This window comes from Pinus tabuliformis, chromosome 5_2 (genome assembly GCF_031772625.1).
Source record: "Pinus tabuliformis cultivar Carrire ecotype Pingquan chromosome 5_2, CPIR1, whole genome shotgun sequence".
Lineage (NCBI taxonomy): Eukaryota > Viridiplantae > Streptophyta > Pinopsida > Pinales > Pinaceae > Pinus > Pinus tabuliformis.
Genome location: NC_142306.1, coordinates 755,202,510 through 755,274,598, shown reverse-complemented (window position 1 = coordinate 755,274,598; position 72,089 = coordinate 755,202,510). Strand labels below are relative to the sequence as shown.

Genomic DNA, 72,089 nt, shown 5'->3' with positions numbered 1-72,089 from the left:
AATTTAATCATGAGTTGAACAACTTCCAGTGCAGAGTGTGAGTCATAGAGTTCCTTCAGTTTTTGTAAGGCTTTGAAAGCATTTGAAAATGGAAAAATATGGAAACTCACCTCTTCATTTAATGATGCTGCAATCAAGGCATAAGCCTTGATGTTCTTATTTTCCCAAATGGCGAATTCCTTGTCTGAGGTAGGTTTTCCTGGTTTTTTGTCTCCTTCTCCAACACACACTCCTTTCGACAGCTCATTAAAAATGAGAGTGTGTTTGATTTCTTGAGACCACTCAGGATAATTTTCCTTCCCATTGAGGACCACTCCCATAATAGATATTAATGAGTTCATTTTAAAAAATGTATTATGCTGTCAATATATAAAAAAATGTAGTAAGGGAAGGTGGTATATGGGAGAGGTGGTATACGGAAAAATGTTATACCATGATTCCAAGATACTAAAAAACAATGAAATGAGCATTGTATATGTATATGTATATGTATATGTATATGTATATGTATATGTATATGTATATGTATATGTATATGTATATGTATATGTATATGTATATGTATATATATATATATATATATATATATATATGAAACCTGAACAACGTTTTTATGTATATGAGCGAGTGGATTCATGTGAAGGTAGAGTTACCGAGTATGGAAACTGGTGGGGAGAGAGCAGAAAAAAAAAGGTCGAGCGTTTGTGTATGCATTGAATTATATGATTGTACAAATACCAAATGCCAAACATTGTGTTTAGGAAATTTGAACACCGTGTTCCTGTCTTTGAAGGAGGCAACGATCGTTCAACGCACAGTCTCCTCATCGTTGCTCTCTTAATGCTGATACCAGTCTCCCCATTGCTGCTCTATCATTTAATGCATAGTCTCTCCATCACTACTCTCTCAATGTTGATACCAATCTCCCCATCACTGCTCTCTCATTCAACACACAGTCTCTGATTTGCAGAGTTTCCGGTCGATTTTGAAACCATGGGTATCTCGCGGGGTTCACTTCACAATAAACGTGCGGCTGGAGGGAAGAAGAAGTGAAAGTATGAGTTGGGAAGACAACCTTCAATGACGAAACTGTAGAGTAACAAGACTGTGAGAAGGGTGCTTGTGAGAGGAGGTGAAGATTTTGGAGGTCTCTCCAAATAGGTGGGCATGCATGTACAAAGGGAAGGCATAGGGCCAAGCCAAGTGGATCGACGCCAACATATAGCCAGCGGAATGGTATGCGCAGTGAGAGGAGGCAGACCGTAGTGATAGAGCAGGAATGTTAGAGTGCACTAACCATAATAATACAACATCCAATTAATTTAAATCAGAGAAGTAACCTGGCGAGAGGATAGATAGAATAATGGTAGATATGACATACTGGGAGTTACAAGGCATTGATAGAAGCCAAAGAATGGCAATGGATCTGATACCATGTCAAGCCAAGAGGTAACTCCTCAAACGAGATTATGTTTATTCATTGAGGTTGTTCATATTTATATACATGAGGGAGTGAATGTTGAGTTTCATCTCCCGATGAATCTCCATTTTCTCTTATTATTTATTTACACTATTTACAGTTGTTCACCCAATCCCTATGATTAGGTGTCAACACCATCAATCTAACTAGTTGTCATATTCTTGCCTTGAGCCAACCTTTACTCATGTGCTGGTATTTATCTGGGTCTTACATTACCTGATGGGTTTCGTTCAACTCTCCTCGTGCTCTATTAAATTCTTCTTTCCCAAACCAATTCCCAAGACCCTCAAAACGTAGAAGGCAAGAACAAGAAACAAACAAGAAAAAAACCATGAAAAACTAATAATAATATAACACCACAAACAAAGTGGCATGGATATGCACTAGAGATAAACATAACTATAAATCAAGTGCACACAAATCACAAAGCACCAAAAGCACAAAACTAGCAAGAAACACCATGATTCAACCACATGGTTCTCAGTGCTTCTGAGGGAAAGCTCAACCCGAGCCTTCTTCAAGATTTCATGGAATTCTCTTTTCCCATGCAATCCTCTGCATCATATTACCATAAACACATAATTGTCAGTGCATAAATAAATATACAAACTAGTAGAAAATGGTGAAATTAGTGACTAAAAAAGTTAGTCACCACAACTTTTCCAAGTGAAATACTACCCAAAATTAGCAATATTAAGAGATCCAACTAAAAACGACTAACATAAATGACTATTTTAGTCAACAGTTAAAATATAAGACTAGATAATAAGTAATACTACTAAAAATGACTAACATAAACGACTAATTTAGTCTAGGAAAAAAATATGACTACCTAACAAAAACTACAATAATATGAATTAGTCATTTATGTTAGTCATTTTAATTGCATCACTTCAACAATCTAAAATTACAAGTCATAGGGGATTCAAAGGTTGTTTTAGATTGGGAGAAAGATTATAATTCCTTGTACACTTCTTTATTGGATCAAAGGATGATTAACATTATGGAGCTTATTAGAGTCTTTAGGGTCATATCATTTGATCACATTCACGGGGAATCAAATTCAAAGGTTGACAAATTATCAAAAAGGGGAGTGGGCCAACACCTCCTTTTGCAACCTGACATGACCACCTATATATGTTGCAACAACCTTTCCATCTTATTTAGTTGGCTGCACATATATTTCACATTTCTTCTTCGTCTTGCAAAGTGGTAGTTCTAAGGAGAGGGTATGAACTTTGATCAAAGAATGTTCACTTAGTACCACTACCAAATTTCCTTCATGCAACTTGCATGATGATAAGTGGATGACATTTGAATTTTACAAACGAGTATGTAGTTCACATTCAACTTTGTTTTCTTCATTGTCCTTAGTAACAATGACAAGTTTGAATATTTCCTTTATTTATCATCGCAAACACATAACTCTTTGTTGTCCCAAACATAGTTAATATTGTTGGTGTATGAACTCTTAATTGTGGAATGGTCCCTTGATGATGATAACGAACTCTCAATCTCCAATGCTTATGAATACAATGAATGAATGATCTAATGCCTTACTTGTATAGATAATTTATGATTCATTTTCTATTTTTATTGTGCCATTGTATATATGCTTCACTAGCATCTCATTCTATATGGTTAATTGAGCAAGCTTTATCTTTCATTTTTCAAGTATAATTTGGTTGCATAAATAAGCATAGTTGTGTAATTAAAATCATTCAAAATTTGTTAATAATTCATGGTTTGTTTGACTATTCACACACTTATCCCTGACCTTATACTTTGAGAGTGAGTAGTGTAAAATTACTAGTCTTTGTTAAGGAACTTCCTTTCATTACTCAATGACTTAGCTTAGCTCGATATTTAAGGATTCCCCCCTAAATAAGGATATCCTTCTTGTAGTCTAAAGAGTGAGAGAAGACCACCAAGGTAACATTGGGTGGCTTGCTTGATGGGTGGGGTCAAGACATTTTTTTTCTATGAGATTGTTTGAGTGGAGATACAATTTAGAAAATGCTTACAAGAAAATTAGTTTCCTTTATTTCCATCACCTAAACTACTTCCAATAAAATCATGTGTTTTTAATAAAATCTAATTTTGATAAATAATTAACTCAAAAAAATTAGAAAAATAAGATTATTATTATTATTGTTATTTTTTTGTATATGAGAGAATAGACAACTATAGCATGTTTGTACTTAAGGATTGATTCTATCCACTACCACAATCACCTCCAAGTGTACCCACATTGCCTCACATGTGGCACACTGAGCTAATCGAAGTTTAAACTAATAACATCATAAGAAATGCCTTAACAACCCATTCTATCATCAATCTTAACATTTAATTTGAGGAAACTCCATAAAATAAAGTTTAATGTGAAAAATGTTAAGCAAAATAAAGTTGGGGTAAATTATAAAAAATAAATAAGTAAAGTGAAATATAAAATCAATAATTCAATCATATTACTCCTAATTTACCAAGTGTCAGAGGCATAAAATCTCTTCATCCACGAACCCTTTTTAAAGTGAAAAGAGATTTGATCCCCTCTGCCCTTGGTAAATCCAAAATTAAGATCTAAAATTAAGATAGATCCAAGCTAGTTTTATATCAATTTATGTAATTGAAAGTAAAGAACTATTATTAATGAAAAGTTACTTTCAAAAATATTTGTAATTTCGTCAATTTTAAAATAAAGACAGCCTAGTTCCATCTTAACTCCAGATCTATCAAGCGACAAGAGGGATCACATCTCTTGAGGTGAAAACCTCTTTTCTTAGCGCAAAACTTGAGGAAAGGTTTGTACCTCAAGAGATTTGATCCCTCTTGGTGCTTGATAGATCCAGAGCTAAGATGGATCTAGGTTGGTTTCAGTCATGTGCGGCCAAAGAAAATCTAACGAACATATGATTAATTTTATCAATAATACGTAAATTCATCTAATATTAATATAATCATTTTAAATATGCTAATATGTCTCAGATTAATCTGTATATTTTAATTTTAAATTTTCTTAGTTGCCCTAGTTTGTTGTGATGATAATAACTTTAATGATGAAAAATGATGAAATATAAATTTTGAATGTAAAGGGACAATGTAATAGTGTTGAATGATAGAAAATGTGAATAATAAGAATATAGTCAATTACAAATGGTCTTCATTGTGGTGAATCTAAAACTATTTTCTCCTATTATTCTTATTGTCACCCTTTTTACTTTTGTCATCTTTTCATATTGATTGTCATATTTTCATATCGATTATATGAAAAGGACAGGTTAAACCATAAACCATTTAAATCTTTAGCTTAATCTATTGTAGTAAACATATTCCTTGTCTCTCCTTCTCTCCAATATTAATAGGTTGAATTCTTATAACACCAAAATCAATGTACATTGTCAATAATTTTTTGTGCTTACACTGAAATCAATGCACAATGTTAATCCAATCACTTTAAAATTAATGTACCATCATAGATCCAATTACATCAAAACAAAAATCAACATTTACACTCAAATTAATGAATCTAATTCAAGCAATTAAATAAGATTAGGAAACAACATTTACACTAAAATCACTGCATCTAGTGCAAGTAAGCAAATAGGATTATAAAGCAACATCTACACTGAATTCAATGCATCTAGTGCAAGCAATCAAATAGGATTAGAAATCACCATCTACATTAAAATCAATGCATTTAGTGCAAGCAATCAAATAAGATTAGAAATCACCATCTACATTGAAATCAGTGCATCTAGTGCAAGCAATCAAACATTATTAGAAATCAACATCTACATTGAAATCAATGCATCTAGTGAAAGCAATCAAATAGGAATAGAAATCACCATCTACATTGAAATCAATGCATTTACTGCCAGCAATCAATAAGATTAGAAATCATCTACATTGAAATTAATGCATCTAGTGAAAGCAATCAAATATCATTAAAAATCAACATATACACTAAAATTAATGCATCTAGTGCAAGAAATCAAATTGGATTAGAAATCACCGTCTACATTGAAATCAATGTATCTAGTGCAAGAAATATTCTTCTCTCCCCTCCCATATATATATATATATATATATATATATATATATATATATATATATATATATATATATATATATATATATATATATATCCCTCCACCTCTCCTTATTTTCCACTCTATCTCAACCCCCCAAACACACATGCTATTTCACTTCATATCTATCAAACTCTTTGCCCCTCCCTCCCTCTCTCCATCTGTCTCTTCTTTCCTCTCTTCACTTTCCATCTATATCTCTATCTCCATTTTCCTCTCTATATCACTGCCAAAACATACACTCTATTTCTTCAATCTATCTACCTATCCCTCTCTCCTCCTCTCTCTCTCTCTCTCTCTCTTCCCCTTCTCTCCCTCTCCCCCGCTTCTATCTCTCTTCCCTACTTCTTTCCTCTCTCACTCTCTCTCCATCCTCTTTATCACTCCCTCTCTCTCTCCACCTTGCTCTCTATATTTCTTTCTTCTTACCTCTCTCTCTCCCCCTCCAACTCCATCTCTCTTTCCCTCCCTCACTCCACTCTCTCACATCCTCTCTCTCTTCCTCCGTCTCTCTCTATCTATCTCATACTCTTTAGCGTCCAACTCTGTTACTATATCCCTCCCTCTCTCCTTATCTCGCCCATTCTCTCCATCTCTCCTTCTTTGTCTTTATCTCAACCCCAAACATACACACTCTCTCTCCATCTATCCATTGTTACTCCCTCTCTCTCTCCACTTCTCACACTTTATGTATTTCTTCTTCCCTCCCTCTCTCCCCCTCCAACTCCATCTCCCTATCCATCTGTCTCTCCTCCTCTCTCCATACCTCTCTTCTCCTCTCTCTCAAATCTTCTCTCTTGTACTTCCTCTTTCTCCCTTTCTCTCCTACCTCCCTCTTTCTTACCCCATCTCTTCCTCCTCTCTCTCTCTCTCTCTCTCTCTCTCTCTCTCTCTCTAATCCTCTCTCTTACCCCATCACTCTCCTTCTCTCTCTCAAGTATTATCTATCATTTTTCCTCTCTCTCTCTACCTATGTTACTATATCCCTCCCTCTCTCCTTCTATCTCCTTTTGTCTCCCCTTTTCTCTATCTCTCATTATTTATCTCTTTATCTCATCCCTAAACATACACTCTTTCTCTCCATCTCTCCCTTGTCAGTCCCTCTATCTCTCCTCTTATCACTCTCTATGTCTTTCTTCTTCCCTTCCTCTCTCCCCCTCCAACTCCATATCACTATCCCTCCCTCTCTCCTCCTCTCTCTCTCATCCTTCCTCTCTCGCCCTTTCTATCCTATGTTTATCTCTCTTCCCCCGTCTCTCTCTCTCTCTCTCTCTCTCTCTCTCTCTCTGCCCTCCAATCCTCTCACTATCTCCCTCCCACTCTCCTCTCTCTTCCCCCTCCATCTTTGTGTCTCCCTCTCCCTCTTTTACCCTTCTCTACCTCTCTCTCTTTTTATTCCTCCTCTCCCCTCTCCTTCAGTTTATCTCCATCTCTCCCTTGTCACTCCCCCTATCTCTCCACCTCTATAACTTTATGTCTTTGTTCTTACCTCCCATATATATAGAGTTAATATATATCATGATATATTAATATATATTATAATATAACAAATTTAATACTGGATTAAAAAAAAGTTATTATATTTAATAATATCAATATTATGATATATTAGTATGAATATTAGATTTAATGATAATAATAATAATAGTCTTTTAATATTAATATTATGGTTAATAGTAGTTTTTGCATGGTATTAATAATAGTTTGGCCCATGGTATTTTTGCCCATAGGCTTCACCTAAAGAGAATCTATTTTTTGAGTGTTAGTAAGTGTAAAGAGGTTTATGGAGAAAATATAAAAATAGGTTTTATTTATTTACCATACCTCTTGTTTATTTATATTTTTATTTGTTTGTCATATTTCTTTTATTTACAATGGTATTTGGACCATAGGTTTGGTATATAATTAGATGTTGATTTCTAATCTTATTTGATATGTTTTATTTATTTAACATACATCTTTATACCTATTTTATATTTATTTATTTATCATACCTCTTTTATAAATATGGTAATTGGCCCATGGTATTAATAATTATGTGTCCTGCAGATCCACCTAAATAAAACCTATTTTTTGAGTTTTCATAAATATAAAGAGGTTAATGGAGTAAAGATAAAAAGAAGTTTTATTTATTTGCCATACCTCTAGTTTATTTAATTTTTAATTTTTTTTATTTACCATACATTTGGAGTAAATATAAAGAAAGTCTTATTTATTTACCATACTTCTAGTTTATTTATATTTTTATTTATTTACCATAGCTCCTTTTTTTTACTATTCGTAAACCTATTTATAGTTTAAATTTATGTTGTGTTTATACATAATAATAATTAGATTGATTTTTTAAATAAGGCCGACATTAGATTAACAATGTTAAATGTTAAATATTACATTTACATTTAAGTTTACATGTTTACATTTACATTTGATTTTACATGTTTACGTTTTTAGGCAAGATCTACCCCATGGACACAATAATTATTTTATTTTTAATCTGAAATTACAAATAACTTGAAAAATACATATAAATAACCAAAAACAATTTTATATTAATTAAAATAAAATAAATTTCAATTAATTGAAAGTTAAAATAATATTATTTGAATGAAAAGTTTCTTTCTATTTTCAAAGAGAGTAAATAAATTAGTATTAATTATTTTATTTAAACTATGAATTACAAATAATTTAAACTACCGTAAATTTGGGGTTTTGGGTGATTTTGCCCTAAACCTTAGGGGTTATAGATCATCTTGCCTTGATAATTGGCAATATAAAGGCATTGTTTTACATCTATCACTATTTATCTATGGGAAGAACCACATCGTGCAGCTGGATTTTCAGTGGATCCATGTGTTTGGTGCCCCTAAAAACCGACATCTGGGCATTGAACTAGCAACAACTAGTTCGGAACTAGAGAAAGAGAGACGCAGTGAGCTGCTGATACTTGGAAAAGAACTAATAGGTTTTTAGATTCGAAGTTACTTGTAATGGAGACATGGTGGGTACTTCAAATGTTGGTTACATGTCTTGCAGTTCGTACCGTTGTCGACGGATCAATGGATGTTGAGGTTTCTTTGAGAGTCAGTCTTTGACAATGTTGAGGAAACCTTCGGATCTAATGCTCGATTACTCTCACATTGTTGTTGAGCTAAATCAAATATTCAGCTTAAGAATGATTGATCCAATCGTTACAAACTATGGCAAAGGTCAACTATTGAGTAACTCTTAACAAAGTGTGAAAAAGCATTTCGTAATATTACGTTTTTCATCTATATCTGGAAGATGACACTGGATGGTTCCAAAGTTAGATTTGACATTTTTTAATTATTTAAATCATATTTATTTGATTTTTTAGAGCTTCTCTATATTATTTATTTCTCTTGGGAGATCAGATCTTCCATATATGTCTTCAAAACTTCGACCCAAAAAACCATTATCCTTTTTCTCTTAAATGTGCTATTTTTTTTGGTTGAATTCAAATTGCAGATATCCGCAGACATGGTTGCCAATGCAGCTTTAGCAACCATTGCCAAACATGCATGAAAGCATGGCTTAAAGGTTTATCATGTTTCTTCTTCAGTGGTAAATCCCATAACAATTCAAGAATTTTTAAAAATAATATTTGAACATTTTAAATGTAATCCCTACATTGATCACAAAGGAAACCGAATAATCCCATAACAATTCAAGAATTTTTAAAAATAATATTTGAACATTTTAAATGTAATCCCTACATTGATCACAAAGGAAACCGAATAAAATTGTTGAAGTAATTGACCTATGTTAATACAGTGGATAATTATGGGAAGGCTCTTGACACAACGGTTAGTTCACCAAACAACGTAAGTTGCAACGATACTTGTTTCTTACTCGAAATTTTGATGAATATAAGTGGAATTTGAAAAGTTAAAAATTTACTCATGTAAATTTTACTTTTACTTTGCATATAATTTTTGCATATAATCTTTTTTCAAAGAGTAGATTTGTTATTTAATCTAAAGAATTATTGATTTACCATAATTATAAATAAAAAATACATAAAATGAATCATTGCAAAGTGATAGTCATATTGCAGATAGTGGGGTTATCAAGATCATATATATGTTACAGCAATTGAAGCACCTAAAAAACATCTACGAGCCATATGCATTCTACAAAGGAAGGTGAATCATGTGCAATGGAGATGAAATACAAATTTACCGGTGTTGTATTGTTTTAAACATTTTGATTGGTAATCAAGCAACATACATTAATAATTTTTTTAATATATTTGTGCAAATTCGATACAATTCTAAAAAATTGTTTCAAGATCTCTCTGAAGATGAACAAGACAATTTCGGATTTGATGTGAAGATGAACGACATAGTTTGGGATTTGATGTTAAGATTATCGAGTGGAAAAATTACATCAAAAATATTCATATTCCCTGACTTGGTGAATATATCTTAAATGGGTGAATATGTATCAGTGGATCGCAATGGTTGCAATGGCTATGAAGACATCAATTTTCACTTCACTGAGTTCACTATTTTTGGGAGAGTGATGGGGGTTATTGGAGCAGAAAGATGTCCAAATATAAATGGAGGTCATGCCAATGTGAACATTGAACTCATTTCCACCAACAATGATCTCATTAATGATGTGTTTACGTCGTAGGGAGGAAGTTACACATTTACAAATATTACTCCAAGGAAATAGGAAGTTACACATTTACAAATATTACTCCAAGGAAATATAGGTTGATTTCTTCCCATCATGAATACATCAAATTCATCAATCCTTGAAGAGTATAGAAATATCAGGTCATATCAAATCTCACTACTTCTTTTTTTCAAAAAGGAAAGGCCATGATATTTTTCTCTCTTTTCCTTCATTTGATACACAGAATAAGTTTGGATATTCCTTAAGGATGAGGGTCTAGAGGACATAGTAGCCCTCCATGAAATCAAATGTGAAGAAGTGTAAAGAGCAGGCTCTATGAGCCAATTGTTAAACAGAGGAAGAAGATACAAGGTGATACCTAATGTTGATCCTAGCTAGGATGGTGCTAAGCATGAGGTGCAATGATTGAGGTTTATAGAGTATATTTTCTATAATATTCTCTTTCAAATACATGATTCTCATGTTCTCTTAGAAATTGTACAAAGAGGCTCTCGAGAGATGGAGTTTGGCTTTGGAAATATGATAGTAGATGACATATTTTATGTCCCAAGTTATGATATGGATGGCTTATTTGTTTCTCAGGGTAACCCTATTTTAGGTGTTCATGTATACCTTTATTTAGATGATGTCCATGAGGTGAAGTGCCCTCAAAGAAGCTCCTTGGCCAAATCAAGCACTTTGTCATGCAATATCTGATGCATATGGGTAATTTTCTTTTAATTTTATTCCATGTGGAAAATAAAGGTTGTTTCCATTCTACAAGCATGAGAATACAATATTTGATGTTTCACTTCCATATATAGAGGTTCTTGTTGAGCACAGTCATGTTAATATATCTCAGCCATTTCACGTCACAAGTTTCTTAGTTGGAGGACTTGTGGTGACTTCTAAAGGAGTTTGTTTTGAAGGTGTTAAGATATTAGTTGATGGATGAGAAAGAACTACAACAGTTGTCTAGGGATATTACAAACTTGATCATGCAACATCAACATGCTACACAATCAAGGCTGAGAAGGATCACTTTGAGTTTAGCAGTTTGGAGAATTTCATGGTTGTGCCAAACATGGCTTCAATCCCAAAGATAGAAGCAACACATTATAATATTTGTGGTTCCCTCAAACTAGTGACAAATGTCTATTATGGCAAGCGTCAAGTTGGCTTGACACATGGGCCAGACAATGTTAAGCCTCAACTAAAGAGGATTGATGATATTGGAAACTTATGCTTCGAGGCTCAACCATGTTAATATCGAATATCCCCATTGACCACAACAACAGAACATGATTCTGGTCTTCAATTTTCACCATCACATATTGATGTGATAGTAACTAGACCAATGTTTGGCATTGAATTTATAAAGGCCCTTGTTGATATCTGTGGATTGGTGATATGCAAGGAAGGATGCGATTCCTCAGTTTCTATATCACTTACTTCTCTCGTTGTTGAACTCTAGGTTCAGAGAAGCTTAAATCTTTAAGTTTGACAAATGAGAGAAGTGACTTCATATTTGAGAAAGTTCTACCTAGTGCATTGCGTCTTGAGGTAAAACATGTACCTTCATCTGATTTGTTAGATTGGGATGATGACTGGTGTTGGGAGAGAAAGGTTGTTGATGTCAATGTTGGTATTTCTGATCATTCAGAGATAGTGTTTATCCAAAAAGGTTATTGGTTGCATATTATGTCTACTCATCCTATGGCTTCTTACATCGTACAACCAAACAAAGAACCAATGAATTTGTTGATTGAGAAAGGATGGTAGAAAATATTCTTAGAAGCTTCTCATGTGCACATGCTTCATTTCTTGAACTCGTGAATTTTCTTTGGAATGTCTTCATTAGAATTCAATTTATTGAATCATAAGCCTATATATTTGACTAGTGAAAAATATCTATTGAGTGGTGAAATACATGTTGATTCAAGTTCTTATCCCAAAGAAAATGAGTTGTCTCGAAGCATTATCATAGACATATGGAAAAAGGAGGGTGCATTTATAGATATGATCAATAATGTCAAACTTGTTTCAAGTGCTAATGGACCAAGAAACATTGTTGTATATAAGTACACTCACTGGGCCAATCTTGAATATGAAATGGTCTTTGTTTTGAGAGATAAAAGGAATGATAGTGAGAAAAATAGTTTTGAAAAGGTCTTGTTTTATCCAAGAAGTTGGCACGTTGTTGTTAAAACTGATGGGTGCCAACCTGATATTCCTTCTTTTGTGGGGTGCCTAGGAAAGTACATTCAGGGTCAGTGCTGCCAGCAATCCCAAGTTTTGACATTAAAATAATTGCTCAAAATGATAGTAGCAATGGACTTCTGAAAAAGGGTGACTTGGTTCTTCAAACTTTGACAGGATCAGATGGTCTGTTTTTGGGTGGTCCTTTATATGATGATACTGAGTACTATGTTGAAGCTTCCAAGGGATATCATTTAAAATCACTTTCATAGGACCCCTTTTGAAGCTTAGTTGTATGCTCATCCAATTTGATCAGACCCCCCACTCGAATAGCCAAACCATAAAGAATATTTGATTGTCATTATTCAACCTTCTGTGCACTCCCTGTGTTTGTGGTCCTTAGTAGAGGAATCACTGAATTTGCATCAAATATTCATTAGATATGGAAGAAACCTCTTCAATCGCATTGCTTGAAACTACAACCATGTAAACCTAGATTTTACTATTACTTTCAACGCTTTACAATGAAACCAGTGTAAATGCAGGTTGTATGTGGATAAAATATAAACCACTTTAAACATCGGTTGCCTTATATGTGTATGTAGGGGCATACATGATAAAATATTTGAGAGTGAATGGGATACTGTTTCAATATATTTCATGCTCTATCTTGAGACTCAATATGCAACGTGGAAGTAATTTAACCGTACTGGAAATGGACTCATATCCCAATAATGAATACAATTTCTTTATGGACATATTGATTAAGATTATGGGGAGATTTAAATCATTAAAGGAGCCATCCATATGTGTTGTGCCTTTGCTTAGAGAAATATGTGTCTTCTCAATTTGTTGGTTGAGAGGCTTTCTAATCTCCAATGTTTGTTAATGGGTGACAACTTTATCTTGGTAAAAATAGAATTTCTGCTTTTCTTTTACATGTGCAATGAACAAAATGTTTGAATGTTTAAGAATGTTTACATTTTCTACTTAGTTGTCAGGTATAGCATACAAAAAGAATTATATAAAGCATATATTGATGTAGCTTAGGTTGACTATTATGTTTTGGTTCATTATTATGTCTTGTTTCCAGATTCAGTATATCCAATAGATATGAAACAAAACTAAGTAATGAATTTGTTTCATATCTATTCCTTAATGAAAATCTACACTACCTAAATTAAAAAAGTTCACCTACTATACGATGTGAAAAGACCATAAAATTCTTCCATGGTTTTTTTCCATGATGTTCATAATGAATATTTATGTCTTTTACCTCGTAAATGAGTGCAGAGTTTGCTTATTCGGGTTTTGAAATGAAATGCAGGAACTTTCAAAATATCCCATACCTCGACGTCTCATACCCCCACTCTTTCATCTCTGTATATACAGGTTTATGTAGACATAATTGAATTTCATGATAGGGAAATTAGTGTATGATGTAGGAGCATTCGGACTTAGCCAGCAATGTGATTGTATGTTCACATGTTGTGGCTAACAAGAGATGAATTTATTGACCTAAGTGGTCAAAATCAATTTTAGTAGAGAGGGTTGAACCTCTCGAATTGATCTTTATTTCAATTATTGTAACAATTAAATCATTGTATTATTTTTGGAACAGGAGACAAGTGTTAGGATAGGTGTGTATCAGAGCTTGAGAATAGGGATTTAATAGTTGAGCTGATAAAAATAGAGATTGAGTTGTCAATATTGTTAGGCTAGGATTCGATCCATAAAATAAAGGAAAAAAATGTAATGATAGATTTGGAATGGAATAGGAGAGTGAGTAAGCGAGAAATTGAGAGAGAAAGATAGGGTTTACGAGTGAAACAGAGGTTAGACAAATTGTTGTAATCAAGCCGAGAAGGCCAAGATTGTAATTTCTATGTTATTGAATAATTGATTAAGTGTGGTGTTGTGTGTTATTCCTGGTGCATAATTTCTTTGAATCTGTGTATCGTAATTTTGTACCCTAATCAGGTATTATTTCCCATTTATGTGTTTCATTTAGAATTAAAGCCAAATAGCGTTAAGGTTTAATACTGAGATTAGGCACTAAATCTTATTAAGCACATTTATTAAGGGCTCCGTATTAAGCACGTGGGTAGTATTTGGAAAATAGTAAGTGGTACATCACGTGGAAAATAAATGGTAAATCATATTTTTCCAAATTGAGCAATTAACCTAAGCTGGTGACACATAGCACGGGAAAACCACTTTTCTCGCGCGTTATTGACCCGATATTGATCGTGATAGACAACATGCGATATTGTGAGGTAGCCATTGGATTGGATGGGATATATCGACAGCGGAGATCATCCAGGCTAGTTGGCGCACGATACGTCGCGATATTCGTAGGATTAGGTAAACAAATCAATGGTGTAGATTGAAGCATCCGGGAGTGGAAAAGTCAAGTGGTACCAGCAGTGATTGGTCAGCTTAATGAGACCCTCGGGAAGAAATACACGTACATAATCTTATTAACGCGTAGCTGATTTGTTTTTAAGTGAACCATTAGTCTAATTGAAGACGACCAAATCAATTTTGGTAACCATCCACATCATTTGGTATTAGAGCAAAGGATTAAGTCTGTTATAGTAAACATGCCACCTAGTAGAGGAGCTAGCATAGGTTGGGGGAGACCTATAGCGAATGCAGTTCTGCTAGAAGAGATTCGAAATCTGTGTACAAGGATGTAGATAATGGAAACTGCTCAAAGGAGAGCACCCGATGAAGGAGATGTCAGTGTGTTGTGGTAAAAACACAACACCCCCCATTATTGATGCATCCGCTTCAAATAATGGGGACCCTTTCTATAAAAATTTTGGCTAAGCACCTTTTTGATTTTTATTTTAATTGATTACCCTACGCTTTCATTAATTATTAGTTTTCTTTGGATTCTTGTTTTGATTGCTTTGTTAGAATCGATTTTTTATAAGCTTCACATCGACGCTTGTTTCGCCTCATTTGGTCAAATGGTTTGAAAATGACACTCCTTTGAAATCTCATCATTTATCTAGCCTGGGTTAAAAATGCATAAAATGTACATATTGCATTTTGTAAATAAATTAGTCCAATAACGCATTCAGTTTAAATATTAACTCGTAGAGGGTTTTACTAACATTTTTCATTATGCAGCCAAATAATTAAGCATCGGGACTTAAGAAATTCACTCCAATTTTCCAATCAAATCTTAATCTCGAAAAACCAAACATTCAAGTGGCTGTAGTTTATTTTTATTATTTTTCATTTATTTTCTAAGTAGCTGTAGTTTTATTTTTTTAGCTATAGTTTAAAAACTTATGTTCATAACAACAAAACAAAAAAAATGAAAATTTAAGTTTTAAAATTAAATTTTAAATTAATTAAATTAATTAATATATTATATAATTAATTTAATTAAATTAAAATTTAAAACAAACAAAAAAAAAGAAATATGAAAAATCAAAAATTATATCGCATCGGAGCTTTTTCATTAGCACATTTTTATGAACCCTTCCATTCTCCCGATTGCCGAAATTTTGAAAACCCCCGATGCGATATGGGTTGGAAGTCTTGTTCGCAATGCATTCTTTCAAGCCCCCGACACACACCATAACACTCATAACCCCCGATGCACACCATAACACTCATAACCCCCGATGCGATATCGCATCGGGGAAGTTCACTTGACATATGTTAATAAGCCCCTCCATCCTCCGATTCCCCGATGCGATGGAGCATGATGATTTAACCCTAAGTCTCATCAAAAGGGTTGATATTTGTTTTTATCATACGTTTTATTTGTTTTTGAAATCACTCACGTATGAGTGAAGTGAGGAAGGGTAATATAGTTATGTTTTAAAGTTCTTATATATTATGAGTAGGTTAGCTATTTAACATTATCGTGATATGTTACTTTTAATATATGTATTAGGAGTAGAGTAGAATAATGTAATATACATTAGTTTAAATAATATGTAATATTATATTATAGTAATTAAATTAATAATATGTAATATTATATTATATTAATTAAATTAATTAATATGTAATATATTATAATCTGTAATATATTATATTAATTAAATTAATTAATTATATGTAATATTTAATTAATTTAAATATCAGTTAGATTAATATTAATTAGTTTTTAATTAGATTAATATTGATTAGTTTTTAATTAAGAATGGATTTGTTTATAAATCATTAGTTAGTTAAATTAATAAATAGTTTAGTTTTTAATTAGGAATTAAATTAGAATTAATTAGGGACTAATTTAGGATTTAATTTTTAATTTAAATTCTCATTTTTTTAGCCCAGCAACAGAATTTCCAGATTTACATCAGATTTGACCCATCAACTTTGGAAGCTCATAAATTGAGTTCTACTTGGCCAAATGAGGCCCAGGACGGCTCATTGGAAAGAGAAAATCAAGGAGAACATTTTGAAGGAGGTTTCACCAACAGATTTGATCATTTATTGGGCCGAAAATCAGGCAGAAGATCAGGCTCCGAATTTTGAAAACAAAATCAATTTTCTGAGTTATTGTTTTGAATTTCATTTGTCCAAAGCCTCTTCTAATTGCAGATCCATTGGTCAATGATATCATTTACCAATCGAACCATTCCAAGCATCAATACAGAGCTTATATTTTGTTTTTAATTATTTATTTAAATAGAATTTGATTGGATTGGATTTAATTGCCAGAAATGATATTTTGATTGCATTTTAATTTATTTTGATTTCTTTTGCAGGAAAACAGTGGAAAAGATATGGAGAAAAAGATTTCAAGCAATGAGAATGCTCCAGCAATTGAAGATCAGAATTAGGAGCAATTAAAATTATATTTGGCAGATTTCTCTTCAACAAACTCTCTTCTCCAACAATTCCTTGGGCAACATTATAAATAACAAATTGCAAAATGGAAGAGGGGCTGCTCTCCTCTGCAATTTTAGAGCTTCTAAAATCACTATTGTAATTGGAATTTAGAGTTGTAGGAGGGAGGAGTGAAAAATCTCAGATCTGGAGATTATTGAGGATTTTCCCTTTGTATATTGAATTATGCATGAGGAACAAAGCTTGCACTATTGTGGCTCTAGTTTTTAAAGCAGAAGTTCAAGCAATGTAAAGGGCTGTTGGAGACCAAGGACAGAGAAATGGATGCAATAAATTGGTATTTTTAATACTACTGTTTTAAATATCAGTTTCATTTTTATGGTAACAGGAATGTGTAATTTTATTCATGTTTGTGCACTATTGTCAATATGGGTAGTTTGTCTCAATGTTGTTATCATGTATCTCTGTTCTTATGGATTAATTTCTGATTCTTGAGTAACTATTTACTCAAAAATCTGCCTTGTTAAAACTAATTTATTGAATGGTAATATGTTGTGAACTATTTCCACATATTATTGTTTAGTTATTAGATTTGCTGATTTGATAATCAATATCATTTATGTGAACTACTTCCTGAGTGTTGTTGGTTTATTATTTCAGTTAAAAGGTCTCAATAGGATGTGTTTTGATGTCCATAATATCAGTTAATTGAACTACTTCATTAACTTGATATTCATTATAAACAAGACATATCTAAATCCCAATATTTTAATTATCTTGCTCTTAGTTGGGTTAGATCTATATCTGCCTAATTAAGATAGGATTTAGATTAGTTTCTTTTGCTTGCATCATAGAATAAACTTGCATTTAGAGTAAATTCTACATTCTTTTAAGTCCTCTCCTCAAAGAGGCAAAATTTTAGTTGTGGCTTGGCTGAACCCAAATCAGCTTAAGGGTCATTCTCTTGCCTGATCAGCAAGGAGAAGTGATCTGATGTCCCTGTCTATTGGTAGTTAAAAATACATTATAAACCAATAGCAATAGGGAGAAGGTAACTGGACCTAGATGAACAGTCGGAGCCACCACACCAAACGGAAAAGGAGCTGCTTTTAAGGTCCGGACCGGGTGGTTATCCCCCAATGTTGTTGCAGCGATTTTCGAGGCATCAACACAGTGCTGAACAGAAATCTTCTGAGGAAGAAGAAGAGGATGAAAGTGAAGCTACCAAAGTACTCAAAATGTTGGCCAAAGTAAGTGGAAGATCAAAGGTTGAAATACCTTTGTATGATGGGAATCTCGATGTAGAAGAGTTGATGGACTAGATTAGTTCATTGGACAAGTATTTCGACTTTGAGGAGGTTGATAACAAAAAGAAGGTGAAATTTGCAGTTACCAGATTGAAGGGTCATGAAGCTATCTGGTGGGATGAACTACAAGCATCCAAAGCAAGAAAGGGGAAACCCAAGATCAAACAATGTGATAAAATGGTGAGTAGGTTGAAAGGTAAATTCATGCCAAAATATTATCAGTTAAATCTTTTCAGACAGTTACATAATTTGAGACAAAAGGGGATGACTGTCAAAGAATTTACAGAAGAATTTTATAAGCTGAGCATTATAGCAGGACATGCAGAGGATGACGTAGAAAAGGTAGCCAGATACATCAATGGCTTGAGATATGACATACATGATGAATCAGTTTGCTGAGTCTGAAGACAATTGAAGATGCATATCAATAAGCTTTGAAAGCAAAGGAGAAGATGTTGAGGAAACAAAATCAGAGGAACAGAGGAAAAAGTTCAGCAAGAGGTAGAGGAATTACCAAACCAATATTTGAGCACCCTCAGGGTGAAGCAAGTGGTTCAAGTAGTAGACCACCACAGAGAGGAGACTTTAGTAGAGAAAGATTTGCACCCAGTGGAAGAAACCCGAGGAAGAGAAATTTGGTGTTATACATGTGGAGAATGGGGACATGGATCATGGGACTGTCCTCATAATAAAGCAACAAATCAGCGAATGTGAATGTGGCTGAAGCAAAGGTTCAAATTGCAAATAACGAAGAATCATCCGAAGTAAGAGAATATTTGTTATTGAAAAGGGTATTGCTTAAAGCCGAGAAAGAGAGAGGAGAACCAGCTCAGAGAAAGAGTTTATTTAGGACTACATGCAAGTCTAAAGGAATATGTTGTAAAGTGATAATTGACAGTGGAAGCACTAATAACCTAGTTTCTATAGAAATTGTGGACAAGTTAGGATTAGTGAGACAATACACCCTACTCCTTACAAAGTATCATAGCTGCAAAAATGACATCAGCTTACTGTGACAGAAAAATGCAAAGTAGAAATCCAGATTAGTACATATAAGGATGTGGTATTATGTGATGTAATGCCAATGGATGTATGCCATGTATTGCTGGGAAGAGCTTGATAGTTTGGTCAGAAAGCTATACATGATGGGAGGAGAAACAATTATACTCTAGAGAAGGATGGGAATAAACATACACTGTTGCCATTGAAGAATGAAGCAGACAAAGAAGCACCTAGAAATAGTTTTATGTTGACAAGTGGGAAAGAATTGCTTCAAGAAGTCAAGAAGGATGAAAAGATACATTTTGCTGTCATAAGGAGACCTAAGGTAATCTTGACTTCCACAAACTTAGATGATTTATCTGAAGAAATCAAAACTTCGTTCAATGATTTTGTTGATATTATTGTGGATGAACTACCAAATGCATTACCACTAATTAGGAGTATTAGTCATCACATTGATCTAATACCTGGAGCAAGTTTTCCAAATAAAGTAGCATACAGGTTAACTCCTCAGGAGAATGCAGAAGTTGGGAGGCAAGTGCAGGAGTTGTTGGACAAGAGGTTGATCAGAGAGAGTCTTAGTCCATGTGTTCTGCCAACAATGATGAGCCCAAAGAAAGGTGGTGAGTGGCGCATGTGTACAGACTCCAGAACCATCAACCAAATCACAATCAGGTATCATTTTCCTTTACCACGCATGGTTGATTTTATGGATTGTTTAAGTGGGTCAAAGTATTTTACTAAGATAGACTTGAAGAGTGGATATCATCAAATAAGGATTAGAGAAGGAGATGAATGGAAAACTGCATTCAAAGCAAATAGTGGTTTGTATGAATGGTTAGTGATGCCTTTTGGACTCACTAATGCAACCAGAACATTCATGAGGTTGATGTATGAAGTCTTGAAGGACTATGCAGGCAAGCTTGTCATTGTTTACCTAGATGATATTCTAGTTTTCACTAGATTCAACAAAGAAGAACATATGGAGCATCTTAAGTTGGTTCTAAGAACTCTGTAGAAAGAGAAACTGCTGATAAATCTGAAGAAATGTAGTTTCATGAAAGAAGAATTAATCTATTTGGGGTTTCTAGTTTCTAAAGAAGGTCTGAAAATGGATCCAAAGAAATTCCAAGCGATTTGGAACTGGCCTATTCCAAGAAAAATATTTGAGGTAAGAAGCTTTCATGGTCTTGCAAGTTTTTATAGAAAATTTATCCGAAGTTTTATTCAGATTTGTGCACCAATTATTGAAACAATCAAAAAGACTAATCAGCCTTCAAGTGGATAGAAGTAGTAGACCGAAATTTTAAGTTGCCGAAGAGGAAAATTATAGAAAAACCAGTTTTAGCTATGCCTGATTTTGGAAAAGTTTTTCAAGTTGAAACTGATGCTAGTGGAGTTGCAATTGGAGCAGTTTTAAGTCTGGAATAGAGATTAATAGCATAATTTAGTGAGAAACTAAATGAATTTAAGAAGAAATATTTTTCTTATGACAACGAATTTTATGCTATTGTGTAAGCTTTAAAAAAATGGAGACATTATTTGTTGCCAAAGGAGTTTGTATTGTACTCTGGCAATGATGCATTGCATTTTATAAACAATAAAAAAAAAATTGAATCAAAAGCATGCCAAGTGGGTAGAGTTTTTACAGAGTTTTACTTTTGTGATCAAACATACAAGTGGTAAGTTGAACAAAGTTGTTGATGCTTTAAGCAGGGTAAATTTCATTGTGCAAGAATTAAGAGTTGGTGTTGTAGGATTTGAAGAAATGGTTGATATGTATAAAGATGATACATAATTTAAATATATTTATGCAGTTGTACAAAATCCGACAGTTCATAATAGAAGCCAGTGGTTAGATTATCTTATCCAAGGAGTTTTACTATTTAAAGGTAACAAACTGTGCATTCCCAAATGTTCTATGAGGGAAAAAATAATCAAGGAGAAACATAGTGGATAGCTATTTGGGCACTTTGGACAAGACAAAACCTTTGCTCAGGTAAATGCTTTTTACTACTGGCCAAAGATGCAAACTGATGTTAAGAGATTTGTTGAAAAGTGCAGGATATGTTAGCATGCTAAGGGGAGAAGCCAAAATACAGGATTGTACCAGCCATTACCAATACCAGACCAACCATGGGATGCAGTTAGTATGGATTTTGTTTTAGGATTACCTAGAACTCAAAGAGGAAATGATTCCATTTATGTTGTGGTAGATAGATTTTCTAAAATGGCACATTTCATTGCATGTAAAAAGACTAGTGATGCAACACATATTGCTAATCTGTTTTTTCAGAAGTTGTAAGGTTACATGGATTGCCTATAAGTATTGTGTTTGATATGGATACAAAGTTTGTTAGGCATTTCTGGAGAACTCTTTGGAAGAAACTAGGTGCCAACCTTAGTTTCAATTCAACATATCACCCTCAAACAGATGGACAGACCGAAGTGGTAAACAAAAGCTTGGGAAACATATTGAGAAGTTTAGTGTATCAAAATCCTAAACAGTGGGATTTAGCACTTGCTCAAGTTGAGTTTTCTTAGAATGAAAATCCAAATCGAAGTACTGGGATGAGTCCATTTAAGATTGCTTTTGGATTGAATCCAAGAGGTGTGTATGAGCTCAAAAATTTGGGCAAATAGGAGACAAGAAGTGCAAAGGCCGAAGAGTTTGCAGAGCAGATGCAGAGACAACAAGAAGATGGCAAAGACAGATTGCAGGAAAGCAGTGGCAAATACAAGAAGAGAGCTAATATGAAGAGGAGAGAAAAATAGTTCCAAGTGGGAGATCTAGTGATGGTGTACTTGAGGAAAGAAAGATTTCCTATTGGGACTTAGAATAAACTAAAGATGAAAAAGATAGGGCCATGCAAAATTCTGAGAAAGTTTTCAACCAATGCTTATGAAATTGAATTACCAGAAGGGATTAGAATATCACCTATCTTCAATATTGCAGATTTATATCCATACAAGGAGACAGAGGTAGAGTTACAGAAGGAGCCTACAGAAGATGAAGTTCAGGCTTTAAATTGGGAAGAACAAATGCCAAAGACAGTCAAGAAAGAGGTGGAAGCTATTTTGGATAAAATAGTATCCAAAAGAACTGGAGGACAAGATTATTTTCAGTATCTAGTCAAATGGAAGGGAAAATCAATGGAGGATGCCAATTGGTTAACAAAAACATAATTAGAGAAATATAGAGTCAATCCTGACAGTTTGATGAATGATTCTTTTCTTCCCCGGGAGTCTGATGCAGGAGCATCGGGACTTAGCCAGCAATGTGATTGTATGTTCACATGTTGTGGCTAACAAGAGATGAATGTATTGACCCGAGTGGTCAAAATCAATTTTAGTAGAGAGGGTTGAACCTCTTGAATTGATATTTATTTCAATTATTGTAACAATTAAATCATTGTATTATTTATAGAACGGGAGATAAGTGTTAGGATAGGTGTGTATTAAAGCTTGAGAATAGGGATTTAATATTTGAGCTGATAAAAATAGAGATTGAGTTGTCAATATTGTTAGGATAGGATTCGATCCATAAAAGAAAGGGAAAAAATGTAATGATAGATTTGGAATGGAATAGGAGAGTGAGTAAGTGAGAAATTGAGAGAGAAAGATAGAGTTTGCAAGTGAAACAGAGGTCGGAAAATTTGTTATAATCGAGCTGAGAGGGCCAAAACTCTGTAATTTCTATGTTATTGAATAATTGATTAAGTGTGGTGTTGCATGTTATTCCTGGTGTAGAATTTCTCTTGAATCTGTGTATCGGCGTTCTGTACCCTAATCGGCTATTATTTCCCATTTATGTGTTTCATTTAGAATTATAGCCAAATAGCATTAAGGGTTAATACCGAGATTAGGCGCTAAATCTTATTAAGCACATTTATTAAGGGTTTTGTATTAAGCATGTGGGTAGTATTTGGGAAAACCACTTTTCTCACACATTCTCAACCTAATATCGATCATGCTAGACAGCACGCGATATTATGCAGTAGTTGTTGGATTAGACAAGATAGATTGACGACGGAGATCGTCCAAGCTAGTTGGCGCATGATACGTTGCGATATCCATAGGATTGGGTAAACAAATCAATGGTGCATACTGAAATGTTCAGGAGTGGAAAAGTCAAGTGGGATCAGTAGTGATTGGTCAGCTTAGCGGGACCCTCGGGAGGAAACACACATACATAATCTTATTAACCTGCAGCTAATTGGTTTTTAAGTGAACCATTAGTCTGATTGTATATGACCACATCAATTTTGGTAACCATCCACATGAGTGTATTAGGTTTCTTTCTTTAGAGAACCCCTACTCTAGAGAGGATAAGACTTCGTTTAATTGATGACATGAATTATGACGATCCACGATATGTAAAGTTTTTGGAGGAAGTTATATATCTGAATAGAGTTTCAAAGCAAGCAAGGATATTAGTATGAGAATCTTCTTTTTAAATACACGATTCAAAATCTTTAAACTGTTGACAAGTAAAAAGGCTTTTGCGCTTCATTTTATTTTATTTTTTTCTTTATGGAAGGGTATGATAAATGAAAGTTGTATGTGGAAACGAGGATGAATTCTACTGTGGATACGAGGATGTGGAAACCAGTGGAATGACCTGCTTTTTCTTGGGCAACATCAAGTATGGAAGCAAATGGCAGTCTCATGGAGTGGGTATGTGACATTTTTCCCCATTTTCATTTTGTTTATCATTCGTTGTTTGTGCTGGTTCTAATAGTCAGTTTTAATTATTTATATTTTTGTCATTTATATCATTAACATTCCATGTTTCCTAGGCAAGGTAACATCTTCGGTTTCTTTAGATGAGCAACCTGTAGGATTAGGATGTTCCTAATGAGTTTTGAACATTTTTCCAATATGTCTTGTCGATTTTGGATTGTCATTGTGGGTTATCACATCAATTGTTATCCAGTTTGACATTTGATTGACAACAAAATTCCATGCTTTTATAAATTATTTATATCTTAATTTTTAAAAGTTTTTAACAAGATTGTTTTCAGTAGCCACACTTCAAACAATGGATTTCACACTACTAGGTTTAAGGTTTGGGTTATGTATTTGGTTAAAATTTCCCAAGATTTATATCATATCTCAAGTGTCAGGTTTGGGTTATTTATTTGGTCAAAATTCCCCATGATTTATATCATATCTTAGAGTTTTGAAATTCATGTATTCATGCCATTTGAATGTAACACATCACGACGAGGATGACCCCTATTAAGCTCACTAACTCTATTACTATGCTTCATGAATCATAATTCAAATGGACTCTGAATTTGGTTCTTTTCCTTGACTAAACAGTATTAAGAAAAATCCTCTCATTCAAACTCAACCCCAAGTCATACTCAAAATTTTGACCTATGAATAACATTGGCTTGGCAGCAAGTTTGACACCCAAGTCCTTGCAAGTGAGACGAGACTGTCCTTTTTTTTTTTAAATTGATCATATCCTTGAATTGTTAGCCCTTGGACTCCTTCATTAAAGAAAAGATCATTCTATGATATTGATAATTGGTCTATCAAAACATGGATGGGGTGAAATATGAGTTGAGTAGAGAAATAATTTTTCCTTAACATTGCCTAGAAAATTTTAAACTTTTGGGGGCACATCACGTGACACTACCATCACGACACCAACATTTTTTGGTAAAGTTCCACTACAAGAGGCATGCACTAATTCACGTTCCACAACCCGTGACCGTAAAGATGATTGTTACTGAACATTCTTCCTAGATGATGATAATGATATATAGTCCTTATCATCATAAAGTATGGATTTTCTTTCTTCACCTGTGCTCCACCTTCCCCCTCTCAATTGTATATAAGCATCAGTTTCTCTTGCATGCTTCCCTCCGATTGCAAAGTTATACCCATACCTAAAATCCTCGTCTTGATCTTGGTTCTTATGATTCTCTTCTTATTCTAAGCTAAGCAATCGAAAAAACATTACCTCCCTACCACAACAAATAGATAAATCATTTTTCCTACACTATCTTTCAAGCTCCACAAGATGAATACTAAACAATTCTCAAGCTGTTGCTACCTCTCCAATCACCATAGCAACATATTGATTTGGACCAGATCCATCTTTTATGTCTATAAGATTGGATTAAGAACTATCAAGGTCCTTTAATGGTGGAGCATCTCCACATATTGAATGAAAGGGAGGGACACCTAAATTTCCAAATCAAAGAAAGGTAGCTCTCCGTCCATTCACATAAGCATATGAAAGGAGAAACTAGTCTGACCAAACCTGGAGAACTTTCATCACTCTCTCCTACAAGGACGCCATAATATAAATGTAAAAAAATTCACAAAAATATCCACATAGTCATTACACTAATTATGATATTTTTTTACGAGTAAAAATTACTAGTCGCCTTGCTAATTCATGACCAATAAGGGGCTTGATATTAATACATGATCTATTTTCATCATTACTATCCTCAACATGTTCTATTATTTAGAGTGAGATTTCATGAATTGGCAGGCGTGTTTTTCCACATTTCTGTTTTTATATCCCACACAATTGGAATCCTACTACATTTGGCCTCCTCTACTTCCCTAGGCTACATGTGTTAAAGAGGGTACAAAACACTAATGATATGTTCTTTTGCCATAAGTTCTTCTCATGTTTTGGATAAATTCTGTGGAAATTTTATTCATGCCAATTATGCGGCAGGAAATAATGTTCCATTATTCTTTTTTATCATCTCTTGTTTACGAGTTAGCATGCATCTATTGTACTAGTTCATTACGACTATGTCATGTAAAGATCAAGTTGAGTGGGTTTTACATTTGTTTTCCACTGTAGTCAACAACTGAATATATAATTTTTCTTTTAGGTTGAATGATGGGACAACACACTTTGATTTCCACTAGTGCTATCTTTTTCATATACTATCACAAGTGCACAAATACAAACTCACTTTTCTTTTTACCTGGATAAGAAAATGATGACAACTTTGTATTTTGTAGTGACAAGGATAACTATGTATTGGAGTTAGATCTTGAGCCCTTCAATTCATCCTCTTTTTAACCAACACGACCATCTCCTATTGGTAACGGAGTTCAATTTCTGAACCAACATTTGTCTTCAATATTATTTCATGATAAAGAAAGAACACAACCATTGTTGGATTTCCTTCGAGCACACAAATACCAAAGCCATGTCATTTTTCTTTCTTTGGTTAATATATTGCATCATTGTGTTTGATAGTTAATTCATTATTATTCTATGCCAATAAATCTCTATCAAATAGCAGAGAAGGATGACCTGGCTATTTTAGAGATATATAATATGAATTAATTAAAAATTCACAGGGTTATTTCGATTCTCATCTTTCGATTTCACTTCTTTATAGAAAACCATATATTCAAATACCAACTCAAATCAAACCTAACTAAAATAGAGAATCCTAGCTATGAAGATGTTTCTCTCTCCATACCTTATAATGACATTATTTTTTTGAATTATACTTGAAGTTCACTGATAATAACCTAGATTTATATATTTCTTTTAGCACCAAACTGAAATCATGGTAAAAATATGAATATACCATTAAATATGACCTAAAGATGATTAAAAGAATATCACCTTTAGTCTGAGCACGTGGCAGAGTAATTTCTGAGGTGTGAAGTTTTATTAGAGGCATTGTTTGTTTTTTTTGTTTGTTTAGAAAATGCTTTTCTCTTTCTTTTATGTGACTTTCAATTTATCATATCTAGCATGTTAAGAAATGGGAAAGAATAATGTGTGGCATTTATCTTGCATAAATTGATGTTGAATGAAAGGATAATGAGTTTAACCAAGCTACAATCCGCTTTGGTAAAGGTAGAGGGACATATTAAAAAGTTACCTAAGAATACACCATATACATAGTTTGAACATAAGTAATATATGGCTTTTTCATTTGCAGATATGTTCTTTTTTCTATCCAAGATATCACAGCAAGACAAATATTGATATTGTAGAAATTGTTAGAGGACCTCATTGAGGTCAATTTTTCTGATGTTCTACTTGATTGATACATTCTCATGATAGGATGGATTTAAATACGAATTAATACGTTGCCAAAATGAATTATATTCAAAGTTTATACATATAAAAGATAAAAATAAATGCCAATTCCTTCGTTTGATTGTTACTTGACTCTGGTGTGGGAAGGTTACATGAAATGTGATTGGAAAAAGGATGGGGAGACAATATAGAGAGCATGTCTTCGATATGATTCATTTGTGTTGGAGATCATTGAGGCACTTTAGCCATCAACTTTGGAAATGTTTCTAGTAAGTATTCCTATGGTTTTTAATGTTGTGATTCTTTCACCTCATGGGTATTTTGGGAAAGAAAATGTTTTAGGAATGCGTGATAAGATATCGATGGACAGGTAAAGAATTCTTTTATAATTGCAATGTCCATTCCATGATATCCTCTCTTTATTGTTTGATTGTATTTTGAACGTTTATTTCGATTTTTTTATTTTTTTTTAACTATGAAATTGAAAGTACTTGGTATTATGTCTGTTTAAACAACAACCAAAGCTCGAAGATGAAATGAATATTACACGATATTGATTGAAATCCTTTTAACTATTTTTTATTGAAATATTTTGATGATTATTAGAAAAGTTTACTTTCATGTTGTTATTTGAGAACATGTTGTTTATATACTTTACAAATTTCATGCATTAGACAACAAATTTTTGTTGCAAATAAAATGACAAGGATTAGACATCACACCTAAGGTTATTTGTTTTAACAAGTTATTTACAGCTTGAGCTTCTTAGCATGTAACTTAGTTGGCATGATTGTGCCTAAGCTTTCCCTGAAGGATGAATACTAAGTTACTAATGTGTTATTTTCTATGGTGACTTTAATTTGTTTATATAGGTCATCTGGCCACATAGTGGCCACTATTGCTCAAATGAAGAAAACTTGTTCGAGTTTCTTGCTCTTATGGGGAGGAATGGATTTAACATTGTTGATGTTGAGATATATGTAATATAAATCCTTTATAGTCTACTTTCATTTCTATTCTATTTTTCATCGTCTTTCATGTCTTACACTTTACATTCCAGGTTCTTTTGTTTTCAAAAAAGGAACTCAGTATTGATGGTAAGTAGCAGGATTTGAAGAAAGAGGAGAACACTAACACTGGAGCGAAAAATGCAAAAAGAGAGAGAAGAGAACCAGTCTAGTGGTACCCTTAAAGCCAATATCCCACATAAGACACACACATAGAGACTGATGTTCAAGTCTTCATAGTTGGTGAATTCACCTACAATGACTTGACAGCACAATGATAATGTTTTATAGTGATGAAACAACATTTCATGTGTCAATTGTAGTCCATCTAATGTTAAGTTGGAAACTCATATTGTAATACTCGACATTTCATATAATATAATTTCTATGGTTGAAATTATTTATAGTTGCACTTGATATTGTTTAGTATTTTAACTAACATATGTAATTTTGAATTTTCATATTAGATGAACCAATTCAGATTCTATGATGTTTTTTAATTTAGTCGCAAAATCATACTAATTAATCTATGTTGATTAATCATGAATACATAAAATCAATCTAAAACTACTAAATTAGTAGTTTATATTGATTAATGATGAACACAAATAGAAAGTCGTTTATAATGATTATTAATGAAAATAAATGAAATGAATATAAACTACTAAATTAGTTGTTTATATAATGATTATGAAACTACCAAAAAAAATATAAATGACTACTGCAAATGATTAGTTTTTCATTACAAATGATAACTAAATCTTGCATATATATGACTATTAGTAGCTAATTTACAGTATCTTATAACACGACCAACATTTTGGTCATATTTCTTTGGTCATTAATTGGTTTTCTCGGACGATCATATAGTAATATATTTTGTTGTATATTTGGTCATTAATTGTGGTAATTAATGACTAAATCAATAACTAAATTAATGACAAAATTTATGACTAATTATACTGCTAGATGATAAAATTGAGACAATCAATTAATGACTAAGCTAAAAACGACTAAAAGTTGGTCGCATTATAAGATACTGTAAATTAGCTATTACTGGTCACTGACTGAAAAATAGTCATTTATATGCAAATTTTAGTCGTTGTTTTAGTAACTAATTAGCCATTTTGTACTAGTGAAAATATACCAAATACCTTATCTTGTTGTGTTAAGCATGTTGCCTTGTAACTAAACACGTACATATATCATGTCTCAAGAGACTCTGATTCTTTGAAGAATCCAGCCATAACTAAAACCAATTGTTATACCTGTTAAATGTAAGTTCATGAATATAACACATATCCACATAATGTCAGACAAAGTCAAGGTTAAGAAGACTTCCTATATTCATGCAAAGAACCCATTCATTTGGAATTGCAGCTTCCAAACATAGCCAAAAGAATTCTCACCCAATTCCTTTGTTTTAACTTGCTAAGTCTTATTACATTTTATTACATCACCCAGTTGTTAGTGATATAAACAAATCAATTGTTGCCTTGTCATGCTAATACCAAGCATGCACAATAGTAACAATATGGGCACTACATGGGTACATCAATATAATAAGTAGGTTGTACTAATAACAATAAGGGGTTACACTAGTAGTATAGGGGCCTAACATGCCCCTCTCCTTCAAAAAGTGTTGTCCTCAACGCTTGAGTAGTTCTTGATGCTTCTGTATAAAATTCTTGTCCTCCCATGTGGAATCTTCAGCAGGTAAGTTCTTCCACTTGATGAGATACTCTGAAATTGATTGATTTTGTAGTTGTCGGGTTCTTGTTTCTGTGACTGCTCTAGGTTCCAATATGATTTTTCCTTCCTCTTCAATTTCTAGCAATATTGTTTGAATTGGGATCTTTTGCAACTTTTGAATAAGTGGCCATACTTCTTCATCCTTCTTCCATTCATCCCTTGCTTTGTTTATCCAATCTGGTTGGATAATAGAAATAGCACAAAACAATGCTTCCACATCCTCATCCTTGAAGAGTCTTCCCATTCGGTAAGGTCACCATTTTTTAAGTGCATGTAGTATTGCCGGCATTTCCTTCTCATAAATAGCTTGCTTGAGATGTAGCAGTAAAAATACCTAATCACCTACATCAAAACATTTTTCACTATGATGTTGATCTACCTGTTGTTTCGTTTGATTTTGCACCGAAGTGGCATTATCCTTTAAAAGTTGGAGAACTTGTTGTGGATGCTCGATGTGATCTTTCACTGCTTGAACCTTTTTCTTCTTGATATGTCCTTCTATCTATAGAAGTTGAGGAGTGGTAATTTCTTCCAATCCTTTACAAGATATGGTCGGATTCATTTCTTGATGCTCAATGTGATCTTTCACTTCTTGAACATTTTTCTTCTTGATATGTCCTTCTATCTTGATAGTTTGAGGAGTGGTAATTTCAACCAATGAATTACAAGATATGGTTGGATTCATTTCTTCTTTTTCGATGTGATCTTTCACTTCTTCCACCTTTTTCTTCTTGATATGTCCTTCTATCTTGAGAGTTTAAGGAGTGGTAATTCTTACCAATGCTTTACAAGATATGGTCTGATTCATTTCTTCTTTCTCTGGGGTGGGGTCCTGGCGTATATCTTCTTCTTTTGATGTTTCTTGATCCTTTATTCCTCCTCTTCATATTCTATGTAAAATAATTTCTTCTCAGAACACTTATGACCTTTAGTGCATTTGCTATCAAAATTGTAACAAATCCCTTTTTCTCTTTTTTCTTCCAATTGTTGTAGTGTAACCCTTGTAGGTTATGGAAGGCTAGGAGAAACAACACTTCCATCTTTATAGTTGTGAGGGCTCTGCTTCCTGGTTTCCATAATTTTTCTTTCTACTATGTCACAAAGCCCTTTTACTCTTTCCAATTGTTGTGGTGTTGCTCTAAAGAAGGTGTTTCTCTTTGTATCCTCATAATGTGCTATCATTTCCTCCGTGAAAATTGACCACGTAACAAGTTGTTTATGAGAACAAAGCTCTTCATACCATAGAAATTGATCCGGTTGTAAATATGAAGATGCAATACATACCTTTTGTAAGAGTGGTACACCATGTAGATCAAAATATTGCTCCATCTGAAGTATCCAATTTACCGGATCCTTGCCATCAAACTTCCTCATCTTGCTTTTTCTTGATTTTAGGAGCTCAATCTTGAAACGACTGTAACTCTGTACTTTCGGATCTTTAAGTTCTAAAATTGCAACTTGTAGTAGCCCTCTGTGTCCTCTTTCCAATGCCACTAGTCTGATCCAAATTGGATTCTCCAAGAAAGAGTTATGCACAATCTCCCAAGATGACCTGATTATATACCTTTCTAGAAGAGCGAACTTGTATGAAGTGCCACATGTCATTGTTTCGAGTTTTGGCTCTGAAAAATATCTACAAGAAACTACAGTCTATCCTCTTTCTATAAATTCTTACGAAATTTCAATCCGATGCTCAGAGAGAAAGTTATGATTATTTTCCCCCGGTCACCTGTTTGGAATGTAATTCAGGATCTGCAAAAAGATCAACTTCCTCAGATCATATCTCTGCAAAATATATCATGAAAATATCTGAAATTCTGACCCGAGGTTCAGCGCGATGTCTTCTCAAATGGGTTTTTTATTTTAGCTTCTGAAACCACGCAAAACAAAAGTTATAGCGAAAATTCCACGATGACCTATTTGGAGCAGCGAAACCCTAGAATCCAAAGCTCTGATACCAAATGTTATGAAACCAGATCAATAAAAGATAGAAAAGATAGATCAATGCCTTAGAATTTAGCCTCTTCGATGGGGCAACCTCCTTTACATTACATAAATGAACAATTCTTGGATGATACAAATGAAAAGACCTCCTTTCTATTTATAAGAGTCTAAGGGGTCATAACATAATCATAGTCGACATAACAATAATAATGTAAGGGCACAATAATAACAATAATGAGCTTCTATGGGCACAATAGTAACAATATGGCCACTACATGGGTACATCAATATAATAAGTAGTTTGTACTAATAACAATAAGGGGTTACACTAGTGGTATAGGGGCCTAACACTGCGATTGTTCACACATGTCGGTCACATGTTCCAAAGATCAAGAAATAATGTATATTAATTTGAAATCAACCTTTACCAAGACTGATAGCCATGCCATAATCAACTCATAGTCATTAATCATAATACTACAACTAGCACCGACTTACACTCAAGTGCATATTAGTTGTCCCAACACATATTGTGATAGTAAAATAATCTTAAAACAAGATAATTCCTTCATGCAATATTATAGACACATACACATATAATGCAATTAATCAAACATTGAGACAAACTGTAAACATATCATGTTAGATAAACCAAACATATGACATAATCACACTCATACCTCAATGTATCTCAGGGGAGGCTATCACATTTGCACAAGTCAGTCCATATTAGTATGACACAATATCACAATTATATCAACTCATACATGAATATCATAACCATAATCATCTACACATAGAAATCCATAGTAGCACGATACATATAACATCAAGATCTTAACTGCAATGACTATAATCATCATGAATATTACCACAATGCATATAACAACAAATTAACTACCATGCATGATTATCCGATGCATGTGCATATGACTGCATTGATCAACTAGCATCTATCATGCATGTAATCATAAAAACAATAGAATGACATTCATGTAGATAAGCATAATGCTTATAGCAACCATTAACCCACATACCTACATCCCCAACATACAAACCTATATGACAATATGCTCTTACCCCAAGGTCTAGCGCTGCAACCTCGCTCTGATGATCTGCATCTTCTGCTCCATCTCGGCTAACATATCAGCATCATGATGACACAAACTACATAATGACCACCACGATGCATGGCTAACTTACTATGCATGCATAACCATAACCAAAACGATGCATGCATAACAACATGCATCTAGCCCATCTAGTCCAAGAGTTTGAACGTGGAAGCTCTAATACCACCCAATGGTATTAGATATCACCCAAAGAGAACAGAACCCACTCTGATACCACCCTATAACCAGCCCTCCCACATTTACCCAATTTAACTGGCCTCCCAGAGTAAACATGAGACAGAGAGGTACTATTACATGACTCGACCTCCTAGATCCAATTAAGGAAGTGGGTTTGACAACTGGAACTTACCAACCACAAACTGACATCCTACACGGCCTACTGGACTCTCAGAGGTAGAACAACCACACCAAGTGCGCAAACCTTGAGCTAGATTATTGTTTTAGTGACTTGGGCCCATAACCGCTTGCATGACAAGGCCTTCGTGCAGTTATAGGCCTACAACCGCATACATAAGCCTGTAAGGGTGTGGTTATGGTCAAAAACTTATAGTTTAGAAGGTGCGGTCCCGGATTCTGAGCCACCATTTTAGGCTAGCTTCCAGACCACTACCAAAACTCGGTGAGACATTCCAGAATGATAAATAACATCACGACAAACCATTCATACAAAACTTGATCAAGGAATTGACCTAACCAAGCCTAACCATGACAGTAATTTTGTCAAACATATGACAAACATGTAAGCTACAGATCATGAATGAATATTTGATCATAATAGTCTGAGATTCATCTAAGAATCATGAAGAAAGACTTATTCCCTCTCCACATAACTACAACAATACTTATTAGTCCACGCATTAATTAACCATTCATATATTCATCAAACATGTCAAGATCCATACAATATACATCATATAACCAACATATAACCGGCATATAACCAGCAAATAACCAACATATAAACCCTGGAAATTCAACCATAATATCATCAACATAATCAATACATATGCTCATAGATCACAATAGAAAATACCTCATATTAACATATGAAAATTCCAAACAAGTCAGAGACTTTCATGTACAACGCAACCATAGATTAGGCTAAACTAAATATTTCTTTCAGTTAATCACCCTCACGCCATATTCCAAGCATGAATGTGGGACGTCATGGAATAACCAAAACAAAACCAAACCAGGGCTTCCAGAGGCTAAACCACCTTAAGCCTCAACTAGTGACTCCACCTCATGGTCGAACATCACTAACACCAACTAGATCAATCTCTACCCAAGTTTTCCAGGGCTTAAGAGTGTTTATTCCAACCATGGCTCCAAGAACTAATAACTCAACCCATAACCTTCCAAGGCTCAAGAGCGTTTGTCTAACCCGACTCCAGGGACTAGTAACTCAACCCACCAAGGGCTCCAGAGCTTTTGTCCCAACCTAGGATCCAAGACTAGTAGCTCAACCTAAGTTGTTCTAAGGCTTCCAGAGCAATTGTTCCAACTAACGGCTCCAGGAACTAGTAACTCAATCCACAGCCATAAGGAACCTAAGCACCAACCAGAAAACAACAAGTGGAAAAACCCACAACAACATAGATATTTAGGAAATGGCAAGGAAAAGCTAAAACCATTGTCCATCCAGGTAAATCTCCATGCCAATGACAACAAACAACAAAGAAACCACATGCATATACCATGCATGCCAAAACTAGCAAGGAAATCATACATGCAACTCGATACATGCAAATAAATCCAACTATAGTCATTGATTCACCTATTCCCTTGCATTTTCTTGCTTTCCTTCGCATTTTTTCTCAAAATCCAATGTATGCCAAAGTGCTCCAAGGGTACTCTAAGTGTGCAAGAGTATGAGAGAGTGAGATAATAGAAAACAACTCCAAGCTAAAACTAACAAAAGTTTGTGAATTGATCCTCAGGAGTCTTTTTATCATTGAGGCTTCTATTTCTTCATTTTCCTTCATTTCTCCTTCAATTCCCCTCTCATGCAAATTTGTGACATTTCATCTCTTTTTTCTCCTATTTTCCATTATTTCCATAAATAGATGCCAATTATTGTCTCTTTGCCTTTGCCAATGTCTTTTCCAATTTCCTTAGCCATAAAGAAACTGAAAGTGACACCCACTTGGATGTTTTTCCAACCATTTAGGTTGGAATACATGTCCCATGACCTTGGTCTTATATTTTTTTACATGGAAAATCAACCAGGGCTTTTGAAAAACTAGCACTGTGAAACAACCTCATTCTATGTTTGGGCATGATAGCGTTGAAAATCCAGAAACTGAAAAGAAATACCAACAACTCCAATGTGACCATGAATCAAAATCCATTATTGCATAAACTCATAACCAAACAACTAAATTGACATCATTTTTTATTTTGTTTTGCTAGTTTATGTGAGTCCTCATATGACTAGCACGACTAACATGTGGCTTGAGCAACTGTGACCTATGGACATCCAAGCTGTCAAAATTGCTTGGCAATCACATCTAGCTTGGCGCACAACAACCCTTAGCATTGTTGGGTTTTTTCCCATGAAGTTTTGAACCAATAACCTTTACACCACAAAGTGTCTTAATAAAACACCTTATCACTACTCTACACCCCATAAGCCAATAACATTATATTTTTAAAAATATATATTAAATATATTAATTAACTGAACTAGCTTAATATTTTATTTATATTAAAAAAAATTGGGAAAAATGTTTTTTAGGATTTTAATTAATAAATTAAAAAATAAATCACATTACATATACTGTGCAATAAAATATAATGTAACAGAAACTTAATAATATTTAAAATAAATGCGTGAAATTACATTTCTAAAACTTAATATATTTAAATAAAATAAATAAATAACTAAAACATATCAATATTAAAAAGTCAAATTAATATAATTTAACAGAAACTTAATAGAATTTAAATTAAATGCGTTTAGATTACATTTCTAATAAAACTTAATATATTTAAATAAGATAAATAAAATACTAAAACATATCAATACTTAAAAGTCAAATTAGATTAAAATAATAATAATTGCGTGATAATAATACGAAAATAAAATATATTAAAATAAAATACTAAAACATATCAATATTTAAAAGTCAAATTAGATTAAAATAATAATAATTGCGTGATAATAATACGAAAATAAAAAATCATATTGAAATTAAAAAGCATGATGAGATATGAATGACGTCACTGTGAATCAAATATTTAAGATTCAAATTTGATGGGGAAAGTTGAGGGTGGTAGTTATTTGTGGTGATAATATATTAAAGGTATTTAGGATTAATTTTAGGGTTACAATATTTTATAGTAGAGTATATGGTTTTTTTGGTTAGACACAAATTTAATACTAAGATGAATTTAAATTAGGGGTATTTTAAAATATAAATTCTATATGAGCGTGTTGAGAGTGGGAATTAATTGTGGAGTTATATTAGTTTAAAAATATTTAAAATTAACTAAATTATTCATCATTATAGTTATAATATATTTTTATCTAATGTTGCAAGTCGATATTAACATACATTTTCAAAGTAAGTATATATATATATTATGATGATGATGATGATGATGATGATGATGGTGGTGGTGGTGGTGGTTAACGTCCACTGAAACCAGAAACAAATTATTTAGTTTGATTTAAGATTTTATTCCTATGCTCAAAAAGCTTGGAAGGTCAGTATTGCGATAGAGATTATGAAACTAAGATCTAATGTGGTTGTACGCGAGGCACTCTACGAGGAAATAGTTTTCATCCTCGATGTTCCTATTCTCACAGAGAAGGTAGATCCTTTCCATCCATGGTATTTTAGGGACTGCCCAACGACCTCTTTCACTATGGAGCTCATGAGAGTTCGTTCTAATCTTCGCTATATTAATTTTCTTCTTTGAGCTAGTTAAAACAAAGAGATACTTTTGATCTTCTATGGTGGGGTTGATGGCCTTCTTATAATAGCCTAATTTTCTCTTAGTTGCTAAATATTTCTCACATCACATTTTTTCTTTGAACTTAGAAGTAACAATATTTTTAATGTTATTAATGTTTTGCAATGCATCATTCTCGTTGATCTCCCAATGGTTTAACCAGACCCTCGTGTCTTTATACCACCCCTGCTCGAGCCTTAGGTGGTTTTGGTTGGAAGTTAAAGCTAGCTTAGGAAGTCTATGATCTCCTATGTTATTGAGTTTGTGCTTGTACACTAGAAGCCTAGTCATAGCTAGGCTCTCGATAGGGGAAAGACCTACTTCTATAAGGAGAATAGGATAGGGTGTATTGATTTTAATTTCCAGGTTATACGTTATAAAACGCTTCTGGATTTGGTCAATCTTTCTCCAGGATTCTCTAGAGATGTTGCAACCCCAGACCTCACATCCATATAAGATAATAGAAGCAACTAAAGTTTCAAAGAAGAACTTCTTTTTATCCCACATTACAAGGTTTGTCGTTTTACAATTATTTTCAAGACCAAAATAAGCTTTCCACCCTCCATTAATCATTTTCTCAATGCTATAGTTCGAGTTGAGCTTGTGATGAATATCAATTCCTAGGTACTTGTAAGAATACACTTCCTCCTAGTTATTATTGTCATACATAAAATTAGCGTTAGTGTCCTTCTTGGATTTGATAATCATAACTTTTGTTTTGTCAGTGTTAACATGCATACCCATGGTAGAGCAGAAATCCTTAAGAAGCCTAAGTTGCTTATCAAAATCAGATGGGCACCTTGCGAGAAGAACAATATCGTCAGTGTAGAGAAGAAGGATGATGACTATCCTAGCTAAGATCGTGCCAGCAGATCCTGCTTCCTCTAAATAACCTTCAAGCTTGTCGATGTAAATGCTAAATAGGGTAGGGGAGAGGGGGCAACCTTGTTTAACTCTGATATTACATTTAATATCTTTCGACCAACCCTCATTGCTTTTTAGCTTGGCAATTACATTCTCGTATAACCTTATAGCGGCAACTCTCAACTCGAAATGAACCTTTAGCTCTTCTAATCTATTCCAAAAGTTGTTTCTAGGAACCGTATCGAAAGCCTTTCTAAAGTCCACAAAGCAACAAAAAAGATTGGATTTAAATAAAATGAGATTAATCATAAAAACTATATATTTTTATCCACTGTTGCAAATTGATACTAACATACATCTTCAAAATATATATATATATAAAATAAAAAATCAATTTATAATAAATGAGATTAATCATAAAAGGGATATACTTTTATCCACCGTTGCAAGTTGATACTAACATACATCTTCAAAAAAAAAAAAAAAAAAAAAAAAATCAGCATGGGAATTCAGAAGCCTCTCCTTGGCAGGCAAAGTCATCCTCTCGCAAGCCGTTCTAATGCAGATGGCAGTCTTTTGGGCTCATCTCTTCTTCCTTCCAGTAAGTATTATCAATATGATGACTTCAACAACAGCAAATTTTATATGGGGAGGCAGTCCGGAACAGTCGAAGTATCATCTCTCCAGAATGGATAGGATTTCTCTACCAAAGAATATGGGCGGATGGGGCCTAAAGGATCTAAGGAATTTTGGTAAGGCCCTCCTGTGCAAATCTCTATGGCGCGGGATATTCGGGGATGGTCCATGGTCCAAGACAATCAGGCAGAAATACTTGAAAGGTAAAAGTCTAGAATTCTGGTATAGGAATGAGGCAATTAGCATCAAAACAGGATCTGCTATTTGGCATAGTTTTAGGAAAATTGAAAGTTTTTTTCTGTCAAAATTCAGATGGAGCATGCATATTGGAAACAGGATCTTCATTGGCTTGGATCATATCGCTTGTTCTGGTAACTTTTTATTCCCAGAAGATCTGATATTTATTCTTCATCGTATTGGCGTCTTCACGTGGGACAAGCTCATTTTAGACTAGAACGGCCTCTCTCCTGTATGGAAGGATGCTCATGTTATTGGCCTTCCTGCTTCTCTCCATTCTTCATGGAATCAGATCAAAGCTTCTCTACAGGTTTGTGGAATTGTTCATGCAGGAACCTCTGACCATTTAACCTGGTCTTTCTCCAATTGTTCGACAGCTCCCAGAGTAAAAGATATCTACTTTGCTTTGATCCACTTAAAGGCTTTGCCTCCTCCTCCCATATTCCCGGTTGTTCTATGGAAAATAGGTTGTCCCCCTAGAATGACTTTTTTTGCCTGGCTGGTTTTCTATAACCGAAATTTGGCTTGGGACAATCTAAGGAAGAGGAATTGGCATGGCCCCAGCAGATGCTCGATGCGCGAGTTAGAAGAAGAGACCAATCTACACATGTTTTTCCAGTGCAACTCCTCTCAGAAAATCTGGTATGATCTCGCATTTATTTTGATTTCCCTCACAACATTTTTGATTCTGTTCATGCAGCCTTTCTTTGGTGGAGCTCACAAAGTGTGTCAAGGCGTCCCCTCCTTGTCATCACGATTTGGTATGCTTGGAAGTGGCGGAACCATAAAATTTTCGAGATTCAAAGTCTCCTCTCTCAGACATTTTGCATTGTATCCGCTCAAGTTATGATGCTTTATCAGGGAATCAGGCCTAATCTTCGTCCACAAAATGCTCCTCCTATGTTTATCTGACCAATGTTTTTGTATATGTTTAATCAGTCCATCCTAGGTTTTTTTGAGTCGTGTAAATTTTTTTGTATATGTTTAATCAGTCCATCCTAGGTTTTTTTGAGTCGTGTAAATTTTTGAGTCATGTGTAAAGTTTGAAAATCTTCTGTTTTTTATTTATCTATCCCAATTGTAGTTTTTATATTGAGTTAATATAAATCTATTCCGCTTTTTCTTCTGGAAAAAAAAACATACATCTTCAAAGTGTATATATATAAAATAAAAAGTCAATTTAAAATAAATGAGATTAATCATAAAAGATATATTTTTATCCACCGTTGCAAGTTGATAGTAAAATTTTGAAAAGAATGTCCGTGCGAAAAAGAATTTACCTGTTCGCCTACAAAAATTGAAAATCGTTGCTGAAGAGGGGTTGGAATCGTGGAAAGTGGACACTGAGCGACACCCTTACGTTTGGTGGCTGCGGCAGAGAAATGAAATAGAGCACGATTAAATACAAGGCTTCAGTGATGTCGTCGACAAATGAAAGGTGGCCGTTAGGCTCTGTCCTTGCTCCTTCAGTTCCCTCACAGGGAGAGCCGACGCCCACACCAACAGCAGGTCATTTTAAGTTGTCATCTCCGTATCCAAAATCAAAATCAGGAGTCCAGTCTGGAGATTTAAGTCCATCGATGAATTTTTTACAACCACGAATCTATCCCGTTACATTTACCGGCAGTCTAATTACTCTGATAGCCTTCGCTTCCCTTGTCATGCTACCTTTTCATGCACAGGCCGATGACGATCATCAACACACCAGTTTCCTGTTCGACGGATTCAATGGAACCAACTTGATCTTGGAGGCAGGTGCTTCACTCACTCACTCCCAATCCGTGCTCACCCTCACAAATCACACATCTTTTATTCTCGGCCGGGCGCTGTATTCGATTCCCGTGACATTGAAAAGCAACGAGACGCTTTCCTCCTTCAGCACTACCTTCGTTTTCTGCATGGTGCCTCCCCACACTGGCGTAGGTGGTGAGGGAATGGCCTTCATCCTTACGCCCTACACATCTCCCATGAGCGCTGTGTCGGCCGGGTATCTGGGATTGCTTAATAACACCAGCAACGGGCAGACATACAATCACTTGTTCGCAGTGGAGTTCGATACGATCAAGAGTGTGGAGTTCAATGACCCCGACGACAACCACGTGGGCGTGAACATCAATAACCTCAATTCAGTGTGGACAGAGACCGCCGGGTATTGGGATGGGGACGATTTCCATGAATTGAGCCTCAAGAGCGGAAACAACATACAGGCCTGGATCGATTACGACGGTCTGCAAAGCCAGGTCAACGTTACCATAACATTGGCTGGCTTGCCGAGACCGAATAAGCCGCTGATATCTCAGAAAATCGATCTGCAGAGCGTTCTGCAAGACGAGATGTTCGTTGGCTTTTCAGCGGCTACGGGGAATTTCATCGAAGACCATCATGTTCTGGCGTGGAGCTTCACCACAGAAGGTACGGCTCCCCCACTCGATATGTCGCATCTGCCTAAGTTTGTTAAATTGAATTCCAAGCCTCTGTCCAGGGTATTAATAGGCAGCCTTATAGTTGCGAACCTGGTTGTAGTCGGGTTGGGGATTTTAGTTCTATTCGTGCTTTTAAAAAAAGGCAGGTATATAGAAATAAACGAAGAATGGGAGAATGAGTTCTGGCCCCATAGATTCACTTACAAGGATCTCAGCATAGCCACGAACGGATTCCGGGATGAAAACGTTCTGGGGGAGGGGGGTTTCGGCAAGGTTTACAGGGGTGTTCTCCCGAGCAGCGGCCAGGAAGTCGCGGTGAAATCTCTAACGAAGGAGTTCACGGAGGGAATGAAGGGGTTCGTGGCAGAGATCTCGACCATGGGCCGCATGCAGCACCGGAACCTGGTTCAGCTCCGGGGGTGGTGCAGGATGCAGAAGCAGCTGTTCATCGTTTACGACTACATGCCCAACGGCAGCCTGGATAGACTCATATTCGGGAACCCAATGACCATCCTGCCATGGCCTCGGCGATACGCGATCTTGAAGGGCGTGGCGGCAGGGCTACTTTATCTGCACGAAGAATGGGAGAAGAGGGTCATCCACAGAGACATCAAGTCGAGCAACGTGCTGCTGGATTCTGAGCTCAACGGGCGGCTGGGGGACTTCGGCCTCGCTCGGCTGTATGAACACAGCGAGAATCCTGGAACGACTCATGTGGTGGGAACGGTGGGATACATAGCGCCGGAGCTGACAAAGACGGGAAAGGCCACGCCGATGTCGGACACGTTCAGCTTTGGCGTTCTGCTGCTGGAAGTGGCGTGCGGGAGGAGGCCCGTGGATATGTCGAAGGAGGAAGAGAGGATAATTTTGGTGGACTGGGTATGGCATCTGTACAGAGAGGGGAGGGTGCTTGATGCGGCGGATCCGAAGCTGGGGCGGGAATATGATGTGGGCGAGATGGAAAAGGTCCTGAAATTGGGGGTGTTGTGCTCCCAATCAGAGCCGATATTGAGGTTGCGCATGCGCCATGTTTGCCAAATTCTGGAAGATGAAGCCCCCCTTCCACGCGACGCCCACGGGTTTGATTAAACATAACTAGTATGGATCGTTCTTCTATAGACCTTCTAAGGCTTACTATTAATTTTTCCGTGCATAAATATTTAAATTTTGACTTGATTGTAAATTCTGAAAATATTTTAGAACTTGAATAAAAACGAAATCAAATAATTAAACTGGCACTAGTAGTAAACTGGCTCTTCTTCATCCCATCCTGAATATTCTAAAATCTTAAAGATAAAAATAGGAATACTAGCTATACCTCTACATTCCTGGATCGCGCTTCTGCTACTATTTTGACTGTTAATCAGTTGTAAATAGGAATACTAGCTATACCTCTACATTCCTGGATCGCGCTTCTGCTACTATTTTGACTGATAATCAGTTGTACACCGTGTTTGATTAGGATTTTGTGCTTTGCTGGCACCTACAATGTGACGTTGTGAATTTAGTACTGGCGCAGACATGGTTTTCTGGGCAGGCTGTGGACATCACCTTATTTTCAAATATCAATTTTCGTTGTTCTAAAATATTATCTAATTAGAAGTGCAGGGTACTCCGCACAGGTTCGACCTTTGAGGAGTCCCGAGTTTATCTCGATTGCTGATTTGTTGAATATTCGATAATCAGATGGACATGACACAATTAAATAATTGATTGTGTGATTGTGATTATATTATTCTGATGATTGGGAATCAGCTATCTATTAAGTAGAGTGATCATAGATTTAGAAGTTTTAAGGTTTTATTATGATTATTTGATTAGAAGTGCAGGGTTCAATTAGAAAGTTCAACCTCTTGAGAGGATCTGAGATTATCTAGATTGTTGATTCGTTGAATATTTAACAATGCGATCAAATAAGTGATCGATTACGACCATATTCCTCTGATTACTCCTGATTACCCAATATTCCGTGAATCAGCAATCAAGATCGTCTCGAGTAATTTAAAATTATAAACAGCAATCAAGATCGTCTCGAGTAATTTAAAATTATAAATTTGAATTGTGAATTTTTATCTTTTTACATTGGAAACCTAATTTAAACACCAAAATGTAACGAGAAACCTAATTTAAGCCGCAAATGCAAACTTTGGCCAAAAGGTTCTGAACGATGTCTTCCTGCGGATGCAAACTTTGGCCAAAAGGTTCTGAACGATGTCTTCCTGCGGTTCTTGGATGATTTTGTGGTGTATCTGGCGTTAAGTCAAACTTCGGAAGAGCATCCAATACACCTGGCAGAATTGTCTAGAAACTGAGAGAACATAAACATAACATAGTCTGACCAAAAAATCTAATAATTAGACAACACCATTTTATTGCATTATGTAACTACGTACGGATCCAATTAAGAGATCGTATGGCGGGTTTTGTATATACAAATTTATCCATGTATATATTACCAACCTGGTGACCCTTCACGGGATGTGATTCCGGATGACATGAGTATCGAATAGAGGCAGTTAATTTACCCATATACAATATCGACATGAAAAACGTGAACGTAAATAGTTACCACGCACAATGTCTAAATATAGTAATTTTTTACAAAAATTTAAAAAGGTTGTATAGGTATATATATATATATTTTTATAAATATGTAATAAAAATTTTAATTATGGATATCTATTTTTATTTTATTTTATTGTGAAAGATATGTAATAAGATTTTTAATTATGGATATTTACTTCTATTTTATTATGGAAATTTTTAATTTGTAAATATGCTTTGTTACAATATTATGTGAGAGTGTTATGGTTTACTAATAACATGTCAAAATAATCATAACTTGCTCTGTGAGCTAGTGTTCAAGTTCCAACAACAAACATGTCCCATATAGGCCTCAAAAGACTAGAATTCTGTAGAGAGATGTACATTGTGTTGACATGGTGAAGGGAGCTGGAAGATCGAGAACCTGACATAGATTCCCAGGTATGTTTGGTGTGATTTATGGGGTGAAGCTCCCAGGTATGTTTGGTGTGATTTATGGGGTGAAGCTTTCTGCATGCTGTTTTGATTGTATTATCCAGTAAATTGTATGTTCTTTCACTAGTTATTTTGGGATTTTTGCATATGGAAGGTGATGTAGGAGCATTCAGCGCAAAATTATCATTATACTTTAGTAGACATAGGGGGTTTTGTATTTTAAGGAAGTTGGTTTCCTAAGTGTTAAATTAATGTAATTATTTAGGATTTTGAGTGATTTTAATGAAAATAGGAATTAATTAAGTATTGTGAGGCATATTGTAAATGTTCTCGAATGAAGGGGAACATGAGAGAATCACGACGATTAAGAGTTCATATGGATTGATATCTTTGGAAATTAATTGTAGATCTTGAATTAGGAATTAGTTCATGATTTATAGGATTGAAAGGTTTTAGTTGAAATTATTAAGGATCTGAACCAAAAATTGGTTATAGACTCCTTTTATATAAATGTAAGCCTAAAAGGCATAAAAAGAGTTAGTCAAGTTAGATAGTTAGCTGGTTAGCTAGTTAGAGGTTGTGAGTTAAAGGTTTCACTATAAGCCTACAGGCGGGTAGGAAAACAGAGGCCACTGATTAGAATATTAGGCCAGAGAGAGAAAGATACTCTTATGTAAATATTTATTTATCAATATAGAGAATTCCATTCTGAATTGTGTGGTGTGTATTGATTAATGGAGTTATGAATTGTGTGTGAATTAGAAGTTTCTGCATAGTATATATATGTAGGTGAAGTTACAACAGAACACAAAGAAGAAGGGAAGTATGTAGGATCGGGGTTTGATCGATGAATCCAATCAAAAGATCCAAGTGAAGTTCAGGGATGACAGTTATTAAGAGTACATAAAGTTAAAATTAAGAGCAAAGTTGTGTTATAACACAAATCCCATCATAAGCGAACAAGCGCAGAGGGAGCCGTCAGATCATTTAGATCGACGAATATTAATGGTAGAAGAAGAATGACGGAGGAATAGATCTGGATCGTCAAATCGACAAATCTGTTAGATCGACGGTGATCCGCAACTGCGGGGGTAGGAGAATATGGATTTTCTTGATCGTGGTTGAAGTCCCGCACTCGCTCCTAGTCTTCTTTCTCATATTCAACTTCTTAGATCACAGTCAACTGCGGGGGTTAAGCTTGTTTTAATCAGTGTGCTAATCGAAGTCCCGCAAACTGTAGATTTGATGGCCTCTTATATCCAATGGATATCGGGTCATAAAGTGATCGAACTCTAATTTCAAAATTGGACTCGAACATTTATAGATTAAGGATTTGTATTCCTTATCGGCCCTGTAAGGGCGGTTAAACGTCGCGCATGACCCCCATCTGATATCGTTGTTGACTGTTGGATCAAGTATGCCTTGATTAAACGGTGGAGGATCACCGATTAGGTTTGTTGATCGGGTGTATCATCAACTGTCGAAATGAAGGATGAGATCAATGACGGAGGTTGAAGCCGATAAAGGCTTAGGAAAGAGTGGACCCGAGAAGTTTATCAACGTGGGTTAAGTTTGTTTGAGTTCTGGAGAGTGAATGAGATATGACACGACAGTCGTTGATCTGATGGAGTGAAATCAATGGTGGAGGCTGAATGTGATAAAGGTGAGCCTCGGAAAATGTTCCAAGGTCGTGGATTGGCGAAAAGGTAAGGTTTACGTGTGCTTTGTGGAGTATTACTATTATATAAGAATTATGATAGAAATAAAGCGGATAAAGGTTTTATGGGTTAAGTTCGAATATAACTAAAGTTAAAGAGTGGGGTTTGGTTAATATGCGCAGGGTATAGATTAACTAAAGTTTATGAGTTTGAATAAAGTTTCACTAGAAAGGTTAATGAGGGGTCAGACTATTGAATAGTCAAATATAACGTTCCACATAAAACTTAATTAAGAACATTAAACCTTGATTTAAGAAGGTTTTCACCATGGATTAGGTGATTAAGGCTTGGGACCATTTACATGCAATTTTATTTGCATAATGTGGGTATTGTCGGCTTTGGCTGGCATCATTTGGTATGAGAGAAGAACAAGGAAATTCTGTGTAAAAGGTCTTTGAGAAATTTAGAACAGAGTTATGTTTTGAAGGTGTGTATACAAGTGAATGGTGATGAAAGCAGGCAAGAGGAGATCATATTTTATTTTGACAAGCAGTAGGCACATAGGGATAAAGTGCAGCAGAATTTACAGATGCAAGAAACCGAGAACAATCCATTCAAAGTGCAGGAGAATGGTAGAACAAGATCATGCAGAGATCTTGAAGGTAGCAACATAAGAAGGTGAGAAGATTGCAGCAACCTAGAGTAAGGAGTGCTCAATCGGTTCCAGAGGAAAGAACCAGAGAAATGCTAAAATGCTGAGCTCAGAGGAAAGAAGCTTAGTGAGGCATATGTAGCAAGAAGGAGACTTGTTATTGCAGAGGTATTGTTGCAGCTCACAAAGGCAATTCCACAGAGGATGTGGGTAGAATTGCTAAGGGATAAAAGAAGCTGGTAAAAGTTTCTGAATGAAAGCATAATGTGGCAGAACCTTGAGGAATTCCAACAGAGGTTGGATAAAGAGGAGAGTTGTGTTATTAGAAGGTGCAGATGAGTTGAAGCCTAGAAGGAGCAGAGAGAAGTGCTCAAAGAGGTTCCAGAAACAGAGAACCAAGTGCTTGCAAAAACAAACCAAGTACAGAGGAAATCTTGGTGATGTAAGTGGAAACAGGGAGAACCTGCTGTTGCAGAGGCTTTAATGCAGCTCATGGTGAGTAAGTGAAGAACTCATAGAGATGGAGAAGAAGATGACTATTGATAGTCATAGCAGAGGTTCTGAGGAAGACCAAGGATAATTTTAGGGGCGAATGTTCGCCCTTTGGCGAAATTAAGGGGTTTTAAATTTTTAGTGGGCGAATATTTTGTATCATAGTACATTTTTACAAATCACCTCAAATAGCCCACCTTATTTTAAGGGAGAGGGTAAAAAAGGTAAATTTAGCCCTTGAAATTAGGACTTACAACCTTCCATTCGCCCATTTTTAAGAATAGGTTTTATTTAAGTGAATCCATTCGCCCATTTTCAAGAATAGGTTTTATTTAAGTGAATCCTATGGGCCAAATACCATATTTATAAAAGAGGTATGGTAAATTAATAAAAATATAAATAAATGAGAGGTATGGTAAATAAATAAAACATTTTTTATATTTACTCCATAAGTCACCTTATATACATGTAAGGGTGTAAACAAATAAAAATATAAGTAAAGTGGAGGTATGGTAAATAAATAAAACGTCTTTTTATACTTACTCGAAAGGTATGGTAAATAAATAAAAATATAAATAAACTAGACGTATCGTAAATAAATAAAACCTCTTTTTATATTTAGTCCATAACCCTCGTTCTATTTATGAAGGCTCAAGAAAGAGGTTTTATTTAAGTGAATCCTATGGGCCAAATACCATATTTGTAAAGGAGGTATGGTAAATTAATAAAAATATAAATAAACGAGAGGTATGGTAAACAAATAAAACATTTTTTTATATTTACTCAATAAGTCATCTTATATTTACGAACACTCGAAAAATGGGTTATATTTAGGTGAAACCTATGGCCAAAATACTATGGGACAAATACCATGGACTAGATTGTTATTAATACCATGCAAAAAAACATTATTAACCCTAATACTAGAATTAATAAAAATAAAAATGGCACATGGTATTGACCCATGATATTCACCAAAATGGCACATAGTATTGACCCATGGTATTCACCCGGAATGTAGCCTATTTAAATGGGGGAATTAAACCAGCATGTAGCCTATGCTAAGATTCACTAGGACTTTACAAAGTTTTATTATTTAGTGAAAGACTCACCAAGATCTTACAAGATTTTATAATTGAGTAAAATATTCGCCATGCCTGGTGAGAGATTCGCCAAAAAATTATATATACATATTATATTATTGATAAAATCGCCTTCCATTTTTCCTATATGCCATGGAGATTCGCCCATTTATTATATTTATAAATTTAGGGGGGGTTCTTAAAATTTTCCCTGAGGAAGACCATAGCAGAAGAAAAGTGAAGAAAGAGAATGCCAAGGTAAATGGCAAGAGAATGAGTCAAGAGGAAATTGACAAAGAGATTGTTGAGATGAAAGAACAACTCAATGTATTGAGTATGATACTTGAAGAAAACCAAAGACTAGGGTGGGTCTTGAAGAAAAAGCCAGTGAAGTAGCCTAAGTTACAAAGAAGGCTACAACAGAGGCAAGTGAAGAGCCTGGTGAAGAAATCAGAGAAGCTGAGTTGGAAATGGAAGTTTCCATTTGTGAAGCAGAACAGGGAGAAATGAAGGCTTGAAGACTGAAACTTCAAGTGAGACCAAAGGGTCACATGATTTTAAATCTGATAATCTGTGTATGTTTGCAGGTGAAACATGTGAATAAGGACAATTTGTTGATATTGAAATAATGGAGGAAGAAGGCAGGCAGAATCTAAATTCTGTTCTGAAAGAAGATGAGATAGATAGGTCTCATGTAAATACCTGTACACAGTTGGGAAAAGGTTTTACTTTTTATCATATTGCAAGGACTGAAAGCAGAGGAAGTTGGACTCATGAGGATGGCCAAAAGCAAGAAGAAGTAGAGAAGGATATCAAGTAATCAAGTGAAGGACTTGATGAGATTGAAGAGAAGACTATTGAAATATTTCTGAGTCATGTAAAGAACTTGGAACAACAGGAGGACTTGATGATTGAATCATCAAATGAGATCATGAGGTCTTGTGGTTTTACAACTGACAAGTTGTGTGTGAATGCAGGTTTTGCAGAAGACAAACCATCTTATGGAACTGTCTTGAATGAAGTTGAAAGTTGCCAAGTAAAGTATGATGATGATTGTCTTTCAAATGAAGATCAAGTTGAGTTATTACAGCAGAAGGAGTTCATAAATTCCTTGCTTAGTGGAGGAAATATCTTCAGTAGAGATGAGACAATTATGTCTTATGATAAGGAATTTTCTATTGGTAAGAACAACGAGGAATTTATTTTCTTAAATGGCCAAAGGGAGAGTGATGGACAGACATCTAAAACTATCACAAAGATAGAGGATCAAAATGAAGTAGTGTTAACAAGAAGTTATACTTGTGACAAAGAAGAAGATAGTGAGGATTGTACAGAGATTTTAGGAGAAATTCCAAGTGGGATGGCAAATTTATGGCATGAGTTAAGTCTTTTGGAGAAAAGGCTAGAAAACCAAAAAGTAAGGGTTCAAATTGTAAAATCAGAACTGAATGAGAACGAAGAAGTTCACTACAGTGGACAAGGACAGGAAGACATCATTGAAACAGATGGTGTGGAGGAGAGACTAGCTGACAGTCTCATGAATTCTTTTGAGAATTCAAATTAGCATACTGATGTGCTGACAGAGGAGGAAGAATTAGAGTAGCAAGCTGAATTGTTGCCAAAGGAAGAAAAGGCACAAAAGCCTTATGATTTTTATTTTAACAATTGTTTTATGATTACAGGTTTTGTTGCAAACAAGGAGCAGAAATTAGATGTTGCAGAGGAAGATATATTCAAGGATATTCAGGAATTTTGGGTGGAAGCAATATCTACAGCAGCACCTGGAGCAATATCAAGAGTAATAGCAGAAGCTGAAGTAGAAAAGGCTAAGTAAAGTAATCAACAGTTTAAATATGAATGTACAATGTGCAGTGAGATGTAGAATGTGAAGGTGTCGAAGTTAGTGGACATGAACAACGACCTGAAGCATAGAGGAAGAGATAGCAGTAATTGGCAGAGTATGGACCAACCCAAGGATGTGTTGGGAATGGAGATTGAAGAACTATGGCAGTTGATGATGAAATAATCTAGGATGAGGAAAATGACGGCAGGAAGGATGATCAATCAGAACTTGAACCTGATTGACAAGGAGAGGAAGATGAAACAGAAGAGAGCACACCTACAGCAACAACAAAGGTGCAAGGCATTTGGGCAATTACATATTAAGTTTGGGACCTTGGAGGTTTCTATCAACATATGAAGACACATGGTCAGGAGATCATGAATATTTTCTACCTTGGAAGTCTGATGCAGGAACATTCAGCTCGGAATTATCATTATACTTTAGTAGACATAGGGGGTCTTGTATTTTAAGGAAGTTGGTTTCCTAAGTCTTAAATTAATGTAATTATCTAGGATTTTGAGTGATTTTATTGAAAATAGGAATTAATTAAGTATTTTTTTTGGGCATGGAATCCCCCCCAAGGCATTGTTTTGGGCTTAAAGCCCAAGTTTTGACCGAATTTTGTTGTAAAGCTTCGCGAGTTGCGGGCATGAGGCACGAAAGTATGATAGAGTCATAGGGTTGTCTACCCTAGTTTTGTAATGTAATGTCGGCCTATCCATGGTCCGTGGACCATGGGATTGTATAAATAGAGCGAGGCTCTAAGTGTAAACGATAAGGAATAAGTGGAGAAGAATAACAAGTCTAAGGGATTGAGTCACAAGTGTAAAGTGTGTCTTTGAGTCATAGAGTAGGAGAAGGCTCTGCAGCTGAGTACGCAGATGCCTAGTAGTTCGCAACTGAGTGCGCGGACCCCTGCAGCTGAGTGCGCAGGGCGGAGTCGAGTATGTAACTGAGGAAGGAATTAATAAAGAGAAGTTTTATCATAATTCTGTGTATCTGTTCTTGGGTTAATGCATGTTTGATATAATTTGGGAATATGATGTTTATTTACTACGTGCACCTGTATGAATGGTTTATATTGTTAAGTATAAATTAAACCATGCAAGTAGGCTAAGATAATCAACTAACATTGGAATATTAGTAAAGTCTTGGGTAATAACGCAGAAGCATAATGTTCAACCCTTGAGTAGGGTTCCACAAAGGCAGTATCGCAGGCCATGAGGTATGGGAAAGTGCGCGAAGCAACTTGCACACAGGGTCAAACCGCAGACCACTTGAACTCATCAGACATCTCCAGGGTGCAGAAAACTGGTTCTAGCACCCTCCCATACTACTTCAGGTGTGACCTCAGTCCGCGCTTTGTGAACTATTTCCGAAAGGGCTGTAGTACTGGGATTTGTTTGTCTAAATCAAGTCTAAACCTGGGTCAGTCCCTAACAAGCCAACAAATGGTTCTGTGCCGGGACCGAGATCTGAAGAGTGGTTGGACATGAAGATTCATGAGTTCACGGCACAGGAAAATAGGAACCTGTGATTATCAAAGGAAGAGTGGTTAGGTTGTTACTTATATATGGAAATCACGAAATTTTCTTTGCATCCTTCCCCTCTGAGTTGTACGAGTGGATTGCGAAGCTAGTAGACAGTCACGGAAGGTGTAAGCTCGACAAACCTATTGTGTGGACTCCAGAGTTGGTGCGCAGACTGGAAGCATTGGAAGATAAGATCGCGCGCACCGTGGACCATTGGCTCGATCGAATTATAGGAGGGTTTATCACTGAGTTCGCGGTAGATACTTCAGTCAGCTATAGTGAGGCAGAACGACGCTTCATCAAAGGACCGCGAGGTAAGTACGTTAAATCTTTGAACACTTGGATTAAGATGATATTGTTTGAAAAACGAGTTATGCGAATAAATTGATGTTTGGGGCTACACGAAGTGGGAGGATCTACAGAAACAAAGGTAGTGCAGAACTAGAAACTAGCCCCTTGATTTCACCTCCGCGAGAAAGCGAGGAAGAGATCATGAAGGTTTCACCAAAAAGTGCGATCAGTTTGATAAGGTAGCAAATTCCGCACATACCACTTCCACCTACACCACGCCAGTTTCATCATCTTCACCCTCGTCTTTTCCCACACCACCTCCGCCACCACCACAGTTAAATATGGCAAGTGTAATAAAATTGTCAGTGTTCAAAGGAGTAGGGAATGAAGATCCGGACTAGTTTTGGTTCGTGGAAAAGGTTGTATGGGAAGAGCAGGGAGTCACAAATGACAATATAAAGAAAGCAACATTGGTTAGTGCTTTGCAGGATTGTGCACTGATGTGGTATATTAAGCATTCCAAGGACAATCCAAACGCAGGGATCGCGGATATCCAAGCTGTGCTAAATAGGGAATTTAGCAGGCCAAAATCAGAGACATAGTTGATTATTGGATTTAAGGAAATCATGATGCTTCCAGACGAGACCCCCTGGGAGCTGGATCAGAGATTGAAGGGTGTGATTCGTGAAGCCAACATGACCTTGATGGATGGGCAACACCGCGCATGGTTTGTAGCATCACTGACACCTCATCTAAGGAACACACTGTCACAACATAAGCTATCCACTCAAGCTGAGGCCTTGGAGATCGCAATGAGACTGCACGAGACCTCAATACAAGATCCTAACCTAGGAGTCCAACAGATCCACGCGTAGTTGAAAAACTTGTGTCTTGAGATGTAGAGTTTGAAACAAGACATGAGAGCTCACCCAGAAGCATGTGAGGAGGTATGGTACGTAAAGTGAAAAGACCAGGGACATGACAAGGACCATTGTCCAGTATTCACAAACTAGCTAGAGGGAGGAGTACCAATGCCCTTAAGACCAGAGGCACAAGCAGGATCGAGCACGGCGCCTACATTATGGTGCATAATTTGTCTTATTGGAGGGAAGCATGCTACAGATAACTGCCATATATTACAGAAGTATACACAGACTTCCCAGCAGTTGTTCTGTAATTTTCGCAGGTTAATAGGCCACGATGAGTGCACCGGTAGAAGTTATGAAATGATGATGGATCAGACTCCTACCTACAGAGTTCAGATCGAAACATGAGCCCTCGATCAAAATGTAGGGATGGCACACACTAAATTTTAAAGGCGCGGATGAGGTCAAGGTGGAATGGGACTAGGAAGAGGTTGCGTCCAGCTGATTTGTTACAATTGCGAAGGGCCAGGGCATTATGCCTGCGATTGTACAAATCCGATGAGAGCATCATGTTTATATTGTACCAAGTTTGATCACGAGATGGAGGACTACTCCATGCTGATAGGAAGGTTGCGCAATAAAGGAACACTCCAACCTCCACTGACTCAAAACTTGCAAATGATGAGGTCTGAGCCGCGCGAGGAAGACCCGAATGTAAACATCGTGCTCCGAAGTGGTATCACGATAGGAGATGACAAAGGAAAGTAGCCTGAAGAGAGTGCTTGGGTTCGCAAGGCTCCAATAAAGGAACCTGAATTTGATTTGGAGCACGCTAAGGAGACATTCATGGAAGCTAAGAAGAGCTTCGCGGAGGCCTCCACTTCAGGTAGTAAAGACAAACTAGAACCAGAAATGGACCCATCAATGCACACTACCTTTCTGGAGAGATGCATGAAGTTGTTGTGCGATAGCAAGGCTATGAAGGGGTTGCAAGAACTCATAACTAAATGCGCTGGGACCACACCAAGAGAACTGTGTGTAGTTTGAAAGCTCGGGAAGCACACAACGCGAATAGGAAGAGAGATGAGATTGACCACACAGATCGGGGAATATGAAATGGATCAAGTGATTTTGGATCTAGGATCAGACGCGAACGTCCTGCCAAAGCAGACATGGGAGCGCATGGGCAGGCCTGCATTGCAATGGTCTCCTATTTAATTGTGGATGGTGAACCAGCAAAAGATCCTACCTATGGGAAGATTGTAGGGAATAATGGTAGATATCGATTGTGCGAGCATGCTTGCAGATTTTGAAGTGATAGAGATTGTTGATGCCAACAATCCCTATCCCGTGCTACTGGGAATAGATTGGGCCACTGGCATGAATGGAGTGATAAATCTAAAGAAGCGTAAGATGATTTTTGAGAAAACTTCACTGAGCGTAGTGGTACCTTTAGACCCTGCGGAAGGATCGCGATACACAGAGTCAGTGCACGACTACGATAGCGATGACGATCTAGACTGTATTTACAAGATAACCGCGTGGGAGTAGGACTGGGTGAACCCAACAACTGATGGCAAGATTTAGTGGGAGCGTGAAACCTCCTGCACCTTAGATTCGAATGAAGAGATAGAACAATGGCAGAATTGGTTACAAAACGTAACCATGTTTAACTGCAACATGATGACAAGATCACTGCGCTGCATGACAACAGAGGTAAGAGACCTGCCTATGTATGACGGGTTGAGCGAGGTGGATGATTTCCTGAATAAATTTGAAAAAGAAGTGTTGGAATAGATGCGGTTCAACTCTCTAAGATGGGTACTACGCTCTACGCCCGCAAGGTGGTAGGGTACGCACCAACAGAATTTTGAGGACTAGCAGGAATGCAAAAGGATGATGCGCCTATGATTTGGGAAGCCTCAAATGTGGATAAAGTCTGAGCATGATGGATGAAACAACCCGCACACCCACCTTTCCAGATGGGTACAAACGTATGGTGCGAAACCTGCACGAGCGCACACCATCCTCGCAATAGGAAACACGACCCACAAGCAGGAATGGGCATGACGAGGGCATGAACGATGAGCAGGAAGTATGATAAGACTGAGCACGCAGAAAGTTATCCGTGTGGAAGCATTTGAAAAAGTATGCGAAGCACTGAACGCAGTCCACCATGTGAAGCGAAATGACTGGGACCTACGCATACCAGTGGTTCTATGGGCTTATAGGACCATGTGCAAAACCCTGACTACATGGGCACTTCCGAATCTGAAATATGAAGCAAATTTTGTAATCCCTATGGAGCATGCGAAGCCTAGTCCGCGCATAGTAACACCCATATATACAATGGTTCCCGAAGCTCGGAAGGGAGGGATCACACAGCTGCAAGAAACAGAACACATGAGACTTGAGGAAGAAATCCAACAGGGAAACCTTAGACTCCACGAACTTGAAGAAGAAAGGGTATGATTAAGGAAGAAAAACGCTTTGATGGATGCGGAAGTCAAAAAGTTGGAGGATGAGATCGAGGAATATTTCTCGCCGAAAAAACTAGGATGGTAAGGCAAGGTGCATACGATCATGCTGATAAGTTTGAGAACTATCGTCATGAATTGATTAGTCTGATGCCTTGGCTTAGATCACATATTGCTAAGCATAGTGACCAGAGTATTACATTTCAAATGATGAAGAGCACGATGTCGACCATAACAATAAAAGGTGGGGATTCTCCAGGAACCATGACGGAGGACAGGACAGAACTCTACACGGGTGGTGCGACCACTTGACTAGCCAAGGGAAGGATAGTCTTAGTGCTCCAGGAAGTTGGAAGAGAGTGCAGGACTATAAACTATTTTTCCCAAGGACTGCGTGATGTTGAAGATGCGTGCAAAAGCAGAGAGTCACAAGGTCCGCAATCGCGCACGAGGGGCTGCGCTGCCACGCGGGTTGGCTAGAAAGTGACCGTTGAAGTCACTATTCACAATTCAATGCTCGACTTGAGGCCAAATGGAGCGGGCGACAGGCATTTAAGATGCGAGTTATGGGCAATATTTGGGAAAATCTGCCGCCAAGAAATCATTTATGAACCAAAATTGGGGGGAACGGTTGAATTTGAATTCAAAAAGTGCTATAAAATACAAAAGGCTACCCAAAAAACAACACTTGGTCATTTACGAATTGAGCGATTGAGCGGGGCCCTAAGTATTGTGAGCCGAGTGTTAATTAAGAATTTGCGAGTAATAAATTGTTGCACAACTACAATGACAACAACTAAGGATGGTATGTGGATTTTAGAGGCGACCGTCGAGGAGGCCACGCATGCCCTAACTATGGCGGATATTCCAGAAGGCACCAGGATTGTGGCAGAAATCCCGAAATCACCATGCACACCAAGACCCAAGAAGGATAAACAAGCAATGGCTCCCGTACGCATGTCCCTGTGGAACCCGTTGCGCAACAAACTGTCGATGGAGGAGAAAGGGAAAGCTGTCACCATAGAAACAGATGAAGAAGGAGAAGATTTGCAGGATCTTACCATCATAGAAGAAGAAGCTGAAGGCATCGAGGTGGATGCTTAGCCTAGGCACTCGGCGACAAAACTACTCGCCTATGTCCCCCCATGGAAAGGGAAGGTCAAAGTGCCCAAGGACCTGGACGAGACCAAGAGTTCGCTCTAGACCTCGCTCCTCTCGGATGGCATTATGTTTGAAGGCATGCACCTGGGCCATGTGCTAACCATGAAATTTGAAGATTGGGACCTCGTTGACCGCGAGAATTTCCCCCACCTTGAGATTAAAAACCTCATGAAGCAGAACACCGTGGGGGTGGTAACAACATTGGAGCCACGGAAGTGGTTGCGCGGTATGGAAAAGGGTGGGCTGTTGAACCTGTTATGGGTGCCGCATTTCCACCGTGCCCCAATTACCATTTTCGTCATCAGGCAGCTGCTTTGCCCAGTGCATGATGGGTATTTATGGCTGGAGGAGCCCATCCCCATCACGGCATACCTGATTCATCATGTTTCTCAGCTTACATACGAAGGAAAGGACCCCACGACCATATTGGAAGGAAAGGGCAGTGATTTGGCCCTCGCAGAAGCCATATAAAAAAAAAGAAGAGGGGTTACACCATCTCCAGCATCAAGGACAAAGCAGTACGCATTGAAACCCAAATCGCAGGAAAATTATGTGCAAATACCGCGCAGACGAGGTACTTTCCCTGGTGGTTGCACTGGCCGAGTAGTGCGTGGAGGGGGTCCAGTTTAACTGGTCCAAATTCCTCTGAATAGAATTCTTAGAAAATTATCACAAAGCCCAGGAGCAGGGTAAAACCTTCCATTATGAATGGTTGTTGCTGGAAATAGTGCTCGTAGCTGGGGAATTACAGGAAGACAGTCAATTTCCCACCATTGACAGAGATTTACAGAAGGCCAGAAAGTACGCTTCACTCTAGACCACAGAGGATGCTACAAGGATACGCGACAGCAAGATCTTCTGGGTGCTCATGGAGATGACAATCCAAATGTGGATCAACCGTAAACCATGCTTGTCACCCATGGTGTACAACAATCTGCAAAGTTTCACAGAATTTAAGGTAGACATGCACAACATATATATTAGGGCGCACAAGGATCTAACAAAGTAGTGGACGAAGCTACGTTTTGTAGCCCTTGACAACGACATTTTCACTGTCTTAGAGGCATGGCCTATAGAATGGCGTGCTCCAAATATTGCAGAACTCGAGAGGTTGGCTGCACAAAAGAAGAAAGACGATTCCAAGTTGCGCATCGCACAGTTAGCCGAAAAATGACGGAAGGAAACAGCAGCAGCAAAAGTGTGGGCATTGTGGGAAGAGAAACAGAAAGAAGCCAAGTAGGAAAAGGCTGCAGTAGCAACGTAGGAAGCAACCGCAAAGACGGGAGAGGGTCAAGCAACGCCTTCGCAAGGGTAGGCAAAAAAGGAAGCAGAAACAGAATAATGAGGCACGGACCCATGGACCGCGTCCACATAGTTGAAGCACCAACACCCGACAGAGAGAGCATGATCGAGGAAGAAGGTCAAGGCCTTGAAATTGTCCATTTACCCGATCACCCTAACCGAAGGTGATCTACATGACATCGGTGAGATGGTGCACGATGTCACAAATGAGGCTCTTCAGTATTTCATGCAGGAGCACTAGACTGTGTTGGGTCCCTAAGAGCGCAATTGCAGGACTTACAAGTGGGCTCCCCTTAGGTTGGTACCCTTTCAACCAACCTCGCAGTCAGATCCACGGCAGTAGAGCAGATGTTGTGCGTGGGGACGATGAACACAATAGTGTTGCTAGAAGGGGCTCTAGTAACATCAAATGAGGCCGACATGTTTTCGGTTAGCGTGATGAAAGGTCTCGGTGTTAATCTAGCTGCCCTTCCTCGTGAGACATTATATCTATTGCAGGATGGGATAAAGGTAGAGTTGCACGCTAGGGAGAGCCACGTGCTCCAAGTCCTCAGGGAGCAGAAGATAAACATGGAACAAATCAGCGTGCACTGCGACAAATTAGTGTCACAAAATCAACAACTGGTGTAGGTGATAGGCAACGCTTGCTGAAGCGTCCCAGAGTGGCCATCCTAGCTGATCTACTAGCGGAGGTGTAGATCCACAGGTTAGAGTCCACGAGGCCAGGGAAGAAACGACAAAAGTTCTGTTGGAGATGAATATTCAAATCATCGAGCTACGGTTACAGGCACAACCATCCACTCCCTCGGAAATCAGAGAGTAGCACGGTAGCACTATCATAGCTGGATTGGAAGAGAATAGAGGTGTGGTGCGAGACTACACCAGCATGTTGGAAGAAACATTTGCTGTCCTCACAACTCTGCAGGAGGACCCCAACATCCAGCGCTTAGATACAAAGGCATGAAAACTCCAACAACAGTATGACAATGTTCAAGGAACTACACAGACAGTGGTCCTCACCCAATGGATAGGCTAAAACATTGAAGGAGCAAGTGGATGCGGCACGACATAAGGAGGCAGTTCTAAAAGCTCGCGTCTAGCCTTGGATCGAAAAGGCCTTCACCATCATGGAAAACATTGAAGCCAAGCTCGCGAACATATAGGGGATGCACACATTGATGCAGAGAAGCATCTAGACACAGAGGTCTCGGAACAGCCTATGCAACAGATCTAGCAAGAAGCAGCTCAGTGCACTGTTGACCTTCGCGTGGTTCGAGAACAGTTGGAAGGACTCTACACAAAGATCATCGTGCCAACAGAGTGACTTGAGGGCTAGTCATGATGTTTGTGTTAGGGGGCTGTTGGGCATGGAATCCCCTCCCAAGGCATGTTTTTGGGCTCAAAACTCAAGTATGATAGTCACAAGGTTGTCAGCCCTAGTTTTGTAATGTAATGTCGACCTACCTATGGTCTGCAGACCATGGGATTGTATAAATAGAGCGAGGCTCTAAGTGTAAAAGATAAGGAATAAGTGGAGAAGAATAACAAGTCTAAGGAATTGAGTCACAAGTGTAAAGTGTGTCTTTGAGTTGTAGAGTAGGAGAAGGCTCTGCAACTAAGTGCGCAGAGGCCTAGTAGTTCGCAGTTGAGTGTGCAGACCCCTGCAGCTGAGTTTGCAGGGCGGCGTTGAGTCTGTAACCGAGGAAGGAATTAATAAAGAGAATTTTTATCATAATTTTGTGTATCTCTTCTTGGTTTAATGTGTGTTTGATATAATTTGCGAATATACTATTTATTTACTATGTGCACCTGTATGAATGGTTTATATTGTTAAGCATAACTTAAAGCATGCAAGTAGGCTAAGATAATCAAGTAACATTGGAATATCATTAAAGTCTTGGGTAATTAAGTAGAAGCGCAACGTTCAGCCCTTGAGTAGGGTTGCACGAAGGTAGTATCTTAGGTCGCGAGATACGTGAAAGTGCGCGAAGCAACTTGTGAGTAGGGTCGAACCGCGGACCACTTGAATTCATTAGACAGATCCAGGGTGCGGAAACCTAGTTCTAGCACCCTCCCATACTACTTTGGGTGAGACCTTAGTCCGCGCTTCGTGGATTGTTGCTGAAAGGGCCGGTAGTACTAGGATTTGTTTGGCTAAATCAACTCTAAACTTGGGTCAGGCCCCAACAAGCCAACAATTGTGAGGCATATTGTAAATTTTCTCAAATGAAGGGGAACATGAGAGAAGCAGGATAGTTAAGAGTTCATAGGGATTGATATCTTTAAAAATTAATTGTAGATCTTGAATTAGGAATTAGTTCATGATTTATAGGATTGAGAGGATTCTTAGGTTTTAGTTGAAATTATTAAGGATATAAACCAAAAATTGGTTATATACTCCTTTTGTATAAATGTAAGCCTAAAAGGCATAAAAAGAATTAGTCAAGTTAGATAGTTAGCTGGTTAGAAAGTTAGAGGTTTGACTGTAAGCCTATGGGCAGGTAGGAAAATAGAGGCCACTGATTAGTATATCAGTACAGAGAGAGAAATATACTCTTATGTAATATTTATTTATCAATACAGAGAATTCAATTCTGAATTGTTCGGTGTGTATTGATTAATGGAGTTATGAATTGTGTGTGAATTAGAAGTTTTTGCATAGTATATATATGCAGGTGAAGTTACAGCAAAATACAAAGAAGAAGGGAAGTATGTAGGATTGGGATTTGATCGATGAATCTGATCAAAGGATCCAAGTGAAGTTCAGGGATGATATTGATTAAGAGTAAATGGAGTTAAATTAATAGCGGAGCTGTGTTATAACGCAAATCCCATCATAAGCGAACAAGCGCAGAGGGAGACGTCGGATCGTTTAGATTGACGGATATTAATGGTAGAAGAAGAATAGCGGAGGAATAGATCTGGATCATCAGATCGACGGTGTTCAACAACTGCGGGGGTAGGAGAGTATGAATTTTCTTGATTGTGGCTAAAGTCTCGCACTCGCTCCTAGCCGTCGATCTCATATTCAACTTCTTAGATCATAATCAACTGCGGGGGTTAAGCCTGTTTTAATCAGTGTGCTAATTGAAGTCCCGCATACTATAGATTTGATGGCCTCTTATATCCAATGGATATCGGGTCATAAAGTGATTGAACTCTAATTTTGAAATCAAACCCGAACATTTATAGATCGAGGATTTATATTCCCTATCGGCTCTGTAAGGGCGGTTTAATGTCGTGCATGATCCTCGTCCGATATCGATACTGACTATTGGATCAACTATGCCTTGATCAAACGGTGGAGGATCACCGATTAGGTTTGTTGATTGGGTGTATCATCAACAGTCATATTGAAGGATGAGATCAACGACGGAGGTTGAAGTCGATAAAGGCTTGGGAAAGAGTGGACCCAAGAAGTTTATCAACGTGGGTTAAGTTTGTTTGAGTTCGAGAGGGTGAATGAGATACGACACGACAACCATCGATCTGATGGAATGAAATCGACAGTGGAGGCTGAACGCGATAAAGGTGAGCCTCGGAAAATGTGCCAAGGTCATGGATTGGCGAAAAGGTAAGGTTTACGTGTGCTTTGTGGAGTATTTCTATTATATAAGAATTATAATAGAAATAAAGTGGATAAAGGTTTTATGGGTTAAGTTCGAATATAACCAAAGTTAAAGAGTGGGGTTTGGTTAATATGCACTGGGTATAGATTAACTAAAGTTTATGAGTTTGAATAAAGTTCCAATGGAAAGGTTAATGAGGGGTCAGAGTATTGAATAGTCAAATATAATGTTCTGCATAAAACTTAATTAAGAACATTAAAACTTGATTTAAGAATGTTTTCACCATGGATCAAGTGATTAAGGCTTGGGACCATTGACATGCAATTTTATTTGCATAATGTGGGTATTGTTAGCTTTGGCTGGCATCAGAAGGCTTGTGTGGGTGAATCTCGTCATTTTTTTCACTTGTTTGTCTCAGTTTTACCCTATATTTTCTCTACCATGGTCATATAGGGGGGTCTATAGCATGATCATTTACAATTTCTTATTGTCAGAACTCTGTCATATATTGCTAATATTTGCCCTTGCGATTTATATCCTTTACTACATTTTCGTTATATACTTTCATCCACTGATATATCATCCATATGTCATCCGAGTCTGAATCAATTTGGGATGTTTGGTCTTTTATATCTTCTGGGTAGGGTTCTTGTATGAATGCAAACGTTTTCGTTTTTCTTTGGAACCAATGGACCAGTTATTTCTATATTACTAGACCCTGAAAGCAATTTGAGTTTTGTATTTGCAATCACTGGATGACCTGCATGGGATGTTATTGTTGCTTTTGTTGTGAGGGGTTATAGTATTCCCATTCTACCTGTATTTCAAGTTGATTTCCTTTCTTTTTTCCACTGACTTACTGGACTCGGCTGGCATTCAGCTTTGGTTTTCTTTCTGGTTATTTTCTAGTGCCAGAATCCTGGATTTTCTGGCAGATTTCAGATCTCTAGGGTTGGTGGGTGGCATTTACTACCTGCATCCCTCTCCATTTATGCCCAGATGTCATCCCAACACTTCCCCATGTGATCTGGGGACCTTGTCCACTGCACCTCACCTGGCTATTTATTACTTGTGTTAGTACACTATCTATTTTTCTCGTTTTGGATGTCCTTCTGGTGATGACTTCTCCCTTGGTGGGATGTGGGATTTATTCTCTACATGCTCCTCTCCCTCGTGAACGTTGCTTCTCCTGATCCCAAGGTCTGGGGTGGTAATTCTGGGACATTTTTCCATTACTTTCTCAACTACTTTCTGTACTTTTCATTAATTCTGTCTGGGCGACCCTACGGGTTTTATTCTTTTTGTATTTCTTACCAAATTGGGGGTATGGAGGTTCTTAACTCTGACACATCTTCCAACGAGACTCTCATCTGGGCCACCATGTAGCTGAGTCACATCAAATACATTCATCTCAGGTTTATCGTTGAAGTGGCTCATGATCCCTCGATGCTTGGCACACTATCCTAGGTGACACTCAAGTGCCAGATGGAGGTCATGTGTCCCCTAATCTGCAGGGTGGCGAGCATGCAATTTATGGACGTCGATCCAAGCATTGGTATCGCTCCATCAAGACCAACACCCAGTCAACTGCATTGGATTTGGATAATGTCATTTTGATTTATCATATTTCCAGCTTACAGAAGCGTGCCCTCATCGGCTAGTGGTATTTCTCCGAATTAAGTGATTCTGAGATGAGAATTTGGGTGGAGAGGAAATGGAAAACTATGTTGGTATACATGCCCACTGTCGTGCATCTGTTGAGGGGCTGGTATAGTTTTCACTTTCTTAGTCAAGAAGATTTGTAAAAAATCAAAGTCGTTCCATGGATAAATGGCAAGAGTTTCCTAGCGCTCCATTCCTGGTATATTGGGTACAATCCACTCAATAACACGCCACAGAACAAGCTGATCTGGGTGAAATTGCCTGAATTATCAATTGAGCTTTGGACAAAGGAGTTTCTTATGCATATTGGTAATGCCATTGGCAAGTTCATTTATGTTGATGCACGTTGTTTGGGGGCACGTGACAAACACGTCACTTGGATCCTAATTGAGAAGGAGTATTGAGGAGGCTTTCATACCATATTGAACTTCACTGGTGAGAGACTCAATTATCTCAGAGACTGGATTACTGGGGTGTACCCTTCAAATGCTCATACTACCACCATATTGGGCATCTATTGGGCCATTGCCCACCTCGGACAGGTGGTCGTATGCAAGGATGGAATTGTTTTGATGCTTCATCGAAGTCACAATCTGGGAGGGATCGTCCTGGGATGAGCAACCAACATGGTGTTACAACTCGGCATCATTCAAGTATTCTTCACGGCTCTCATTCTTTTAGACTCCATGCTTTTGGATCCTCGATAAATGGCTCCTCGCCCATCACTGTACCGTCATCTCTGATATCCTCTACTAAGTCTGATATCTCGGTCCCTATAAGCCCTATCAAACATATCCAAAAACCCTCACCAAGATATTTCCCTCCCGACTCCTTTTTTGGCACCTCTTCTGTCACACAACGTTCCCTCCACTTCCCATATTATGTACGTACCATCTCTGTCACCCTCTCGTTTTCCTAATCAGGCTAAGGGACCTATAAATAACATCACTCTACCTAATTCGCCACTGGACTCTCCCACAAACTCTATTGGCAGTGACCTGGAATTTCTATTACAAAGGAAAACACTGGACTTGCGTACACTCACTATCCATAAGCCATTTGGCTCCTCATCTCCTCACATTAGTCCAACCTCTGTTGGGAACATTACTGTCCGGCGAAACAAAACCGTGGAAGCTGACATTTTCGGGGACGACCCAGGCCTATCCCACTTACCTCTCCTATGGATCACTTTCTGGTTGATGTACCTATTGCTGACATCCCCCCCTCACGGGCCCTTGGAGAACGAATGCCTGAGCAGGAGTTTTCATGACTTTTATTATCTCCCTCAATATCTGGGGTCTGGGGGTTGCCCCAAAATATCTGGCTCTCAAGCGTATTTTCTCCACTCTACATCCTTATATCATTCTCCTTCAAGAAACCATGCATTTTGTTCCTCATGTTGTACAATACTTCTGGAAAATGTTTCCAGATTGGCATATTGCTGCTACTGCCACTGCAAGTCTCTCTAGTGGTATTATGGCCTTATGGGACCCTCCGCAGGTCAATATCAAAGTTTACAAATGTTTTGCAGGAATTCTCCTTGAAGGGAATATCCGTGGACTAGGTGGCCGTGTCCATATCTTGAATATATATGCTCCATATAGGGATAAGTATTGTTGTGGAGGTAAATCCCCTTTGCGGACAGAGACAATCCCTACTAGCCCAGACCGGGTCTAGCAACAATCAAACAATGCTATCATGCAAGTTCCTAATTGCAAATTAAAGGTGGATGATGAGAACCTACTTGGATTCCAACGCTAATATTCGTAGAAGAGACGTCGATCTCGTTTCTTTGCTTCGGCCGGTCACGATCCCCACGATCTCCGTGATTGGACACCTGCACATGCAAAGAACAACACAAATACAAGCATAAAATCCAATAGATGCAATTATATATCAGTCAGAAAATATATAACTCAACATCAATCATTACAAAGGACAATGAGAGTGGAACCATAATGATAGTCATCTATTATTGATAAATAACAAAGAAGAATACAACCATAGTTCTGACATCAAATCCTCCTTTGGTTGGGTGATCAGCTACACAAGTCTTGCAAAGCTTGTTGGGATGGGAAACAAGCCTCTCTCTCCTTGGTGACAAGAATATCCTCACTTAGATTTGGCCTTATGGATGCAAAGAAGGCTCTTGCAACTTCAATCTCTTGAACTCTTGGAATTCTTACTATCACTTGCACTATGCTGGAACTAGCTTGCTCAAGGAAAAAGAACAAGCTTTTAGAGATAGAGGGGAAGGAGATAGGATCAACCACAATATCCATGGGATTGGCTTTATCACTAAGAAGCTTCCATGAAAGGTGGCAAACCACTTCCCTTCTGTGGAGATTCAAAGAAAAACCATCCTAGCTCAACATAGATTCAGTTGATGAATGGGTTAGGGAGAACCTTCGGAAGTTTGTTCGTTAAAAACTTTACCCAACTGGGTTTGCGCGAGTGTGACTCTAAGACAGAGTGCCAACTAGCGCGCCCTCTTTACAGGATTTCCCCCATTGGCGTGGGAAGTACACTGCGGACCCGCACTAATGAAAAAAGGGTTGTTTTTATGGGTATACTGCGGGAGATGTCTTCAGGGCATATGAAGCTCACACTTAGAGGAATATAATGCAAGTGGTTTCAGGTCATGCCACTTCTCACAGGTCCCAGAATGAGTCCTCCAACACGCGGGAGAGGGGTAACAGGGACGGTGACAAATGGTGACAAATTACTATGTATCAGATGCCCCCTAAAGCATGAGGCCCGAGAGAGAGAGAGGGGTGAAATGCTTTACAAGAACATGTGTAACTGAAACACCACCACCGAAGAACCTGCGTAAAGAAGTGTTGTGGGGAAAAGTATCCGACTCGGATGACCCTATCCCTACTCTAAAGGTGACAGTCTTTAGCAACAACTGAAAGTAAAGCTTTAATGTTTTCCTTTATGAAAGTACAGAGAGAAGGAAGAAAAGATTAACCAACCGGTGTCTTTCGCTTTTGTCGATCCTCATCCTCTCTCTTTGTCTCTTGTTCCCAGCTCCTTGCTCCCTTTGCCGGTCCAGCTACACACAGATCCTGCACAACAGAGAGAAGAAAACTACAAGATACATGTACTCATAACTGATGCATGGATTAGAGTGAATCAAATATACAAGTAAATACAATACATCAATGCAATACAAGTATATAGGAGAACATTCAAAGCTTTATTGATAAAAGTAACAGGGTTCTGAGAAGGTTACAACCATCAATGGCTCCAATCCAGCAGCACCTCCCCAGCAGCAAGAAGTCTCCTCTTCACCTCTAGAAAAACAATCACCCAATAGCTCTAACTGTAAACCAACAGCACCTCCTTGCTTTACACAAAATTCCAGCCCCCCTAGACCTCATAGAAGAGCTCTATATATAGGAGAGAAGAAGAGAGGATGAGTCAGCTTGAGACTGACATGAAGCTGCCTTGTGTCCTCTCCCTCTTCAGTTAATCTTCAGTTCTTGAGTCCACTTGGAGATCCTTGCTTACACATGGTGATCAAGTACCTCTTACTCATCACAGGGCGAATCTCATGAACCAAGTGTCAGTTTGGAAGCTTCCTGGGCAGTTGACACCTTGCAGAATGACTGTGCCACTTGGCCAATCTCGCCCAGCGCAGGTAGCCTTCATTAGATTTGACTTCCAGCGCAGGTACAAGGAGGAGCAGTTGCATTCCAGCGCAGATGCTCAGTGGAGCAGCTGACATGATCCAAAAATAGCCTGTTTTGAAGTGTTTTCAGGTGGAGAACTGATTGGAAGTGCTGTGATTTGATGACCTTGTTCTTTTAGGGGTAAGAACAACATGTTTAGGGACTGAGGATCCCTGTAATTATTGACATTTCATGCTCCATGTTGCGAGGCACAAAAATGTCTATAACAGTTGCCCCCTAAAGTATGAGGCCGTTTATCGGGTGAAATGCTTTATCTAGAGGGTCCGAAGTTCATTCCAGTGCTGAGGAGGCGCCCTGTAATACAATACAATACATTATTTTTCATTCTGTTTTCCTGATCTAGCTGAGGCGGGCATTCCCATGCTCAGCTTTTATAAATACATTTTGGTACATATGACAGACGATCGTCTGAAGGTAGACTGATAATTCTCTACTGAAATTATCATCCTTTGAATAGGATGATCATCTGCTGCAATGATGTACATGGCAAATGCTTTTATATTTCCTGAATATATATCGCAGCCCGGATGGATGAAACTGGATCCGGGGTCTTCAAACTCGTTCGATCTTCACTCTAAGTACAAGTCGATCCATGTGAGAATTTCGCTGAAGTCGAACATGGAAAGACATCGCTTGATTACCGGTCAATAATGAAAACCGTTAACAAGCGCGAGAGGAATCACCAATAATGACGATGACCCTCAAGGTACTGCAGTACAATTCACGTGGCGTGAATAGAGGACTTGGCGTCGAACGCCACGCAAAATCTTCTGGTCGAAGGTCATTGATGTATACCTGTCGCCGGAAGTGAGAAACTTGCCATTGAGGCATGCAAGTTTCAAAGTACTGATGGGGGTGTTCCTAGATCAACTTCTTGGATAATGAGTTGAAGTCGACAAGAAGCGATCCGTCAAAGGAGGGCTTTAATGAATCCCACATCAATGACACGGAACGGAGCTAATGATTTTAGTGGAGGTGAAAACAAACTGTGATATATGATTCAGGGTGGCGATCGTGAATGGATGAAGGATAATGTATGGCAGTGGATGGGACACGGTTGACACTTTCAGAATGACCCCTCTTGAACATATAACGACACTGATGCGATGGATCGGTAGCATTACCCCAAATGTGGATGGTTTGGCGAAGACCATGGTGATGAGACCGGTGAATGAAACAACCCAACCCGATGTGGAACGGAGGAAAAGTGTCATGTTCAAGAGCGACTTGCTACCATTAAACTTTGATGTTCTCCCAATTTTTCCCCAGTCATTTCTGACCAGTACCTCTTTATTTTTGTCAAGCTTGAGGAGGATAACATATGCTTGTTCTATAACCTGCCCTTCGGGCAAGCCCATCGCTATGATTTAACGAGCTTAGCGATAGGGAAACTCGTTCTCGTCTAAAGACAAGTTTGTCGCTATTTAATGAATTTTAACGAGTCTAACGACAAGGATAACTCGGTCCTTTTCATTTTTAGAGAGTCTAAAAAGGTACAGAAAGTTAACTCCATAATTTCTTTTTCGTCAGCTAATCCCTTAAGTCCGAAAAAGTATAAAACAATACAGAAGGGATGGCTGTTCGGTACTTTTAACGAGCCGAACAAGACAAGCGCTCGATCCTTTTGTGCAATAATCCCTCAGGTCCAAAAAGATTAAAATTTAGAGGAGGGATAGCGTTCCGGTCATTTAACGAGCTGGAAGGCCAAAACTCGGCAAACTTTTCATATTTTACAAGTCAGTGAAAAGAGCTCAAAGAAGACTCGTCTTTTGAGGAACGAGTGATAAACAGGGATAGCAGCAGATTCCAGGTACAGGTTGGAATTTTCCAATCACGGCAGTGTCACAAGGATGGCTAGGTGAAATCACTCTTCGCAGCTGTTTCTCAAAAGAGGTAAACACACAAATGGAAGTGAATGATCGGCCAAATGAACAGTGGAGGTGATGGATGAAAACACGATCAAGGTTCTTATGGCTGATGAATTTACAATCTCAAAAGGTTATTTACCGGGATAGGTTCATTTTTTCCATGAGCTTGAACTCTGGGGGAAACTTTTGCTCACACTTTTCTATTTTTTAACGAGCATAAATTCAGTCATAAAACTGCTCGAATTTTGCGTTTATTTTTTAAAGAGCATGAACTATATGCTAAAACTGCTCGATATACCAGTCATAAAAAGAACGCCTCCTATGAGATAACTATTTTTTAAGGAGCTTTATCTCACAAAGCTATGCTCCAAGTTTGGCAAATTTTACCTTTGCCCCACAGGCTTTCTTCATGCAAGGTCGGAAACGGCTAATCCTACGAGTTTAAAGGGTTAGACCTACAGGTTTAAAGGGAGGACCTAAAAAATTAAAAAATAAATAGTCGTCCCTTGCTTGCATTCCAAAAGTTTGCATGCCCCCAGGTATAGGATAGAATTTCGAGGCTGCCCCTCCTCTCCCTTACCTCTGCTTTTCTTTGGGTGTTCACAGTTATTTGTCATCTTGCTAATCTAATGTTAACGATACTTGTCTTCTCGTTATTTTAAGGGGTCTTACGCAGTACTCAGGCTTCCCGTCGGCCCACTTTTAACAAACAGCTATTTGTGACAATAGAAGAACACTACTCAAAGACAAAACATTGGTATTATTGAGGGAGGCTTGCCTCTTTCTTATTATCCGAAGAGGGTTCTATTCGCTGCCGCAAATCAATCTCTTTCTTCGGCGGTGTCTATCATTGGGTTGTCCAAAGATGGTTACCCTCTGTCACAACAATATAGTCCCCTTCTTTGCAGGCTGCCCCTGCTTATCCTTCAAAACATATGTTTTAATGGGCGAGGCTTGAATTCAAAGATGGTTACTACTTGTCGCAATAAAGGGAATTCCTACTTGGGCAGTGCCCACCTATTTAGACAAAGGTGAATGACTCTTTCGTCAAACACATAACTTTAACAAAAGAATACTATTCCAGAACAACCCCTCTTCCATCCACGGACGGGGTACGGACTAGTCATATTCTTCTGCGGAAATTCTACTTTATACCCAGGGTTTCTTCTGCCCGAAGCAGACCAGGGTGCATGCCCCCTGGGTTCCAGTTTTTCTTTCCGAATCACTCGCACTCATCGGGAAGGAGGACTGGGGGTGGAGGCGAATCTTGAGTGAACAGACCATTTAGGAATGGTATTTGACTATTTGCGATGCGAGATCCCGGAAACGAAAGTTGGTCTACGAGCTTGACCATCCTTCCTTCGTGTGGAAAACACATTACTCTAAAGAGTGAGGAGACTATCGCTCCCATGCAATAAATATAGTCCCGCCCAAGGAGTAGGTTATAATCCAAGGGTCCTTGGACGACCATCACGTTCAAATTAACGGTCTTCCCTTTCAATGTAACAGGCACATTGGGGAGGATTCCTAATGGTCGACTGGTTCCTTTATCAAAACCTGAGAGATTTCTTAACTCAGGTAAAAGCGCCGGGGAACCCAGTGCTTTCCAAGCAACAGAGGAAAGGATACTCACAGACGCCCCTTCATCAATGATAGTACCAGCCATGATCATTCTATAGATCTGGACAATGATTCTGAATGGTACACTGGCTGGTAACCGGGGTCTGCCTAGTTGATTCCAATCAAAGGATACAACCAGGTTGCTTGGTGGTGGGACCGAATATACGGCCGGATATGACCCTGATGATGTTCCTTCCTGCGATAAAGGAATGGGCGCATTGCCCTGACGCTCATCGGAGTCGGTGCTGATGAAAAGAACCTGGATGGTGTCATCCTTATTCTTTTCAGTGAGGGTGTCGCATGAAGATGACTCTTCGGCGACGGTGTCATTCGAAGATGAAACTTCTGAAGGTAGAACCGGGTCAACTGCCGTATCGACCTTTGGACTTTCGTCCGGTCTGGATTCAGTAGGTTCATTTTCAGTGACTGACGCTTCAGCTGACCACTTGAGCGGGCCAGCTGGATTTTCAACTATCGAGGGATTAGGCACGAGTTTTTGGTATCCAGGAGGAAGTCGTAACGGTGATACCGGACGATCTTCCAAAACTCTCTTCGCCTCATCTAAGAATGGACATCGGTGAATGGCATGATCGCCTTCACACAACATACAGGGTGATCTTGGTCTCCCTTTTCGTCCTTCACTCTCGCTAGTTGATGGACTGCAATCAACATGACTACCAGAGGTTGATGCTACCGGATTGTGCAACCTGGGGGACCAGTCCCTTAGTATCCGGGGAATACAAGGACAATCACGATGGAAGTGGGTCCCTTTGCAAATGACACATGGCGATTTAGGCCCGGTCGGTGCAGTGTGTGGGTTTTTGTCAGCTGTCTTTTGCTTGCCCCCAGTCGCCTTCGCCAGAGGCTCCTTCTGCTTCTTTTCTCTCTTCTTCTTTTCCTTCTTCTCCTTGGGAGGCTGACTTTTGCCAGCTCTACCTTGCGAAGATGAAGGATCAGAGGAAGTATCATAAGAAGTGGAGGGCTGGTGGGTAGTTCTAGATTGTTCTGACTGTTGATTCGACTGCTCAGGATTAGTGGCGATCTGGACTACATTAGTTGAAAAGAGCCATACAGGGAGGCCGATTGTCAACCCTGGAAGTGACAATGTTGCCATATGAGGCGCACCAACATCTCCCCAAGAGGAGAAGGGATTTGGACTTCCGCCAAGGTTACCTCCTTGGTTGGTGGGCTCCATACTTTTCGACTGAAAGATCAACGTGGGAATAACAGGTGATTATGTTCCGCTTAAAATAAATTTTATTAACGACGCTTTTAGACACAAACTTGCTTTTTCATGTTTTAAGAGTCGAGAAAAAGCTAAAGATGACTCTAGTCGCCTTCGATGTATTAACGAGCCCGAAGTGACAAATGCTCGGTTGGACTTTTTCAGTTATAGAGTTTGAAAAAGGCCAAAAGAAACTGCTCTGGAGATCTAGGTAGAGGGTGTGCCAAACCTTTCGCGAAACCACAGAATACGTTTTACTGTACGGGTGGTCGATCTTCGTGAATGCTGTGTTCACTGCATCACGATCAGTAGGGCGGCCGACACGGCTTCCTAAGGATAAAGGATAAATGCCTATAGGGGTCTCCCAATATACGCGACGGTACGCGGGAGCACAAGTCCGTATTAGTGCCACCGACTCTCAGGAGGAATCACCCACCTTCGTAGAGATCGACAGTCACTATGTTTAACGACGCCGGAACACGTCTCTACCTAGACCTCTAGATGTTTGCATTATGTTACAAAGCGTTGTTATGTAAATTGGGTTTATTTTAATGTTGATCTTGCTTAGCAGTTTGCCTTTAAG

At 37.6% G+C, this 72,089-nt stretch overlaps 1 pseudogene; it reads left to right on the top strand.

Moving 5' to 3' along the window:
- Positions 1 to 40,614: 40,614 nt before the first annotated feature.
- On the top strand, positions 40,615 to 42,631 carry LOC149161454 (L-type lectin-domain containing receptor kinase IV.3 pseudogene; annotated as a pseudogene).
- Positions 42,632 to 72,089: the final 29,458 nt, after the last annotated feature.